Below are 72,089 nucleotides of genomic sequence, written 5' to 3'. Positions count from 1 at the left end.
GATGAGGAAAAATATAAGGGAAGACCAGATCTAGAAAAAAGAAAAGAGAAAGATAAAGACTTGTCGATTATGAAAATACCTCATTCCTCTATATCAAGATAAATTTTTCTTTGAGAAAAAATTGGTAGGTGCTGAATATAGTGAACACCAAATGACATCGTGAAATTAGAAGAGATTATATTTTAACAGATAAGAAAAGGTATGTTATTAATATTAACATTTTCCCTTAGTCAATGCCCATGTTCTACCATAAATTTGTTCGAGTTAAAATGAAAATTACTAAAAACACACACACACACATACAAAATGAATTACAATTAAAGTAACTGACTCCTGAACTATTTAAACAAGTAATTGATAGAATGGGAAATGAACAAGACAAATTACATCGACACTGACTGTGATAATTTTATGCAGAAGTCAAGATAATGTAAAATCATAGCCATAACAAAAAGACCAAAAGACTCCAGAAAGTACCTTAGTCATCAAACATCTCACTTACTTGCCAGAGGAAGAGAGAGAGGTAGATATGAAAAGCAACAACGGATAAGAATATAAATTTATTTCCAAAATCTTATTAAAAAGATGAACAATTGTCAATAGTATTGCCTCAAAAAACAGAGATAAGTAGCAGAAAGGAAAAACAATTTAAAGAAATATTTGCATGGTAATTAGCTAAACAAATTCATTTCAAAAGCATTTATGGAGGAAATGGAAGATTGACAAACAGAAGAGAAATGGAAAAGACAAAAATTATTGTAATAAATTGTTTTTCTCATTCAAAGACTGTGTAAGTTTCATGTAACTATCATACAGGTATCTTATCATGCCATTATTACATTAATAACATAGTATATGCCAGGCAGGATTGTGAGTGCATGAGATACAAAGAAAGGTAAAAGATAGTTTTTGATCATAAGGAGCTCACAGTCTAATGAGGAAGATAGAACATAAATAACTATATAAGAAACAAAATCAAGATGGTGGAGTAGCTAGAATAAGTATAGCCTAGCTCCCTCCCCATGCTTCTTCCTCAAAAATTTTAAAACTATACCAGACTCAGTTCTGATTTGGAAATCCAAGAAAAAAAATCACAGAGAGTCATTTTTCCAGCTCAGTTCAGCTTAGGGAGATAGCCAGAGCAATCTGTGGACACTGGGGGCAGAGTCTGGCCAAGACTGTATCTGGTGCAGAACATTCCAGTGACCAGGGACTGGATAGACTGAGACTGAGCACTATGCCAGCACCAGGATAAGAAAAGATCTCATCAATGACCTAGATCAGGCTGCAGTATCAGATGCCATCAGGAAATTCTGTCATTCTACTACTCAGTTCTGAATCACAGATCCAGGGAAGACCGAGGAGGGGACCTGCACTTATAGGTGGCATAAAGCAGTTGTTGGATAAAAGTTCTGAGCCTTAACTATGAACCTAGTGAGGAACAGGTTGAGAAGAAAACAGTAGCTATGAGGCTCTGATACCAGTAGCAAGGATTTACTTCTAACCTCTAGATCAGGCAGAAGCCTGCAGTGGAATAACCAGGAAAGAAATCATTGATCAAAGGGGATCCTGCAGTTAAGCTTCTCTGAACATGTAGAACCTCCCAGTGGAATAATTGTGACAGGGACCAGAAGCAATTTGCTGAAACTTCCAAAAGGGAAAAGCTGATCGACACAAACCTGGGTGAGGAACTTGCAGAGTTCAGGCCAAGAGAGCTGTAATCAGATTTCAGCCCATCTCACATCACTTAAGGAGCACTGAAAAGTCCTCATTGTGAGGTATAACAGGAATAAAAAGTTGCAAGAGGTTAGCTCAGTCCAGCTTTTGCCAAATTGCACAAAGTCTATCCCTGACATAAAGTCCAAAGTCAATATGTAGGCTGGAAGGAGGAGCAACCAAACAAAAAAAAAAGTCCCACTACAAAGTACTATCATAGCAACAGGGAAATTTAAGACATGAAAGAAAATAATGATTCTTCATTTTCCTTCATTTTTCATCAGCTGTTCTCTTGGTTTCAATTCTCCAGGATAAGTGCATCATCTGAAATTTCATTATTCTGGAAGTTTGTTTAGTTTTAATATTCAGTACCTCCCCATCACCCACAGTTGCCTCTCCCCTCTGATTGGAGGGCAGGAAGGTAGAGAAATAAACTTCTCCTACAGGAAGACTAAGAACTTTTTCAAAAATCATGCCCTTATACCATGTATCATAAGGAACTCAAAAAAGTTAAACTGTCACATTCCTATAGAGGGAGATGATATTTGTAATGCCTAATAACTTAATCATTAATAGAATGCTTAGAGTATAGATAGAGTGCGCAGATGTGAGTTGACTATCATGGTATGATTTCCAAAAGAAAATTAAGGGATGAAAAAGAAGGATGCAGCAGGAGAAAGAGCAAGGGAGAATAAGAATGGTGGAAATTATCTTACATAAAAGAGGTGTTTAAGGAAAAGCTTTTATAGTGGAGGGAAAAATGTGTGGGAGATGGTCAACACTCAAATTATAATTGGCTCAAAGAGAGAATAACATACATACTCATTTGGGTATAAAAATCTCTCTAACCCTGAAGGGAAGTAGGAAGGGAAGGGGATAAGAGAAGGGGATAGGTACTGATAGAAGGGAAGGTGGATTCAGGGAGGTAGTGGTCAAAATCAAAATAGACTTTTGAGGAGGGATAGGGTAAAAAGAGATAAAAAGATAAACAGGGAAAAATAGAATGAGAAACACACAGTCAGTAATCATAACTGAAAATTTGAATGGGATGAATTCACCCATAAAATGGAAGTGGATAGAAGAATTAATTAAAAACCGGAATCCAGCTACATGTTGTTTATAAGAAACACAGAAACATACACAGAGTTAAAATAAGGGGCTGGAACAGGATCTATTATGCCTTAGCTATACTAAAAATAAAAAGCAGAGGTAGCAATCATGATCTTCAATAAAGCAAAGGTAAAAAATAGACCTATTAAAATAGAGAAGCAGAGAAAATACATTTTACTGATAGCTACTGTAGACAATGAAGTAACAGTACTACTAAACAAATATGCACCAAATGGCAAAACATTCAGATTATTTAAAACAAATTTTAAGTATTTTATTATTTTCTAGTTACATGTAAAGATAGTTTTCAACATTTATTTTCATAGGATTTTTAGTTCCAAATTTTTCTCCCACCATCTCTTCCCTCCCTCCTCCCCAAGATGAAAAGCAATCTGATATAGGTTATATATGTACAATCACATTAAACATATTTCTGCATTAGTCATATTATGAAAGAAGAATCAGAACACAAGGGAAAAAACTCAAAAAAGAAAAAAATAGTCAAAAAGTAGAAATTGTATAGTTCGATTTGCATTCAGAATCAACAGTTTCTTTTTTTTCTGGATGTGGAGAACATTTTCTATCATGAGTATTTTGAATTGTTTTGGATTGTTGCATGGCTGAGAAGAGCCAAGTCTACCACAGTTGATTGTCACACGATGTTGCTGTTACTGTGTACAATGTTTTTCTGGTTCCACTCATCTCACTTAGCATCAGTTCATGTAAGTCTTTCCAGGCTTCTCCGAAATCCTCCCGCTCCTTGTTTCTTACAGCACAATAGCATTTCATTACATTCATATACCACAACTTGTTTAGCCATTCCCCAATTGATGGGAATTCCCTCAATTTCCAATTCTTTGCCACTACAAAGAGAGCTGCTATAAACATTTTTGTACACATGGGTCTTTTTCCCTCTTCTATGGTTGGATCAGTTCACAGCTCCACCAACAATGCATTAGTGTTCCAATTTTTCCACAGCTTCTCCAACATTTATTCTTTTCCTTTTTGTGGTCATATTAGCCAATCTGATAGGTGTGAGATGGTACCTCAGAGTTGTTTTAATTTGCATTTCTCTAATTAATAGTGATTTAGAGCATTTTTTCATATGGTAATAGATAACTTTGATTTTTTCATCTGAAAACTGCCTGTTCATATCCATTGATGATTTCTCCATTGGAGAATTACTTGCATTATTATAAATTTGATTTAATTGCTTATATATATTAGAAATGAGACCTTTATCAGAAATACTGGCTGTAAAGATTGTTTCCCAGCTTTCTTCCTCTCTTCTAATTTTGGCTTCATTACTTCTGTTTGTACAGTAACTTTAAAAATTAATGTAATCAAAATCATCCATCTTGCATTTCATAATATTCTCTCTCTTGTTTGGACATAAATTGTTTTCCTCTCCATAGATCTGAGAAGTAAACTACTCCTTTCTCTCCTAATTTATCTATGATATCACCCTTTATGTCTAAATTAAAAAACATCGAGATTCTTAAAGGAAAAGTTAAATGAGTTACATAAACAGTAAAAATATTCTTATGGGGGACCTCAAAATTTCCTTTTCAGAACTAAATAAATCAAACTATAAAATAAATAAGAAAGAAGTTAAGGAGAAGAATAGAATCTTTGAAAAGTTATATGATAGACCTCTGGAAAAAATTTAATTGGAATAAAAAGGAATATAGCTTTTTCTCAGCTATACATGGCATCTTCACAAATTGGCCATATTACTAGAGCATAAAAACCTCACAAACAAAAACAGTAAATCAGAAACATTAAATGCCTCCTTCTCAGATCATAAATATGTTTTATAAAGGGCTATAGAAATATAGAATAAAATTAATTGGAAACTAGATAATATAATATTAAAAAAACAAGTGGGTCAAAGCACAAATCTAAGAAAAAATAGGTAGTTTCATTAAAGAGAATGCCAATGAGACCATATCCTAAAATTTATGGGATGCAGTCAAAACAGTACTATATACTTATATCAATAAAATAGAGAAAAAACAGATAAATGATTTGAGCACACAATTAAAAAAAAAACTAGAAAAAGAACAAAACAAAAATCCCCCAATTAAACACCAAAATAGAAATCCTCAATATCAAAAGAGAATAATAAAATTGAAAATAAAACCATTTAACTAATAAATAATACTAGGAGCTAGTTTCATTTAAAAAACAACAAAGCATATAAACCATTGATTAATTTTATATTTTTATCATAAAAGCATTTTATTATTTTCCAGTTACATACATAGTTCTCAACATTTGTTTCTATAGATTTCTAGTTCCAAATTTTTCTCCCTCCCTCCCCTCCCTTCCCCTTTTCCAAGACAGCAAGCAATCTGATATAGGTTATATATGTACAATCACATTAAACATATTTCTGCATTAATCATGCTGTGAAAGAAGAATCAGAACAAAAAGGAAAAACTTCAAAAAAGAAAAAACAAAAACAAAAATAGTAGAAACAGTATGGTTCAACCTGCATCCCAGATTCCACAGTTCTTTTTTCTGGATGTGGAGAGCATTTTCCATCATGAGTCATTTGGATTTATCTTGGATCACTCAATCAACTTTTTTGTTTGTTTTTTTGTGGGGCAATGAGTTGTGGGTTAATGAGTTTTGTGGGGCAATGAGTTGTGGGTTAATGAGTTGCCCAGGGTCACACAGCTAGTAAGTGTCAAATGTCTGAGGCTGGATTTGAACTCAGGTCCTACTGAATCCAGGGCCAGTGCTTTATCCACTGCACCACCTAACTGCCCCACTAAATCAACTTTTGCTGAAAATAACCATGTGCTTCCCAGCAGATCATCTTTCACAATTGCTGTTATTTTGTATACAGTACATTTGACTCTGCTTCAGTTCATGTAGGTCTTTCCCGGCTTTTCTGATAGCATCCTGTTCATCATAACTTTTATAAAATACCTTAAACTTGACAAAGAATTTTCTTCACAATAGCCCAGCAGAGTAGGTACTATATGTTTTGCCATTATAGTCAATCATCATTGCTATTTCCCTCCATCTTATTCCCTTCCCATGATATTTATTCTCTTTTCTATCTTCTTTTATCCTATTCCTCCTCAAAAATGTTTTACTTTTGACTGTCCCCTCTCCTGCTCTGCCCTCTGTTCTTTCACCCTTCCCCTCCTACTTTCCTGTAGGGTTAAATAGATTACTCCTCCTAATTGGGTGTGAATGTTATTCCCTCTTTGAGCCCACTCTGATGAGACTAAGGTCTTTGAGCTAATTATGTATTCTAAATTTTTCTTCCTCTCTCACTCCTCAACCTTCCCTATGAACTCAAGCAATTCAATATGTCATACTTGTGCAGTTATGCAGAACATCTTCACCTTCCTCGAAAGTATTTTGCTTTTTACTGCTCTTTTCCCTAATCTGCCCTTCCCTTCTTCCCTTCTTCTCCACCCCCCTTATCTCCCTCTCCTTCCACTTTCTCTAAGAGCAAAAATATACTACTATATCCATTTGAGTATGTATGTTATTCCCTCTTTGATTTTAAAAAGAGAATGAAGAAAAAAAATTAGTGTCAAAAATGAAAAGATGAATGCACCACCAATGAAGTTGAAATTAAAGCAATTATTAGGTGCTATTTTGCTCAAGTATATGCCAATAAAAATGACAATCTAAGTGATAGATGAATATTTACAAAAATATAAATTGCCCAGATTAGCAGAAGAGAAAATAGGATACTCATATAGCTCTATCTTAGAAAAAGAAATTGAAGAAATTAAAAGAAATGAGTTTCTTAAGAAAAAATCCCCAGGACCAAGATGGATTCACAAATGAATTTTACCAAATATTTAAAGAACAATTATTTCCAATAATATATAAATTATTTGGAAGAAATAGACAAAGGAGTTCTATCAAATCCCTTTTGCAGAAGAAATGATGGTGCTGATACCTAAATTAGGAAGAGCAAAAGCAGAAAGAAATCTATTTCCCTGATGAATATTGATACAAATTTTAAAAATAAAATACTTGCAAGGAGATTACAGTAATCTGTCACAAAGATCATACATTTTGATCAGGTGGGATTTATACCAGGAATCCAGGACTGGTTCAATATTAGAAAAACTATCAGGAAGAATGGAGAAAATTATCTCACATAAATGAGATTTGCAAATAGAAGTATATATATTAATGAGGGAATGAGGGAGTAGACAACACTTGAAACTACTGTTCATCTGAACTCGCCAAATGTGGGAAGAATACACATATGCACAGTTTGGTGTAAATATACATGTTATGCAACAGGGAAACTGGAGTGAAAAGAATTAAGGGAAGTGTCCAGGAATAAATAGATTAGATTAAAGAAGGGATTAGTAAGAAGTAAACCCTTAAAGTGGGAAACAGACAAGAAGGAAAGTATAAGAGAATATAATGGAGGGAAATAAATAATTAACAATCGGGGACTTCTGGGGTGGAGCCAAGATGGTGGAGGAAAGGCAGTGAGCTCCCAAACTCATGACACAATTGCTCCAAAAAACATCTAAATAATGCCATAGGAAAATGCCCAGAGCAGCAAAACCCACAGAAGAATGTCCTGAAATCATCTTCTAACCAAGAACAGCTTGGAAGGTCAGAAGGAGGGAGCTGCTATGCTAATACAGGAGTTGAGCCCAACCCCACAGTTACCCTGACACAGATCCAGTCCCAGGAAGGCCTCACCAGAGAAACAGACCCCTAGAGTCACTGAATCAACTGAAATGCCAGTGTTGTCTGGAACTAAGTTCACAGTCTGGTGAGTGGGCTTAGCCCTGGGCAGGGGGGAGACTACAGGGGTCTATGCTGGTGCTAAGGCAGAACTTGGATTTTACACCCCTGCTGAGAACCAGGAGGTAGGCTTGAGTAGCAGTGGCCAAGGTGGGGGAGGGGCAAAGGCTCATCTGAACTAACAACTATAACACACAAAGCTGGTTGATTAGCAAGTTGGTCTGGTGTCATCTAAGGACCAGGAAACAGGCCGGGTGAGTGAAGAACCTGATTCTCCTTAAATCATACCACCTGGGACTTCTTAAGCTTGGGATACTTCAGCCTGGAAACAGTGCCCCACTTTAAGGAGCTAAAAGTCAAGTAAAGAAAGGCAAGATGAGTGGACAGAGAAAGGTGAGAACCATAGAAAGCTTCTTCAGTAACAAGGAAGACCAAAGGGCACCCTCAGAGGAAGATGTCAACATCAGGGCCCCTATATCTAAAGCTTCCAAGAAAAATATGAATTGGCCTCAGGCCATAGAGGTGCTCAAAAAGGACTTTGAAGATAAAGTTAGAGAGGTAGAGGAAAAACTGGAAAGAGAAATGAGGTTATGTAGGAAAGACATGAGAAAAAAGTCAACAGCTTGAAAAGTTAAATTGGCCAAATGGAAAAGGAGGTACAAAAGCTCTCTGGTGAAAATAATTGCCTAAGAATTAGGACTGAACAAATGGGAGCCAGTGACTTTATGAGAAACCAAGACACAATAAAGTAAATACAAATGAATAAAAAAATAGAGGGCAATGTGGAATATCTTCTGGGAAAAACTGCTGACTTGGAAAATAGGTCCAGGAGAGATCATTTGAAAATTATTGGTCTGCCTGAAAACCATGATCAAGGAAAGAGCTTAGACACCATCTTCCAAGATATTCTCAGGGAAAATTGCCCTGAAATTCTAGAGGAAGAAGCTAAAATAGAAATTGAAAGAATCCACCGATCACCTCCAGAAAGAGATCCCAAAAGGAAAACTCCTAGGAATATTATAGCCAAATTCCAGAGCTCTCAGGTCAAGGAGAAAATATTGCAAGCTGCCAAAAAGAAAGAATTCAAGTACTGTGGAGCCCCAGTCAGGATAGCACAAGATCTAGAAGCTTCTACATTAAAGGATCAGAGGGCATGGAATATGATATTCCAAATGGCAAAGAAAATGGGATTACAACCAAGAATCACCTACCCAGCAAAACTCATCATAATCTTTCAGTGGAAAAAATGGGACTTTAATGAAAAAGAAGAATTTCAGATATTTGTGATGAAAAGACCTGAACTGAATGGCAAATTTGACTTTCAAATACAACACCCTAGAGAACCATAAAAAATTGGAGCTGGGGGACATACCTGGGGTCATACAGCAGGTGACTGTCTTGTGTCTGAGGCCGGGTTTTGGCTGGGATCCCCCTGGGTCCAGGAGTGATGCTTTGTCCACTGTGTCACTTAGCTAGGTGATGACATCTTTAGGGTTAAATTGAGGGCTGAATTCACTGGGGGAGGGGGAAGGGCAGAAGTGAAATCCTACATGAAAGAAACAGGAAAAGGCTTATGCAGTGGGGGAAGAGATGGGAGAGGAGCAGGGCAGCAAATGAATTTTACACTCATCAGAAAAGGCTCTAAGACCTTAAACTCATTAGAGCTGCCTCAAGGAGGGACTAACAGACACACCCAACTGGGTGTAGTAATCTATTTAATCTGAGCAGTAAATGAGCCTAACACTCATCAGAATTGATGCAAAGACCTCAATTTCATTAGAATTGGCTCAAGGAGGGAATAATGTACACACTCAATTGTTTGGAGTAATCTCTCTAATCCTGCAGGAAAATGGGAGGGGAAGGGGATAAAGAGAGAGGGGCAAAGAAGGGAAGGGCAGAGTTGGGAGGGGACAGATAGAAGCAAATCCCTTTTGAAGAGTGATAGGATAAAAGAAGGTGGATAATAGAATAAATATCATGGGGAAGGGAATAGGATGGAAAGGAAACAGTTAATAGTAATCATGAAAAAGTGAAAAGGGGGAAAAATTGTATCAAAAATATTTATAGCAACTCTTGGTGGAGGCTAAGAATTGAGAATCAAGGGAATGTCCATCAATTGAGGAATGATGGAAAAAGCTGTGCTATATGATTGTAGTGGAATGGTCTTGTGCAATAGGAAATGACAAACAGCATTATCCCCGAAAAACCTGGAAAGACTAATGAACATCGATGTATAGTGAAGTGAGCAGAGCTGGGAGGACATTGTGCATAGTGACAGCAGTATTGTTCAATGAGCAATTATGAATGACTTAACTACTCTCAGCAATGCAATGATCCAAGACAATCCCAAGGAACTAATGAGGAAGCTTACTATGCACCCCTATAGAAAGAACTGATAAAAAGAACACTTGTGGATTGTACATATATAATCTGGTTGCAATATTGTGGAGGGGAGAGGAAAGGGAAGGAGGGAGGGAGGGAGAAAAATTTGGAACTCTAAATATTATGAAAATGAATGTTGAAAAGTATCCTTACATGTAGTTGGAAAATAAAATAAACGTTTGTTGCTGAAAAAAAAAAGAAAAGAAAAAGGAAAAAAAAACTAAACAATCGCAACTGTGAGTTCATATGGGATGAACTTACTCATAAATGGAAGAGTGTAAAGAATGAAATATAATTCAGAATCCAACTTATGTTTGTAAGAAACACACCTGAAACAGAAATATAGCAGACTTTAAAAAATGGGCTGGAACAGAATCTCACATGCTTTGGCTGATGTTAAAAAAAAAAGGCAGAGCTTACAATTATGATCTCAGATAAAGTTACAGGAAAAATAGACCTAATTAAAGATATAAAGAGGGAAATTATATTTTGCTAATAGAAAGGAAGGAAACATGCATTTATTAAGGATTTACTTAATAAACACATGCCAAGCGCTATGATAAGTGTTTTACCACACTATCTCATTTGATCCTCATAACAACCCTGGGAGGAAGGTGCTATTATTATCCCCAAGCCCCATCATTTCCCAAGGAAACTGAGGAAAACAGAGGTTAAATGACTTGCCCAAGGTAATAAAGCTAGTGTGGCCAAATATTAACTCAGGACTTCTTTATTGCAGGATCAATGCTCTATTAATAGCACTACTGTGCTGACTCCCTTCTCCAAATTCAAGCCACTTTGTATTATATTTTTTCCCACCTCACAAAAAAAATATTGATCCACATATATGACAGTTAGGTGGTGCAGTGGATAGAGTGCTGGCATGGAGTCAGGACAATCTGAGTCCAAATCTAGCTTCAGACACTTACTAGCTGTGATCTTCCCTAAGTCAATTGGCTTCTGTTTCAGCTTCCTTGTTTTTAAAATAGTGTTAATAATAGCATTAACCTGTCAGGTAATGAGATAATAATTGTTAAGTGTTTAGTACAGTGCCTGGCATGTAGTAAGTGACATATATATATATATATATACATACATATATATATATATATATAAATCACCATTATTATTACTACTACTATATATAAGAACATATACATTTTATCTATAGAACATTTATTTAATTCTTCCTCTTTTCCTTCTTTTAGCTAATTTTTCCTTAAATCATTAACTCTTTAGATTCTCTCTTGATGATATCTTCATTCTTTATTTTGAATCTATCATAACAGATTTATTTTAAGCAGTAGAATTGCCTTGTTCTAAAACTCTGAGAAAATTTATCGTATTGCTTAGTCTTTTCTTCTTAATTATGTTTCTCTAACTTCCTTGTGTGTTTTTTGTTTGTTTGCTTGCTTGTTTAAAGTACTTTGAAACTGAATGCATGATATGTTTGACTTTTTTTTTTTGATAGGAAGGACTCAAATAACACTCCTTTGGGGCAGCTAGATGGCGCAGTGGATAGAGCACCGGCCCCTGGAGTCAGGAGTACCTGAGTTCAAATCTGGCCTCAGACACTTAACACTTACTAGCTGTGTGACCCTGGGCAAGTCACTTAACCCCAATTGCCTCACTAAAAAAAAAAAGAAAACAAAGAAAAAAAAATAACACTCCTTTTCTGAAGGTCCATATTTGTAAATTATTTGGTTCATATTTGGAGAATATACTCTTTTGGCGTACATCCTAATATAAATTTCTTCTACTTTCTAATAGATGCAGCTATTCTGCATTATTAAAATTGACTTCCCTTAATAGCTGAAGGCCTTTCTCCTGGTTCATTGGAAAGGTTGTTGTTTGGCTTGAAATCCTAAAATTTTATCATTACATAGCTTAGACTTTCAAATTCATTGTATTTCTCTGTCAAAGTAGTGTGGATTCTGTTAATCAGCCTTTTGCCATCTGTTCTAGAAACTTCTGGAATGTGTGTGTCTGTGTGTGGATTATATATTGTTTCTATAATATGGAACTCAGGCTTTAAAAGTTTTTGAGTTATGGGGGAGACCTATTATCCTTATGTTATCTTAGAGCATCCTGTCTTCAAAATCAGTTTCTGAGGCTTATATAGAATTAATCAGTTATTTCAAAGTTATTTTTTGTTCTCATCTGGAAAATTTCCATTTTTCTCATCTGGAAAATTATTTTTCCTTTGTTTGTTTGTTTGTTTGTTTCTTCTTCCCTTCCCTCCCTCCCTCCCTCCTTCCTTCCTTCCTTCCTTCCTTCCTTCCTTCCTTCCTTCCTTCCTTCCTTCCTTCCTTCCTTCCTTCCTTCCTTCCTTCCTTCCTTCCTTCCTTCTTTAATCTCAAATCTATTATTATTTTTTATTGACCTCTTTTATGTTGGAGAGATTTTCACATGAATTCTAATTCTCTATTCTGTTGTTTGTTTACTTTTTCTTTGAGAGCTCTGATTTCTAAACTATATTGAATATTAATTTCTTCTTTTAAAAACTATGTTTCTGACTAATATGGAAAACTACAAAAACACATGTATATAACATGTGTTATATAACAAACACATGTATATTCTATATCAAATTGCTTGAGTTCTCATAGAGGGAGAAGGAAAGGAAGGGAAAGAATTTAGAGCTCAAAAATTTAGAAACAAATGTTGAAAATAGTTTTTACATGTAATTGGGGAAAAATAAAATAAAGAATAATTTAAAAGCTATATTTCTCTTGTGAATCATTTGGATTTTCTTGTTATTATTCCATATTTCATGGCGAAATCCATAGTTTTCAATTTTTTTTTTTACTTTCCCTGAAAGTGCAGTGTTTATTGATGTGTTGTATTGTGATTTTAAAAAAAATTCTTACTGTCTTTAAGAGTCTTATTGTTGGATTATATGCTTGGGAGTCTAACTTATTTGTTTCTTGACCTTTTTATTAGATTCTTGGGTATTTATCTCAGGCATCCTTTTTCACTATTTAGAACTTTCTCTTTATACTTTTGGGAAGTACACATTTGTCCTCATCTAGTTCAGTAATCCTGATCAGCTGCAGCCGCTTTAAGTTGAAGGTATAGGGTTCTATTTTGTTAGCTGCCTGTTGTAAACTCCAATGAGAGAAAAGTGAATACAAAGCTCATTTATTCTAAAAATATCTATATTTCCATTTCTTCCCTTCTTCCCAGTTGCATTCCCTTTTCATTTTATTGGTAAAAAGGATAATTGTTTTCCACTTCAACTAAGGTTTGTTGGGTTCAGGCTAAGTCCTTGAAACGAAGGTATGAGGAAGATGCTTACAACAGCTAAAGTGTCAAACACAGGCTAGGGAAGGTGAGAAGGAGTGAGAAATTTAAGTAGTTTTGTCTGTATTTCTAAAAGCATTTCTTATGTAAGGACATTTGTATGTTCTTTTCATTGTATCATTTTTAATCACTTTAGCTATGGAGCATTTGTTTTCCTTTCTTTTCTTTTCATTTTTATAGATTGGTAGCAATATATAAGCCATTGATAAGAACAAGTATTTTGTCATCTTGCTAATGCATTCCTTCTCTGCCAATTTGTAGATTTCTCGTAAAAGTCATTGGCTTCTATTTCCTCAATCCTTATTTGTAAGCAATGATTTTCTTCAGAGAGCTTTTGTGCCTCTTTTTCCATTTGGCCAATTTGGCTTTCCAAGCTGTTGACTTTTTTTTTTTTCATGACCCTCCTCCATCGCTCTCATTTCTCTTTCCATTTTTTCCTCTACCTCTCTTACTTTGTCTTCTAAGTCTTTTTTGAGCACCTCTATGGCCTGAGGCCAATTCATATTTTTCTTGGAACCTTTGGATGTAGGAACCCTGATGTTGCTATCCTCTTCTGAGGGTGCACCTTGATCTTCCTTGCTACTAAGAAACTTTTTATGGTTGGCATCTTTTTTTCTGTCTGATCATCTTGCCTGTCTTTTACTTGACTTTTAACTCATTCTTAAGGTGGGGAACCATTTCCAGGCTGCACAGTCCCAAGCTTCAGGGGGTCTCATGTGGTTACGATTTAAAGAGGGGTAGGTTCTTCACTTGCCTAGCCTATTCTCTGCTCTGTAGATAACCCCAGTCCAACTTGCTAATTAACCAGGCAGCTAAACTTTGTGTGTTGTGGTTGTTACCTACTTACAAGCCTGCACCCCTTCCCCACCTGGGCCACCAACACTCAATCCTACTTTCTGGTTCCCAGCAGTGGTGAAACATCCAAGTTCTGCCTCAGACCAGCAGAGACCCCTGTAACCTCCCCTGTCCTGGTCAACTGCTCAGCCCTCTCATCAGACTGTGAGTTTAGTTCCAGAAGATGCTGTCCCTGCAGCTGATTCAGAGACTCTGAGGTTCTCTTTCTCTGGCAAGGCCTACCTGGGACTCGATCATGTCAGTGTGACTGTGGGGTTGGACTCCACTCCCATCCTGGCACAGCAGTCCCTCCTTTGACCTTCTAAGGTGTCTTTGGCTGGAAAATGATCTCAGTCCATTCTTTTGTGGGGTTCTGCTGCTCCAGGAATTGTCCTATGGCATTATTTCTACCAATTTGTAGAGAAACAAGAAATCCCCCAAATTCCCTTAAAATATTAATTGTACCTAATGAGAACTGGGAGTTGCATAATGAATGGCAACCAATCTCAGAATAAGAAAGATCTGGAGTTGTCTTAGCTATGACACATCCAGCCTATGAATAAAAGATCCATTAATTTATAGTTAAAAGTTCTAAATTGATTACAAAATAATATTTCCAGTGGCAAGTCCTTACCTCCTTATCAAGTCTCTATAAGACATGAATTTCTTGAATAGTGTTTACTTTTTTATGGCAGGGTTACTGGTTTTTCCTTGAAGAGAATGAATCTAAATTCACATTTGTTTCCATCAAATTCATTCAAAGGACTTTTGGAGACTAATGTATATTCTGATATTAGCAATTAATGGAAGAATTGTAATCTTTTCTTTCCCTCTAATGTTCTCTTTGACTTATGTATTTCTTAAAACTTCACTAATTAACATCTAAACATTCTCCTCCTCTCCAGTTACCTTAGTCATTGTCTCTGAAAAAAATCTTTTTATTTATTTCATTAAATATGCTCCAATTACATGTAAAAATTTCAATATTTTTTTTTTTACATTTTGAGTTCCAAATTCTCTCCCTGGCTTCCCCAACACTTCACAAGGCAAATAATATGATATTGATTAGCCATGTGAAATAATGTAAAATATATTTTCATATTAGCCATATTGCAAAAGAAAATACACAGAAACACAAATAAGAAAAATAAAGTTTTTAAAAAGCATGCTTCAAAATGCACACAGAGTTCATCAGTTCTTTCTGGAAATGACATTTTTCATCCTGAGTCCTTTGAAATTCTCTTGGATCATTGCTTTGATCAGATCATAAGCCTTTCACAGCTGATCTTCATTACAATATTGTTATTTTTATGTACATTGTTCTCCTGGTTTTGTTCACTTTACTTTGCATCAGTTCATTTAAATCTTCCTGGTTTTTCTGAAACCATTATGCTCAGAATGTCTTAAAGCACATTGTTATTCCCATCATAATCATATAAAACAACTTGTCTAGCCATTTCCCAATTAATGGGCAACCCCTCAATTTCCATTTCTTTGTCACCACAAAAGAACTGATATAAATATTTTTGTATGTGTAGGCTCTCCCCCCTACCCTCCAACACCCTTTTAAGAAAATCCCTTTGGGATAAAGACCTAGTAGTGGTATTGCTAGGTCAAAGTAGTGGCATACAGTGTTATACCCCTTTGCATGTAGATTTTAAATTGTTCTCCAGAATGGTTGGACTAGTTTACCACTGTGCCAATAGTACATTATTATCCCATTTTAAAAAATGTCCCCTTCAGCATTTGTCATTTTCTTCTTCTGTTATGTTAGCTAATCAGATAGGTAAGAGGTGGTACCTCAGAGTTGTTTTAATTTTCTTTTCTCTAATCAGTAGTGATTTAGAGCTTTTTAAAAATGTGATGATAGCTTTGATTTCTTCTTCTGAAAACTGCATGTTCATGTCCTTTGATCATGTGTCAGATGGGAGATGGCTCAAATTTTTATGAATTTGACTCAGTTGCCTGTATATTTGAGAAATGAGGGTTTTTATCAGAGAAACTTGCTATAAAATTCCTGCCTAACCCCCTGCCAGTTTCCTGTTTTCCTTGTTATTTTGGCTGCATTGGTTTTATTTGTACAAAACCTGTTCAATTTCATGTAATCAATATTATCCATTTTACTTCCCTGATCCACTCTATCTCTTGTTTAGTCATTACTTCTTTTCTTCCCCATAAATGTAACAGGTACATTTTTTCCATGATCCCTAATTTACTTTTGCTAACACCTTTATGTCTAAATCATTTATACATTTTATCTTTACTTCTATATAATAAGTGAGATGTTGTTCTGTGCCTAGTTTCTTCCAAACTGCTTTCCAGTTTTCCCAGCAATTTTTGTCAGGTGGTGAGTCCTTACACCCAAAGCTAGGATCTATGAGTTTGTCAAACACTAAATTACTATGCTCATGTACTACTGTATATTGTGTACTTAATTTATTCTACTGATCTTTCACTCTGTTTCTTAGCCAGTACTAGATAGTTTTGATGATTACCACTTTGTAATATAGTGTGAAATCAGGTACTTCTAGGCTTCTTTTCTTCACTTTTTATTTTATTGATTACCTTGATATTACTGACTTTTTTCCTTCCAGATGCATTTTATTATTTTTTCTATCCCTATAAAATAATTCTTTGGCAGTTTGATTGGTATGGCACTAGATAGGTAAATTAACTTAGGCTCAGATGGCCCATGGGCAATTAATACTTCTTAATTGTTTAGATATGACGTTATTTGTGTAAAGAGTGTTTTGCAATTGTGCTCATATAGTCTTCTTGTTTGTCTTGGCTAGTAGGCTCCTGAGAATTTTATATTGTCTGCAGTTATTTTAAATGGAATTTCTCTTTCTATCTCTTCCTGATGGGTCATGTTGGTAGTATATAGAAATGGTAATTATTTATGTGGGTTCATTTTATGTCCTATAGGCAGCTAGGTGGCAAAGTACATAGTGTGTCAGGCCTGGAATCAGGAAGATTTCTCTTCCTGAGTTCAAATCTGGCTTCAGACACTAGCTGTGTGACCCTGGGCAAATTGCTTAACCCCGTTTGCTTCAGTTTCCTCATCTATAAAATGAACTGCAGAAGGAAATGGCAAACCACTCCATTATCATTGCTAAGAAAATTCCAAATGGGGTGACAAAGAGTCAGACATGACTAAAATGACTGAATATAACATTTTATATTCTGCAACTTTCCTAAAGTTATTAATTGTTTCAACTAGTTTTTTAGTTAATTCTTCAGGGTTCTCTAAGAATACAATCATACCACCTTCAAAGAGGGACAATTTTGTTTCCATAATGTCTATTTTCATTACTCCAATTATTTTTCTTGTCTTTTTGCTGTTGTAGCAAATATTGAATAATAGTGGTTATAATGGACATCCTTGCTTTCCCTTGATCTTAATGGGAAGGCTGAAACTTTATCCCCATTTACAGATAATGCTTGTTCTTGGTTTTAGATAGATACTACATGTCATTTTATGGGCAGTTAAGTGGCACAATAGATAGAGTGCCAGGCCTGGAATCAGGAATATCTGAGTTAAAATCTAATTTCAGATACTAACTAGCTGAGTGACCCTGAACAAGTTACTTAACCATGTTTTCCTCACATTCCTCATCTGTAAAATGATCTGAAGAAGTAAATGACAAAGCACTCCTATATCTTTGCCAAGAAAACGGGGGTCACAAGAATCAGATATGACTGAAACAACTGAACAACAACTTATCATTTTAATAAAATTTCCATTGATTTCTGTGCTTTCTAGTGTTTTTTTTTTTTAAGTAGGAATGGGTGTTGTATTTTGTCAAAGACTTTTTTCTTCACCTCTTGATGTAGTAATATATTTTTTGTTATTTTTAAAAAAGAATATGGGCTATCATGTTTACAATTTACCTAATATTGAACTAGTACTACATTCCTGGTATAAATCCCACTTGGTCATATCATATGATTATTTCATACATTTCTATAATATACTTGTTAGTATTTTTATAACATTTACTATTTTATGATTTCTATGCCTGACTTTTTAACTTAATTTTAAGCATAATAGGTTTTTTTCAGCCCCTTGTTTTATTTCTGTATGTGTCACTCTTTTTTATAAAGTGTGTTTCTTGTAACAACATTTTGTTGGATTCTGGTTTCTAATCTATTCTGCTATCATATTCCATTTTAAGGGTGAGTTCATTTCATTCACATTTACAGTTATGACTGCTAACTGGGCATTTTCTTCCATCTTCTTTTTTGTTTGTTTGTTTGTTTGTCTTTCTCTCTTTTTATTTTGTCCCTCCTCAAAAGTAGGCTTTGCTTCTGATTGCTAATTTCCTTTACCTTCTCTCCCTTTTATCACCCCAACCCTTCTCTAATCCCCTTCCCCTCTTACTTCTCTGTTGAGTAAGATAGATTTCTATATTCAATTGAGTATGTGTGTGTGTGTGTGTGTGTTTTTATTTAACTGTCACTTTTTACCCCAAAATTATTTTACTCAGATTTGCTGGGTGGAATTTTCTTGATTATAATCCTAGCTCCTTTGCCTTATGGAGTATCATATTCCAAGCCCTTCAGTCCTTTAACATAGAAGCCACTAAATTGTGTGTGATCCTGACTGTGGCTCCCTCCATGATATTTGAATGATTTCTTTCTGGCTGCTTGAAGTATTTTCTCTTTTACCTGGGGACTCTGTAATTTGAATAAAGTATTCCTAAGAGTTTTCATTTTTGGACTGTTTTCAGGTGGTGATTGATAGATTCTTCCATTTTCTATTTTACCTTTTGGTTCTAGGATATTAGGGCAATTTTCCTTGACAATTTCTTGAAATATAATGTTTAAGCTTTTTCTTTGATCATAGCTCTCAGGTAGTCCAAAGATTATTAAATTATATCTCCTTCATCTGTTTTCAAGTCAGTTGGTTTTCTAATGAGATGCATATTTTTTTCTATTTGTAATTCTTTTGACTGTTTTATTTTATTTGTGTTTGTTTTTTTTTTGTCTCATGAAATCATCTTCCACTTGCTAAATTCTTGTTTTTAGGACATTGCTTTCTTCAGTGAAGTTTTGTACCTCTTTTTCCATTTGGAAATTCTGGTGTTAAAGAGCTACCTTCTACAGAGTTTTTTTCTTTTTCTTTTTTGCTCCTCTTTGTAGAGCTATTGTCTTTTTTCTTTTCTCATTTCTTTACTTAATTTTTCCTCTACCACTTTTATTTGAGTTTGAAAATAATTTTTAAGCTCTTCCAAGAATTCTTGTTGGACCAGTGTCCAATTTACCATTTTTCTTTGAGGCTTTGTTTGTAGCTGTTTTGACTTTGTCTTCTAAATTTGTGTCTTGATCTTCCCTGTCACCACAGTAGTGTTTTATGGTCAAGTTCTTCTTTGTTGTTTGTTAATTTTTCCAGAATATTTCTTGATTTTAAATTTCTGTTACAATTGAAGTCTTTTTCCAGTTGTGAGGGGAGGAACAGCACTCCAAGTTTCAGACTTTTTTGCACTGCTATTTACAGAGCTACTTCTGGGAGTTTTAAGTTTTAGGTTCTTCTAAAGTGGTGTGATCTGGGGAGAGGTATGGCCACTGATCTGCTCTCTGGTTCTTATCCAATAAGAGTATCTGATCTTTTGGGACTGTAAGCAATACTGCTCTCAGGGTTCTTGTTCCCTTGTAAATGAAAGTGATACTGCTCCTCAGAGTCCCCTGCTCAACCTTGACCTGAAGTACTACTCCTTTTCTTGAATGCAGAAGTTTGTGTGGGTGATCATGTTGACAAATAGCTTCTAGTCCTGCATCCAGTGCTAGTACAGGCATCCCCTGTACTAATCTTTTTTGCATGTTTCCTGGTCCCATGGTCTAGTTTGAGGGCTCCTGAAGATACTGCTCCTTCTCTCAGCATGACTTAGTCCCACCCCTGGTTTTTGAGTCATGTGGTCTCTGGGTCAGCATCTACATCAATGTCACAGATCTCTTTTTTCCAAACTACTAAGTTGTTTTGGACTAGAAGAATATCTCACATTGATCTTTTATTTGTTCCACCACTCCAGATTTTATTTGAGGCATTTTTTTTTTTATTTTTTAGTGAGGCAATTGGGGTTAAGTGACTTGCCCAGGGTCACACAGCTAGTAAGTGTTAAGTGTCTGAGGCCGGATTTGAACTCAGGTACTCCTGACTCCAGGGCTGGTGCTCTATCCACTGCGGAGGCATTATTTTAAAGTTGTTTAGAAGGGATATCAGGAAGGTTGACTGAGGGTTTTCACTACTCTGACATCTTGGCTTTGCCCCTGGAAGAGTCATTCAGTCTTTATTATTCACCTCTTTCAGAAGCCTACTCTGTGGTCTTTCTCCTTTGTCTGAATTGTCCCCCCAAAAAACAAACAAACAAACAAACAAACAAACAAACAAATTTCTCTATTTCTAGGCTTCCAATGCTACCCAAGAACTTAATGATAAGGTAATAGCCTAATCTGACTTAAGGGGTTATACAAGCATCTTACAGTAGAAGGAGCATTGATCTGGAGTCAGAAATGCTAGGATCATATCCAGGCTATGTTCTTTATTACTTATGTCATTTTGGACTATGATGACAATGACATGATGATGACGACGACTATTACCACCACCAGCACTAATAAAAGTTATAATTTATATAGCACTTTAAGTTTTGCAATATGGTAGGTGCTATTTATTATCCTTATTTTGCATATGTAAAAAACTGAGGTAGATAGAGGTTAAGTGATTTGCCCATAGTCATATTGCTAGTAAGTGTCAGAGACAGGATTTGAATTCAGGTCTTCCTGATTCCAAGTCTAATACTCTGTGTAAAATGCCAACTAGTTTCCTCAATTAACGCCTTTGGAAATTCTATTTCTTGTATGTAAAATGATGTAGTGTAATTCAATGACCCCTAAGGTCCTTTTCAACTCTAAATTTGGGATCGGTTAGATACAGTTACAATTTAGGACTTTGAGCTCTGGTCCTCTTTCCTGCCTGAATTTTTACAAAATCTGATGCACAGAAACAATTAGTAATAGAATTACGTCAAACATGTGGAAGAAATGGCAATATTCCAATGGGAAAGACATGCCCTAGACATTTGGCAGGAAGAGTGAAGGGAGGAAATCTCTTTGTAAAGTGATGATTCACACTTGTACAGAGGTTCTGGAAGGAATTAACTCAAGAGAAGGCTAGAGAGCTCCCTGAAATGTATAAATGCCTCAGGCCATTAGCAATATGTTTGAAATCATGTTTGAGACAAAATGGAGTCCATTAGGTCATTGAGACCTTTTCCCTGAATTCAGCACTGGGATGAAAACTGAAGTAGCAATTTTTTTTGTTTTGTTTCTGTTTCTGAAAACTTATTTGCTCTCTATGTTTAATGAGTCAAATATTCTCTAGGACCACCTTTGAGAAATAATTTTTCCCATGTAAATTATGTTATTATGAAATCTTTATAGTCTTGTGGAAGAAACCACTACTTTAAAGGGGAATGTGGCTACTTACTTACAAAGGAAGAGAGTAGAGAAAGAGAGGTTCTCAGAGGTTATGTAAGGGATGGGGGTGGAGGTGAAGAAGGAGACGCTTGTTTAGTCTTCTAAGTTATCCATATTAAGATGAATATATCTAGCTGATAATAAACAGTTCAGAATGGCTAGTTATGTTAGGATGATATTACCAATAAATTAGCTAAATTGTTAGTGAAAAGATAAAAAAAATAAAGTGAAGGAAAACAAATGCTAAATGAAAAAACAAATACTGTGATCTGAAAGGCAGCCAAATCTTTGTTCTAGCAAAACCATTTTGAAGGCAGAAATCTTTTATTGTGAAAGAACTGATCCTGATAGCTGAACTCATTTTAGCTGCAATGGCTTTCATTCTCTTTAAGTACTTGGGTTCCAGACTATTCAGTTGTCTTCTTCAAGTATTAACAAAGTATTTCTCCTCTTATGAATCAATTGCTCAATAAATTTTTATTAAGCACTTACTATATAACCAGGCACTGTGCTAAGCTCTGGACTTCTAGCTGTGCTTCTGATTTTCTGGCCTTTAACATCATAATTCTACTCCATTTTCACCCTGAAATCTCCCCCAGTGCCTGGGAGTCCTCCTCACCCTTAAATAGCCCTTTGCCATGCTAGTCCCCTTCTCCCATAAGTGAATTTCTCTTAAGGATTCTAAAATGGAAGCCCTAGGAGGCTTGTGCTAGCCAACCTTCATTCCTCTCCTGACTGTAATTCTAAATTTCCAGATTTTAAAAATGGTAACTTCAAGATTTTATTTTCTCCATCCCCTACATTTTCAGTTTCCTTTTGTGAGTTGTTTTCCCTTATTAGAATGTAATTGCCTTGAGGGCAGGGACTTTCTTTTTGCTTGTATTTGTGTCCCCATCACTTTGCATAATTGCTGGCAGTTGTAAGTGCTTACTTAATAAATACTTTGTTACCCACCAATGGGATTATAACAAGCATTTATTTAGCACTTATAGATTTATAAAACATTTCTGTATAACAACCCTATTAGATGGATAGTATGTTATTATGCTTGTGTTTAAGATGAAGAAAGTGAGAATTAGAAGTTTAGCAACTTACCTATCCATAGTCAAGATTCAAACCCATATCTTTTGGTTCCAAGTTTAGCAGTCTTTCCACTACAGTTGTTCAAACTTAAGCCACATGCAAATTGTGAGATAATGACAAGGAGATCATTATAGCTCTATTGTATTCTTGAATGTTATATTTGAAACAAACCAAAAAATGCCATGTTTCAAACTAATGAAATCAATTATGAAAGGCTCTTATAAAAATATGACAGTTAAAGATGGTTTTGACTAATGATAGGTGAATAAGTCCATTTTTTTAAATGAAACCACATAGTTCACTTTGTCAGCTGATTTTTAAAATATTAAATGTAGCTATTTCTTCATATTTTGTTACTGAGATTATTAAATGAAAAATCATAAAATCAACATTTTATGGTAACACAGTTACAATGGATAGCTATTATGAGAGAAGCTATATAGTCATATCAGAACTCAACTTCTCATTGTGCTATAACATCTACACATTTCATTTATTTCCAATAATACAAAACTTAGATTTTTATTCCTGTAAACTCACTATGTTATATTTTTGTGTGGTAGTATGATATTGGCTTACTGATTTTTGAAATTTACTCCAAATCTCAAAGCCTTTTAAAGCCAAAAGTATGAGAGGAAACGGCCTAACCTTTAATTATTCTATTTCTAGTTGCTTAGGAGAGTTACCCTAAAACTAGATTAATTAGAAATTAAATTGATGTTTCCACAAACTGTAAATACATGTACTGTGTGAACAAATGATGTCAGTGCTACTAGTGGTATGATACCCACAGGGACTAAATGGGATATCCTATAAAGGCAGTTGAAGAGAAGGGAGTTTGTTTAGCTTTGACTTTTAAAAATTGCCAAAGAGCATCTCTCTAGTCATTTGGAAGGAACTGGAACTGTGTGTATGTGAGAGCTGATTGTCTCCAGCCTCCTTCTGCATGAATTCTCTTTGGCTCTTTGCCTGGTTTTCTTTATAGTTTGTATTACCTCATTAGTCGTACTTCTTCTCAAGTGTACTGTTCTGCACCGCTTTTCCTGGGTGTGATCTTGTTGTCCTTGTCTTTAGGGTTGGTCATGCAGAAACCGATAAAAAAATTCAAAGTCTGTCCTGAAGCATGAGACAAAATTTGCTTTATCCTAAGGGTTTCAAAAATTTTATAAATGTCCTCATTTTGATATCATTATTTTAAGGTAGATACGTTATTAGTAAGTTTTCCATTTTTTATGTGGAAAAACTAAGGAATGAAAAAGTAGAATACTTGAGTGGACTAAAATCCCAAATGTGGGAGAATTGAACTATTATTCCTATTCAATTTCATTTCATTAGATTTGGCCCATCATTCTAGCATGCTGAAGTTCTTGATTGACTATCAACCAAACTGTTAACAATTTATTCCAGCTTTCTGTCATCTGAAAATTTGATAAGCTTGGCATCTATTCCTTTTTCCAAATAGTTGAGAAAAATGTTAAATAGTACATGAAAACAACAAGGTACGTTCAATGATCCTTTTCCTAGATAAGGTTGCCATAAAGGAATGTTACAAATATTGGGGAATGATCCCTGGCAAACTTCGCTGAGAATTCTCCCTCCAAGTTGAAATGATGATCTTAATAAATGTTCTTTTGGTCTGGTTATTCAAAGACTTCTGAACCAACCTAACTGAATGATCATTTAGTCCACATCTTGCTATTTTGTCCATAATCAGTCCACCAATTGGAGAGAAGGAGGTTCTTTGTCGATAGTTTTGTGAAGACTAGGTCTTCAATTATTTTATTTTTCTCTTTATCTCACTCCGGTGACCTTATCAACAAAGGAAATATTAGTCTTACATGGCTAACCTTTTAAATAAAGCCAAGGTAGCACTTTATGTTTTCTACTTCATTTTCTAGATGTTTGTGAACCATCCTTTTAACAATCTGTTCTAGAATTTTGCCGATGATACAAGTCCAATAGCTTATAATTATTGACTTCATCCTCTTCTCTTTTTGGAACATCAGGTCATTTGTTTTTCTCCATTACTGGAGCACCTATTCCGTTCTTCATGATGTTTTTCTCCCTTTCTTTTTCTTTTTATAAATTAATGTTTTCTTATTCTAAACTTTTTTTTTTTGCAGGTCAGTGGGGGTTAAGTGACTTGCCCAGGGTCACACAGCTTGTAAGTGTCAAGTGTCTGAGGCTGGATTTGAACCCAGGTCCTCCTGAATCCAGGGCTGGTACTCTATCCACTGCGCCACCTAGCTGCCCCAATGCCACCTAGCTGCCCCTCTAAACTTAAAAAAAACCCAACAAATAGAATAGAACTTACCAATACATAGTAGAACAGAAAAAGAGGATTTTACATAAAATTGTTACTTTTCAAGTATAAAATAAGATTAACCTGTAGTTTTTAAACTGTCATGCTTATTTGATCTTTTTTTCTCTATCAAGTAAAATGCCCCCCTCCTTTTGCCATCTTATTGTTATTTCCCGCTAGCCTTTCTAACCCCTGCCCAAGCTGGTTCCATCTCTTTGGAAGAAAAAAATAGCACTTATAATAAAAAATACTTAATGAAGCAAAAGAAATCCCCACTTTTACTGTGTATGAAATTATATGCCTTATATTGCATCTGGAGTCTATTACTTGTCTGTCAAGAAGCAGATAACAAACTTTGGTCTTCTAGAATCATGACTGGAAATACCCTTGATTGGAATTCTCCAGCATTTCAAAGATGTTTTAATCTGTAGAATTGCAGTTATTGTATAAGTTGATCATCTGGTTCTATTCATACAAATTTGTCGAGGTTTCTCTGAGCTCATCCATTTCATTATTTCTTTTGGCATATTACATCCCATCGCATTCACATATCATAATTTGTTTGACCATTCCCCAATAGATAGATATCCACTAAGTTTCCAGGGTTTTTCTACTACAAAACAATGTGTTGTAAATATTTTTGTACATGTGGTTCCTTTCCCTCTTTCCTTGATTTCTTTTGGCTTAGTAATGGTATCCTGGGGCCAAAGAGTTTCCATAATTTGGTGAGTTTTTATCCATAGTACTTAATTGCTTTTCAGAATGAATGGACCAATCACAGCTTAACTAAAAGTAGATTAGTGAGCCTGTTTCCCTGAAGCCCTTCTAACATCTATCATTTTCCATTTTGTTTATCTTTGTCGATTTAATGAAAGTTTAGAATTACTTTAATTTATATTTTTCTAATTATTAGTGATTTGGATCATTTTCATATGGTTGTTTAATAGTTTTAATTTAACAACTACCTGTTCGAATCTTTTGACAATTTATCTATTGTGAAATGATTTTCAGTTTTATACATTTGAATCAATTTCTTAGATATATTGAATATGAGACTTTTTTGAAAGAAACTTGCCCTAGAGAATGGTTGTTAGTTACATGTTTTTGTTTTTAAAATTTTAACTGAATTTGTTAGGTTTGTACAAAAACTTTAACAATTTTATATAATCAAAACTATCAATTTAATCTTTAATCCAGATGATAATTTTTTTACTTGCTTCTCTGACTTCATTATGGTTTTCAAAGAAAAGGTAAAAATGTATATACATACAAAAATATTTATAGCATCTTTTATTTTTGTGGTAGCAAAGAACTGGAAACTAAGGAGGTGCCCATCAATTGAGCATTGACTGAAGACATTATGGCATATGGATATAATATAATATTATGGCATAATAAATAAATTGATGCAGAGTTAAGATAGAGGAACAAAGAATAAAAACAAACAGAAAAACAAAACAATACTTTAAAACAATAAACTTTGAAAGCCTTAACTCCTATCAACAACATGACCAATTCTATGTTTCCAGAAGGCCAGTGATGACATATTTGACAAAGAGACAGATTAAGACATTAAAAAAAATATGGCCATGTAAAAAATTCATTTTACTTGACTTTGCCTATTTTTTTTTTACTAGGGTTTTTTTTTCTTTTCCCCCACACAGTGTTTGGGGAATGGGACAGGGTTGTCAAGGAGAGAAAATCAAGTCTTGTTCATTGAAAAAATATTAAAAAAACAAAATCATTATGTCACTTAGCTCTAAGTGATGTATACATTTGGAGCTTCATTTGCTAGAAGGTTAGTATTTACCAGTTTTCCTAGAAGTTTTTGTCTAATACTGAGTCCTTACCCCAATAGGTGAGTTGAACATTAGGATACTATGTTCGTTTGCTTTTTAATATTCTGTACTTAATCTATTTTACTGATGAATCTCCAATTTTCCATCACTACTAAATCATTTGAATGGTTACTGCTTTGCTTGATATTTGGTAGAGCTAGGCTCTCCTTCATTCCTACTTTAGTTTTTATTATTTTCCTTGAGACTAGATCTTTTGTTTCTCCAGATGAATTTCATTATTATTTTTCAGGCCACATAGAATAATTCTTCAATAGTTTAATTGGGATGTCTTTGAATAAGTAAACTAATTTAGGTAGTATTGTAATTTTTATTTTATTAACTCAGCCTAACCATGGACAATTAATATTTGTCAAATTATTTGTCTGCCTTTGTTTCTGTAATGATATTTTGTAGTAGCATTTAGGTAGTTCCAATGTGTGATTGTTAAATAGTACCCAAGTATTTTGCTTACCCTGTAGTTATTTTGAATTAAATTTACCTGTTTCTTCATGCTGAATTTTGTTGGTAATATACAGAAAAGCTAAGGTTTATATAGATCTATTATATATCATACAACTTTTTGAATTGATTGTTTCAATTAATTTTTAGTCGACTCTTTAGAGTTCTCTCTAGATTAGACCATTATTCATTAGCAAAAAAAAATCAATAATTTTGTTTTAATCTTTGCCTCTGTTTATTCTCCAGAATTCTTTTTTTCTTTGTTCTATTGCTATAGGTAGCATTTCTATATTAATGGTAATAATGGGCATCCTTGCTGTGCTTCTGATCTTATAGGAAATGTATTTCCATTATATATAATACACACACATGTGTATGTTTATATGTACATATGCATACATACCTGTGTATGCATGTATATGTATATATATGTGTGTGTATATATATGTGTGTGTATGTGTATATATATATATATATATATATATATATACACACACACATATGGGATTTGCTCTTTGTTTTAGATATATACTACTTGCCACGTTAAGGAAAAACTCTATCTCTTCTATACTTTCTAGTGTTTTTAACAAAACAGGTGTTAAATTTGTTAAAAGCCTTTTCAGTATATCTTGATATAATCAAATTGATTTTATTATTTTTTATTAATATAATCTATTATGTTTTGTATCTTCCTCATATTGGACAATCATTTTCATTGTGATAGGATTGGCATTTTCCTGATACAGCTTCCTTAACTTTCCAACTTCTGTGACACAGCTTCCTCATTCTGCACAACTTGATTTGCCCTAGTCTCTCTGATAAAATTTTTTGTACTGGGGGCAAAAATGTCCCAGACTGCTGTAGTCAGGGTCTCTCAAATTTATTTCATGCCTGAGACCATTGGAGTTGCCAAACCCTGATGACATACTGACCAACATGTTTCTATAAGATTGAGGGGACTGTGTCCAGGGAATTTAAGTGCCACTGTATCCTTGTCACATAAAGTATTTAAATTGTATCTTGTTCTGGTTCCCACCAACCACCTCCCCTTCTAGTCAGTATAGTAAGCAACCAATACAAAGGAATAATTACAGGAAATAAAATTGCAAATGGGAATCTGGAAGCCGCATTCAAACTATCCCAAAGATCAAGGGAGCTTAATTTACAAATTATGTCATATATTAACTAAAATCACATCCTGGTAATGTGTGGTGAATCAGGGGAAACCATCTAGGTGCTACGTGTTGAGGTTTGGTCTGTGATCTGTAAATTCCAGACAAACTCCTGGCCTCCACAGTTCCAGGCCAGCAGAACATCAAATAGGTGCTGATAACTTTGAAATGATGACCTTGAAATTTTACCAATAACTTTGAGATGTTTTGGACATGTTAATTAACCCCAGGAACAAGAGATGGGAGTTGGTCTGTTTTTTCCCCTCAAAACCCTTTAAAAACGAGATCCTCAAACTCCACCTCTCCTCACTCTTCCATCTCCATGGGACCCATGCTGTCTAACACTCCCAACTCTCCAATCGATGGTTATATGAGTGACACTTTCTACCTCTCTTTCTTCATCCCCATTTCCTTTCCCCATGCCATCATCTTTCTCTATATCACTTTTTGTCACTTGTCTCTAGACCTTTCTGTACTTTTGCTCCCATGTTCATAAGTATTTAATTAAAATGTGATTATTGCCCCATCTCAGTGAATAGGGAGGACCAAGGAGAAGGAGAGAGACCAGTGTGGAGCAGTCAGAACACACACACACACACACACACACACACACACACACCACACACACACACATGCATACACATACCACCTATTGATTATGTTTGCTATCTTATATGAGTGTGTTTGGTGACACTCCAAAACAATTACAATAGTAATATCAAAGATCACTGATCACATACCACCATGACAGATATGATAATAATGAAAAAGTATGAAATATTGTGAGAATTATCAAAATGTGACACAGAGACATGAGGTGAGCACATATTATTGTAAAATGGTGCTGATATGGGGCAGCTAGGTGGTACAGTGAATAAAGCACTGGCCTTGGATTCAGGAGGACCTGAGTTCAAATCTGGTCTCAGACACTTGACACGTACTAGCTGTATGACCCTGGGCAAGTCACTTAACCCTCATTGCCCTGCCCCCCCCCCAATTTTTTTAAAATGGTGCTGATAGACTAACTTTCTAGAATTGCCATAAACCTTTAATTTGTTAAAAAATGTAATATGTGTCAAATGCAATAAAGTGAAGTGAATAAAACAAAGATATGCCTATATTTCATTGTTTCTTCTTTTGTTTGCCCCTCTCCAAGCTCATTGGAGTGCTGAAAAGCATATCAAGAATTGGAATTTTTATCCAATGTAGGTCTCTCAAAAAACAATCAGGATTGATCATATTGCTGAAGCCTTTTACTATCTGACTGTACCTGGTTGCAGCTTCTTCTGCCTTTTGACCCCTTTTTGTTTCTTTAGTCTTCACTTACTAGGCCTTTCTTCCGCAGTGTCAGTTTCAGCCTCCAACTTATTTATTTTTCAGAGGTTTAAATCAGAACTCACTGGTACTCAGTGATTGATCTTTTATTTAAAAGATAACAACAACAACAAAAACAACCACTCCCCTAAAAAACTAAAATTCTTTTACAACCATACCTTCATCACCAAATACCCATCTCATTTTTTGTTATTTTTAGCTTTTATCCGTTCAATTGTTTTTCAGTCAATGTCCAACTCTTTGTGACCTCATTTGGATTTTCTTGGCAAAGATACTGGGAGTGGTTTACCATTTCCCTCTCCAGCTCATTTTACAGATGAGAAAATTGAGGCAAATGCAGTTAAGTGACTTGGCCAGGGTCAAACAGCTAGTAAGTGTCTGTGGTCATATTTGAACTTAGGAAAATGAATTTTCCTACATTTGGCTTAGTGCTCCATTCACTGTGCAACCTAACTGTCCCTGGTTTTCCCTAATAAGTCTTAAAACTGCTATAAGCAAATAAGATGATGGACCATAGTGCTTTATAATTTTCAAGTTCTCAATAGAGTCCTTGATCTAATATTTTTTTGAAGGGCAATGGGGGTTAAGGTGACTTGCCCAGGGTCACACAGCTAATAAGTGACAAGTGTCCTGAGGCCAGATTTGAACTCAGGTACTCCTGAATCCAGGGCTGGTGCTTTATCCACTGTGCCACCTAGCTGTCCTCCCCTTGATCTAATTTTTATGTCTTTGAAATTGTATTGCTTCAAAATCATATTTTCCATTTCTAATGAATAAACATTTTGTTTTCTCTCTTAAATCATGGAAGTGCTCTCACCTACCATCTTTTGTAAGGATTTTTGAGTTTTTATATTTACAACACACTGCATTTTCTGTACTAAATTACACAAATATCATTACAAAGTATTTCTTCACAAACATTATTTAAATTTTTTTTGTTAACTTGTAGCTCTTTTCCTACTCCTTTTGGGCATCAAAATATTCATCAGTGACAGTAAAAATGCTTTACATATTTTGCTATTTGGCATAACTCACCATCTAATATGTCATTTTTCCTTTTACTGAAAAGTAAATTTTCTTCTCAACACTACAGTGTTTCATAAATTAGGACTAAATATATCAGAACATGAAGAGGAGCAAGAGATGTAAGTCACTCATGAAATGATGTAGTTTTAAAATATGAGGAAGGACAGGGAAAAAATTACACCATTAACATTGAAGCAAATCAAAAATTCCATATAATTTCATTGCTAAATTAAATTATTTTTCAAGGGGAGTAGGCCTTAAGTTGATGCCCTGTGATGATCAGTAGAAAGACCTGGGTAATTTAAGCTGGAGGAAAGAAAATTCAAGGGGCACATGATAGCTGTCTTTTAGAATTTTAAAAGCTACTATGGAGGCAACTACTTGGCTTAGTGGATAGAGTACTGCTCCTGGAGTCAGGAGGACCTGAGTTCAAATCCAGTTTCAGATGCTTGACACTAGCTCTGTGACTCTGGGCAAGTCACTTAACCCCAAATTGCCTCACAATTTTTTTAAAGCTATTAAGTGGTGTTGAGATTAGATTTATTCTTTATGGTTTCAGAAGGCAGAATGAGGAAGAATGGATACAAAGACGGCACATTTAGATTAAATAATTCTATTAATTGGAACTTTCAAAAGGTAGAAGGGGTTGCTTTGAAAGATGGTGAATTCCTTTATCTGGAGTTATGGGCAGAGACCACATGACTATTTGTTGGGTATGTTATAATTGGATTCCTTTCATGTATGAATTGGATCAGATGGCCACCAAGGTCCCTCCCAACTCTCAAATTCTGTGGTTTATACATACACTTTTAATTTATTTTTTTCTCAAGCATTTATTTAAGTTTTTTCTAGTTACACGTAAAGGTTGTTTTCAACATTCATTTTCATAAGATTTAGTGTTCCAATTTTTCTCCTTCTTCTCCTTTCCTTTCTTCCCTCTCCCAAGACAGCAACCAATGTGATATACGTAATCCACAAGTACTTTTTTTTTTTTTAGTCTGTGTTCAGTCAATATCAGTTATTTCTCTGGGAGTGGACAGTATGCTTCCTCATTAGTACTTTAGTATTGTCTTAGATCATTTGTATTGCTGAGAGTAGTTAAGTCATTCACAATTCCTCATAGAACAATACTGTTGTCACAGTGTATGATGTCCTCCTGATTCTGCTCACTTCACTATACCTCAAGTTCATATGAGTCTTTCCAGGTTTTCCTGAAATCATCCTGCTTGTCATTTCTTTTAGCACAATGATATCCCATTACAATTATATACCATAGCTTCTTCAGTCATTCCCCAATTGATGGACATTCCCTTGATTTCCAATTCTTAATCACCACAAATAGTTTGCTATAAATATTTTTTGTACAATCCTCCCCTTTTCTCTTTTTCAACTTACTATTGTTTACTGTTTCCCTCTACCCTATCCCTTCCCCATGATATTTTATTTCTATTATCTATCTTCTTTCACACTATCACTCTTCAAAAGAGATTTGCTTCTGACTGCCCCCCTCCCCCAATCTGCCATCCCTTCTTTTGCCCCTCCCTCTTTATCCCCTTCCCTTCATATTTTCCTGCAGGGTTAGATAGATTACTCCACCCAATTGAGTGTATATGTTATTCCCTCCCTTGAGCCAATTCTGATGAGATTAAGGTCCTTGAGCCAATTATGATGAGTGTTAGGCTCATTTACTTCCCTGCTCCCTCCCCCCATCTCTTCCCCCACTCCATAAGCCCTTCCCTGTTTCTTTCATGTGGGATTTCACCCCCATGCTACCTCTGCCCTTTACCCTCCCCTACTGCACTTTCTCACCTCAATTTTACCCATAAAGATGTCATTATGGGGCAGCTAGTGACACAGTGGACAAAGCACCCACCCTAGACCCAAAGACCCCAGCCCCAATCCACTCCTCAGACACACACACACTCACCCACTGCATAACTCCAGGCATGTCACCCAACTCCAAACTACCCCACAAGAGAGCTAAGCAAAAAATAAATACTTTGCATATATCATCCCTTCATAATCAATTTGCACCTGTGCCTGTGCCTCTGTCTAAGTTTATTTCTATCATCTGCCCTAATACTGAGAAAGTTCTTTTGAGTTGGATGTATCATCTTCCAATGTAGGAATGTAACAGTTTAACCTTTTAACATCCCTCTTAATTTCTTTTTCCTGTTTACCTTTTTTATGGTTCTCTGGGGTCTTGTATTTGAAAGTCAATTTTCCATTTAGTTCAGGTTTTTTCATCACTAATACCTGAAAGTCCCTTTTTCATTGAAGTTCCATTTTTTACTCTGAAAGATTATGATGAGTTTTGCTAGGTAGGTGATTCTTGGTTGTAATCCCAGTTCCTTTGCCCTCTGGAATATCATATTCCATGCCTTTCAGTCCTTTAATGTAGAAGCTGCTAGAATCTTGTGATATACTGACTAGGGCTCCACAGTACTTGAATTCTTTCTTTTGGCAGCTTGCACTATTTTCTCCCTGACCTGGGAGTTCTGGAATTTGGCTATAATATTCTTGGGAGTTTTCCTTTTGGGATCTCTTTCATGAGGTGATCGGTGGATTCTTTCAATTTCTATTTTATCTTTTACTTCTAGAATTTCAGGGCAATTTTCCCTGAGAATATCTTGGAAGATGGTGTCTAAGATCTTTCCTTGATCATGGTTTTCAGGTAGACCGATAATTTCAAATTATATGTCCTGATCGATTTTCCATGTCAGCACTTTTTCCAAGATGTTTCACATTGCCCTCTATGTTGTATTCATTTGGATTGCTTTATTGTGTCTTGGTTTCTCATAAAGTCACTAGCTGCATTTGTTCAGTCCTATTTCTTAGGCAATTATTTTCATCAGAGAGCTTTTGTATCTCCTTTTCCATTTGGCTTTTCAAGCTGTTGAACTTTATCTCATGTCTTTCCTGCATAACCTCATTTCTCTTTCCATTTGTCCTCTACCTCTTTAATTTTATCTTCAAAGCCCTTTTTGCATGCCTCTATGGCCTGAGACCAATTCATATTTTTCTTGGAAAGCCTTTAGATATAGGGGTCCTGATATTGCCATCCTCCTCTGAGAGTGCACCTCGATCTTCCTTGTCACTAAAGAAATTTTCTATGGTCTTCACCTTTCTCTGTCTGCTCATTTTGCCTTTCTTTTATTTGACTTTTAGCTCCTTATAGTGGGGCACTGTTTTCAGGCTGCACTGTCCCAAGCTTTGGGGGTCCCAGGTGGTATGATTTAAGGAGGGGCAGGTTCTTCACTTGCCAGGCCTGTTCTCTGCTCGGTACATAACCCCAGGCCAACTTACTAATCAACCAGACAGCAAAACTTTGTCTGCTGTGGTTGTTAGCCTTGATGAGCCTGTGCCCTTCCCCAACCTGGGCCACTGCTACTCAAGCCTACCTCCTGGTTCCCAGCAAGGATGAAAAACCCAAGTTCCACCTCAGCACCACCAGAGACCCCTGTAATCTTCCCCTGACAAGGGTTCAGCCCTCTCACCGACCATGAGTTTAGCTCCAGACAACACTGGTGCTACAGCTGATTTAGAGTCTCTGGGGGTCTCTTTTTCTGGTGAGGCCTTCCTGGAACTGGAACTGTGTCAGTGTGACTGTAGGGTTGGTCTCCACTCCTGCCTTGGCACAGCAGTTCCCTCCTTTCGACCTTCTAAGTCATCTTTGGTTGGGAAAATCTTCCCTACTTAATTAATATCAGTTCCCCAAGAGAGAGGATTCTGGGTCTCCTCCAAGAGGAAGCTCTCCAAGGGCTCTCTAGGATCTAGCTGGGGACCAGGATGTGATGGAGGCAGCAGCTGTGCCATGTCTTCCCAGAGTCTTTTCCTTCAGTAGCCTGAAGTCTTTATATACTTTTTAGACTGAAGAGGTAGATATAGATATAGACATCCTATGTCTCCTAGGTGGCAAATATATCTATACATATCTATATAAATACATATGGCTCATTTTTTTCTGACTTACTAGTTGTCCACCTTGACAGTTCATTACACACACACAGACACACATATATTCAATCTCTAACTTATTTTAAAATCTCTAAATATAGAAAATTATCACTTGAATACCATATCACCTTATCAATTTTACTGGGTTCTTGTCATTTCATGTCCATGTTACAGGCAAGTATTTACCTTATAGGGCAATTGAAACTAACATGCCCCCTTGGTCTCAATTTTATTTCTCTGTCCATCTCATTCATTTGTATGTATTCAGTTGATTAAACCAGTAAAATCACCCCATTGCACTTAAAATATCAAGCTGCTGTATAATTATACTTAAAGAGATGAGAACACTTCTCTTTTGAATCAATCATAGACTTTAGAGTAAATATAAAAAGTCTTTGGTCAATTTAGATGTCTTTGAAAACCATTAGAAGTACTTGAGTAACATTGTACAGCAGTTGTGCTTGGATTAAGTGGAGGAAACAGTCATACCATGTGGGTCGGTCTATAAAATAACAGACCAGTTCAGAATTCAGATGCAAGCATTTGAGAGCCAATATGGTGATCAGAAATTGCTTAATGGACAAGAGAAAATCTTAGCCTTTTCCAACCCCCTGGCAGAAATGGACTTTATGAATTTCAGAAGACCAGAGGATTAGGACTTTTTTCATTGATAATTTCCCCAGGACATTGGTAGCCAATAATAGTGTCTGCATCAGGAGAAGAGGACAGAGCAGACATGATGCAGAAGAGTACTCCACAAACAAAAATTACTTCAAGGAAGCATGTGTTCCCTAAGCATAAGCCCTTTCTTGGATTCTATATGTTACTTGTGGAGAGAAGCCTGTCATATTTGGGGATTAACCAATTATACCATTGTGGTAAGTACTTGTTTCTAAACACTAATTGATAATCATGAGAGGAAGCATACTACACTAGTGGGTGATCATTATTGTTACTACCTCTGACCCTTCAGGAATGTCCTGCTGCTCTGAGGGGATATAGTTGCCCCCCCCCTATGGAAAATCTGGCTGCTTATATCAGTAGTGGTTTAGAGAATAGCTCCCAAATATGTGCTATGTATGGAATACCAAAAGAGTCATAGAATTAACAAATTAGAAAGACACAAAACCAGAAAACCTTTGAAAATTTATTAGAAGAGTAGTCCCCAAACTATACTAACTAGGTGCATTTTAGCAGGTAGAAATTTAACAAGAAGCAACAATGGATTTATAACCAAAAGTAAGAATGAAACTTCTGGAAGATATGCTGCTCTAGATTTCCTGAAAGCCAAAATTTAAAAATAAACATAAGCTGTAAGACACTAGTTAGCTGGGAGTAATCCTATATTTTAAAAAGCGTGGTGCCAGTGGCAAATATCCTTCATAAGAGCAAAAGCCCATTCCAGCCAAGACTGAGAGGAGAAGCATATGAAGCCATCCTGCCCTTGTGGGAGAAAAGTTATTAAGTGTGTTTTTCATAGTCTGATGAATAAGCTATAGCTAAAGGCAGATAAGTAATCTATACATACTGAGAAATTATTAAAAAAACTGAGAGAAGATCCATAACCTTATGCACAACTAGAGCCACAACTAGAAGCAACCATAGGTTCTGTCAATCAACATACCACATACTCAGGAGAGAATGTATGATGTGACCCCGATGGGATTTTTTCTTTATTTTAAAAGAATATTTAAAATTACATTTACATAGGTATTGCATATACTTTGAAGATTAAGTCTAGATTTTTATGTATTTTATGGTTATTTTAAATGGAATTTCCCTTTCTATTTTTGTAGGTTTATGTATAACCTGATATTTTCCCTGAATTTATGTCCCAAATGCATTCTTTGCTAATGCTTTTTAATACAAGTAGAGCATCTCGTCATTAACACAATAAGGAAAGTTTTGTTTCCTCTTTATTTATAGTTATATTTTTACTTTATGTATTTTGTCTTATTGCTCTTTCTTATATTATAGACTCCTACATATGTCAATCAATAAATCAACTGACATTTGGCATCTATTGTGTTCCAGGTATTTTTCTAGGTGCTGGTGACAAGACAAAAATGAAATAGTCCCTGTATTTAGTTTTTTCCCCTTCTAGACAACCAGAAGCCACCAATTTAAAGCAAAAACATTTAATTACTACTCTAGTAAGAATTCCTTGGAGGCTGCTAGGTGGTACAGTAGATAAAGCACTGGCCCTGGATTCAGGAGGACCTGAGTTCAAATTCAGGCTCAGACACTTGATACTTACTAGCTGTGTGACCCTGGAGAGTTTGTAATATGTATTCTACCTGGGTCATTGGGCCTCAGAAACTGAAGCTATCACCATTTTTAAGAAGAAGGAGGAGGAGGAGAAGAAAGAGGAGGGGAGGAGGGGAAAGAGGAGAGGGGGAGGGGGGGAGGGAGGGAGGAGGAAGAGGAGAGGGGGAGGGTAGGGAGGAGGAGGGGGGAGAAAGTGGGAGGAGGGAGGAGGAGGAAGAAGAAGAAGGAAGAAGAAGAACCACCACCACCATGGGTTTAATGAGTTTATTTATGGGATTATGTTTAAAAAAAAAAGGAGCAGATGAGTCCTGCAGGCCCTGGCTGCAAAGCTGGTTTACCATTGAAGCTACAGACCCCAGGTGGCGAGTTAAAATACGAGCCCTGTTCTTTTGAATTAGCTGAACTGGAAGTGAGTTTGGGGATTGTATAGACTCATCTTTTTCCAAAAACATCTTACTTGAATTTTGGTAGTCAATTTATTCCTAAGGCTCCTTAATTTTATAGTGTCAACAGTATTTTGCAATTTTTATTTCTGCTTTTGACCTTTCACTGCATCTCCAAACATTCTCTAAAATTCATTAATTCCTCCTGATTGAGTCAAAATATTTAGATGAAGTTACAAGGATGTAAACTTCAGTGTTTTTAGCTTTAAAAAACAAACAAACAAATCTGTGATCTTGCCCCCTATTGTATCCACTGTTCATTAGTTCTCTTCCTTTCAGTTATACATTTGCCATGCACTGAGATACAAACAAGACTTTGTTATTTTTCAATATGCAAGCATAGAGTTGATTTTCCTTGAGGCATTCGTTCTATGAAAGAGGTCTTTGTACAGTATAAATTATAGCTTTATTAATTGCCTTTCAGAGGGAGTCTTGTCAGTGAATTTGATTTTCTTCTAAGGTACTTTTGAAGCTAATCAATTTCACTGAAAGACAGGATTCCAATCAGGTGTGTCAGAGAAGTAGTGATTTTCCTTTTATGTGGAAAGGAGAGATGGGAGGGACCGGATTTGACAAATGGACAATAATTTAGGAAATAGAATTGATATCTTTTTGCATTGTAGGAGGAGCAGAGAAGGTAAATACTACTGAATTTAGTTGGTAATTTGGTAAAATGAGAATGAAGAAAACAAGGTAAGTGAATTGGAAGTGAGGAGAAAGAAAACCAAAGGATTTGGAAAGTATTTAATATTCCCATGTCTCCTTGCCTCACTAGTCAAACAGAACAAAAGATTTTAAAAATACCTTTTCCAGTTGTTCAATGGTGGCAAGGTATACTCACCAAGGTGAAGGAGTGTTTATTCCTTTGCAAAGCTAGATGAGTTTTAAATCAATGGTATTTCTTGTAGAAGTTAGTGCACATAGTATTGCATATAGTAATCCTTGGAGATTTAAAATGTTAAAATGTTAAGGCCTGAACTCTTGACTTTTCATCTAGCAGCTTTGAGTTACAGAAAAGAAATTGCACTGCTTTTAGATTTGTACATCAAAATTTTTCCACAAATGATATAATGGATATCTTTCTGATTTAACATCTTCTCTGTACCCTGGTTGGTATTATCCAAGCTACAAAGCAAGTTTTTTTATTAAGGAATACTGGTACACCAAAACATCCTCCCTTCAAAACATCCGTCCTACCTTTGCCAATAAAAAATATATTGAGTTTAACAGTTAAGGTTTTATTAAGTACTAGGTAATTGGCATTCTAACTTTATGTATCTAGCTATCTAAGAAGCATATATTTCATGTTTCCTAAGAAATTAATAATTTTATAAGTCCATAACTTTAAGCCATAATTATAGTTCAAGAGCATGAAGAAGATGTATTTAGCACAACATGTATGAAATAATCAGTATCTTTTACTGTTTACAGAAGCAGGCATACTGACATCTGCTTGAGGGAATAGCTATCTGACTTTAGTATCGAAACATATCAATTATTTACTATCTTTCTGGAGTTGTTTTGTTTATAGAATGTGTTTTTGCTACAAAAATAAAACAAGATATGCGTTTTATAAATCATCCTTCATTTACTGTGTGCAATACTTTATAACTATTAAATGTGAAGTACCTACTTAAACTAGGTAGTAAGCATGGAAAATTCCATTGAATACTCACAGAATACAGTCCTTCACTCATTTCCTTTGGAGTCAAAACAGAAAAGAATCAGAAAGACATTAATTTTTATCATAGAAAAATCTCTCTTCAAAAAATATTTGGAATGTCTAGTTTCCTTCGGACCAGCTCAAATGACACTTTTTTATGTGATACCTTTCTTGATATCCCCCACCCAAAATTGTTATATTTACTTTGCATATATTTTGCATATACTTACATGGATGCATGTTATCTCCTATGTAATGTAATCTCACTGAGGGCAGGAACTGTTTCATTTTGGTCTTTGTATCCCTACTGCCTAGCACAGTGCTTTACAAGTTGAAGAATTTAGTGAATTTTTTGATTGTGATAGATGGTAGATATCCCCAATCTTTCACATGAGAACTATTATCTGTGATGATGTCATCATTATTTGAGTAGCTAAAACAATCTCATGCCATGTAATTTCTTTGAAAGAGTCATTATGGATTTGTAATGAAATAATGAAAAGGGAAGAGAGAAGGAATGATTGACTATACAGATAAATATAATAGGCATATTGAAGATGTCATTATTAAATGTATTGAAAAGCACAATTATATTTTAAAATGTATTTTAATATATATTCTTTTTTATTAATATTGGTAAGGAAAACTAATTGAAATATTTCCACTCACTTTTCTTATTAATTTATTGATTAAAAAAACCACAACACTACCCAATAGCCAAGAGTCATTTTCCTCCTTTTTTTTTCTTAGAAACAGGAAGTAAGTTTTTGCCAAGAGAAAACCAATTCCAATCCCCAAAGGCTGTAGTTTGTTTTGAAACCCCAAACTTTTGAGGTTTCAATTGCTTCTAAACTTGGCAGAACACCTCTCCCCATCTTCCAGTTAAAATTATACTACATAGCACCATTTATGATGGTTTTAATAAGTCTTATTAGAGAAGAACAAACTGAATTCTGTTTAGGTGGTGCAGTGTTAAAGAGCCCTGGCTCTGGACTCAGAAGACTTAGCTTTGAATATCCTGTCTGAGGATGATTACCTCTGTGACCTTGGTGTGAGGCCATTTAACATGCATGGACATTAGCTTCTTCAACTGTCAAATAAAAAGGGAGTTAAATTAGATGGCCTTTGGTATCGCTTCCGTCTTGATCTATGTTCATATGATTCTAGGTCATGTAAACAGAAAAATGAGATCAAATTATTTGTTGTCTTCAAATGGACTACTATAAATATACAATTATAGAAATCAAAATTTTTCAAGATAAAGTGTTCTAGTTAGATAAATAGTGTCACCTAATAAACATCAATTAAAGGTGAAGTGTCTATAACTATCATAATATAAAAATTTTTCAATAAAATATAAATGTTTTATTTATTAATTTTATAAATATTTAAATAAAATATAAAAATATTTAAATAGCAATGATAACTGCTAAGGACTCAGAATGATCCTTAGAATTTATCTCACATAACAGGAGTTTGTGGAGGTCATAGAATACTCCCAAATTAATTATACATCCATAAATCAAATGTAATATTTGGTCTTCACTTCTGACTAGTTTAACTAGGTAGAGAGCATATGCCACAGCTTTTCAGAAAAGAAATCATTCTTTTATGAACTGAGTTAATTTTATATAATTCCTGGGGAAAATAATTAATGGGATCCATGGATTCTGTAGGTTGTTAAAAATAATCTCTGTGAATTTATAGTGCCATGCCATGGGCCAGGTGATCTCTACCAAAGCGAAGTTCTGTGAACAAAAGCACATTTATTTCTACTTTTTTCCCAAATTGTTTCCTAAAAGAATTTTAACTGAGTGTGACAGAATCTACTCAACCATAAGTGCTGATATTTATTCCATAATGTCTGGTTTGTGATTGTTATTACCCTTCTTATAGTGTAGAGAAAGATATATTTACTCCTGGGGCATCTTATACATGCAAAACACTTGAATATACACAAAACTGAACAGAAATGCCTTGAATAAATGTTTAATACACTCCACTTTATGTTTTAGAATCTAGAGAATGGCTCAGGAGAGTTAAATTATCTAGGAACAGAGGTAGCAGATACCAACTTACTTCCCTGCTACCCTCTACCTTATGACTCAAGGAAGATAAGAAAATGCATTAATATACATCAGAGATATGACCTCTCCTGTTTATTTGTTTTCAGGAAGTGATTAGTGAGGTTTTATTTTTCTGTTTTCAGTTTTTCATCTGGTTCTAATAAATTTGAATAATTTTCATTCATAATTCATTGATATACATGTTTTTTTGCAGGGCAATGAGGGTTAAGTGACTGGCCCAGGGTCACACAGCTAGTACGTGTCAAGTGTTTGAGGTCGGATTTGAACTCAGATCCTCCTGAATCCAGGGTCCATGCTTTATCTACTGAGCCACCTAGCTGCCCCCTACATTATTATTTTTTTTTTTGGTCATGAATTTCAGGCATTAAATGATCTGATGATTCTAAGATTGTCTCTCTAATCTCCCATATAACTTTTATTTGAATTTTTTGGATAAGATACTTTGTATTCTCTCATTTGATTTTGTTTTTCTTTTTTTTAGTGAGGCAATTAGGGTTAAGTGACTTGCTCAGGGTCACATAGCTAGGAAGTGTTAAGTGTCTGAGGCCGGATTTGAACTCAGATACTCCTGACTCCAGGGCCGGTGCTCTATCCACTGCGCCACCTAACTGCCCCATTTGATTTTGTTTTAATATTCTTGTTGTTTTATTAGTAATTGATTTCAATTTTTGTCCATTCTAATTTGGGGGATTTTATTTCTTGGATGATGTTTACCAATCTCTTCTAAGCTATGGATTCTCCTTCTGAATTTCTTTTCCCGAGCTTTCATTTCATTTATAATATATTGCTTTTCCCTCCAGGTACTGTGTAGTACTGGTGGCCAAGTCTTTTTATTCTCTGAAGCTCTGTTTGTAATTGCTATGCTTATCCTCTTCTGTTTTTCTCTTGGACAAGTCTTAATTCATAATATTTCCTTATAGTGGTTTGATATCTTCTCCTGTTTACTTCTATCTCTAGTCTCAGTTCTTGATTTTGGATTTAGTACAATGGTCATATTCTAACAGTCTCCTCCCACACCCACCCCATACTCTTGGAAGACATTGTCAAGTCCTGTTTGATCTTGACCTTAATTTCTTGGGTTCCACTTTCCTCAATGTGTTTGTATTTATAGTGCTGGCAGTCTCCAGTGTCCCTAGTCAGAATTCTGCATTTGGTTGCTCTTGATCAGAGTACTAAGAGATTTCTGTTCCCTCACTCTCAGGATTCCAGGATTAGGATACTGATCCTCTTTACCATCTCTCAGTTTTCTAAAATCAGTAGTAGAGGTCTTTGACCCCTTTGTAGCTTCCTTGATCAGACCACTTGGTGTCCTTCTATCCTATACAGGCCTTACCTAGTTAGGGCATTGAGTGTACTTCAGTGCTTCCTTGGGGCTTCCCTAGTCAGAACACTGTTACTTCCATCCTCTTCTCCATGGAGTTTTACTTCATATGGCACTGTATGTTCTCTCTACTCCCCTGGATCCCAGCTGGAGCTTTAACTCAGTCTTCTCCATGTATGGTACTGTCACGGATTTCCAGTTTGTTTGCCTGAATTGGACCTGGTTTCTTTTGCAGGACACCTCTTTCAGTGTTCACTTCTGCTGCATATGTTTTTGTGTAGTACTGGGCTGCATGAAAGAGTTTATTTATATTTATTTTCCTTGAATATTTTGGTCATTGTTCAGTCTGGGACACTTTCTATATTGTTGCTGGAATGAAACTGAGTTGGATTCTTTTTGACCTACCACACCACCATCTTAGGTGGAAGTCCCTTTTGCCAAATTGAAGTTTGATATAAGGCTAAACTTCTTAATAATTAGAGCTATCCAAAAGTGGGATGGGTTGCCTTAGTAGCAAGTAGTTTCCATTATGCTAGAGGTATTCAAGGAAAGCCCCAAAGAGCATTTGGTGTAGATAGACATATCCTTCTAGCTCTGAAATTATGTGTTTCCCTATCTTTTACATATACTAAATCCTGAAGTTTATGTTAATACATTTTGGGGGGCAGGTAGCTAAGCATTTTGCTGCTCAAAAAAAAATAACAAAAGGTAGTGAGACATAATTGCTAAAGCATTGGCCTAAGAATGAGGAAGAACTAAGTTCAAGTCCTTTCTCTGATTTATGCTGGCTACGAAGATCCAGGTGAACAGAACCAAGAGAACATTGTATACAGTGTGATGAAATAATGGGATACTCCTTGTGAATATCTGCATGCTTTAATAAATGTTTAATGCCCAAAGACTGGTGTTGAATCTCCTAATTTAAGGAGATCACACACTATAGATTTTAAACTTCACAGTTTGGCTACCCCGAAGGGACTGCTGAACCCCTCAACCTTCTGATCTTCACGAGAATCCAGCTTTCCAGTCCAGAGTCCAGAGCACAGTTTTCCAGACCAGAATCCATCTTCCTCCTGATGACATCTTACCACTCCAAGAAGACGAGAGAACTGAGAAAAGACTTCCAAAGACTTAATTATTTTTTACTGTTTCATCAAGGAACACCTGTTCCTAGAAGAAACAAAGTGGGGAATGTGATGAAATAATGGGATACTCCTTGTGAATATCTGTATGCTTTAATAAATGTTTAATGCCCAAAGACTGGTGCTGAATCTTCTAATTTAAGGAGATCACACACTATAGATTTTAAACATCACAACAGTAACAACAATATTATTTTAAGAATTACTTTGGAAAACATCACCATATTTGTCACTTAATGAAAGAATGTGAAAAATAGCATGCTACAATCTATTATGAGTTATTTAGGTATCATTTATATAGTAATTACATTTAAACAAATTTGTCGTAGAAATTATTTATATAAATTGATATGTATTTGTTATTTATAAACAGTTATTTAAGGAATTAAAATACTAAGTTATATGTATTAGAATATATCTAGTTATATCTAAATGTAATAATGTAGAAAATTTACATTATATATGTTATATATGTGTCTTTGTGTATATTATATCTATGTTTGATATATGTAGAAAACATAATTATATATCACAAATAAAAAAAGAAAATTAAAAAAGATTACTTTGAGTTACTAAGTCATTTTGACTATTATAAATAGACTAAATAAACATAAAGGACATATGAAATAATATGCTATTTGCATCTATGGAAAGAACTGATAAATAGAAGTATGTATAGAATAATTTTACATATATGCCTATTTGTGTCTAATGGTAGTTATTTCTAGGTGGGGTAGGGAGAGAAAAAAAGAAAAAAGAAAAAAAGAAATTTATATGATAACTTTGTTATATATTTGGAGGGAATAGCAAGTTGTACATGGTAGATTTGCAGTTTCATGTGCAATCATCTTTCTTAAAAATGTATTTTGCTATGGAAATGTTCATTTAGTTTCATGAGTTGAAAATAAAATAAATAAGTTATTAACAGAATAATATGTAGAAGATCTTCATGTGTGAATACAATAAACTTAAAAATTCCCAACCTAATAAAACCTACACTTTAAAAAGGTCACAACCTCTTAGTGCCCTAGACAACAATTGTAAAACAGTTGTCAAACTTTATTGGACAGAAAGATATTCATTACTTGAAGCTTGTGTCCTCAAAAGGAGTTACATGTAACAGTTTAACCATAGATTCATATTATAAGAAAGTATTTATGTTTTCAAGGTTAGAGTCTGATTTATTTCTCTTTTTACATGTAGCACTTCTATGATATTCCTTATATAGTCTTAGCTAAAATGAATGTATTTGGGGGTTGGATTCCATTTTAGCATGATTTCAAACAAACCAGAAAATAGTTAAAGCATACCTATGAAGAAAATGAATACCTACATAAAATAGTAGCAGTAACAAAATCTTATGGAAAAGCCATATAGATGTGGCAGTGTGGTTATTTCTTAAAAGGAAAGTTAGATTTCCTTACTTAATTTATAATTCAGAACAGGGCTTCTTTTGATGGTCCTTGGGTAATTGAGAGTTGCTGGAGGACAGGCAAAAATAAGGCAAGGGGGAAGGGCATCCTCATTGGAAGTGGAGGACCATAGAGCCTGTAATTGTGTCTTCAATGTCTAGCATAAAGTGCTTAATAAATGCTTTTGTCATTCATTCATTCCATGCTTCTAACTCTCTCTTTCCCTCTGCAAACACTAAAACAAATATACCATATTGGCTGAGTAGCAAAAGACTGCATACAATGAATCTCATTTCCTATCAGTGATGTACCAAATGTAATTTCCAGGTAATAGTATGTTATCTATGCCTGTCTCACACGATACTGGAGGTAACTTAGGTCCCTTGATTTGAAAAAGGCAAAGAAATGGACATAAGAAAAGATTCTTTCTTTAACATTATTTCATACAGTTGGGGGAATATCTGTTCATTTCTGGGCACTTACATGACCCACTGGAATACACTGTTAGCTGCAGCAACTAAGTTTTGCCACTGATCCTGCTTCTAAAATATTACTCCCTTAATGTTCAATCTATGGAGCCTCCAAGCTCCTGATCATTCAGTGAGAGCTATAACAGCCCACTGAGAGGAATGTCCAAATCTCCCAACCCTTAGAGAAAGATCAAAAAATGAATTGAAATTAGTGAAAGATCAGAGCCCATACCGGGTGGAACTATGGACAGATCATGTATCAGCATGCTTTGGCACATCCAAATCCTCACAAGGAGTCATCCAGCTGTTTCACAGTGGTAAGGCAAGGGTTTTGCTATGTATAGCAACCTCATGAAGATCAGTGATCTTTTTATGGAGAATGGTAACACTCATGGGCCCATAACTGCCACTTTTCTAGATCCCATCCATTCTATAATAGTCCAAGAATGAGATGATTGGTGCATGAACTGGGGTAGTGGCTATATGAGTGAAAAGAAGTATGCATATACAAGAGATATTGTGAAATTACAAACCAAGATTTGATAACAAAATGAATGTGTGGGGTGAATTGTGAGTGAGAATTTAAGGATGACACAGAGTATGAACCTGAGTGTTTGGGAAGGTGGTGGTACTCTCAATAGAAATGGGAAAGTTCAGAAGAGAGGACAATTTTGGGGGGAAATATGAATTGTACTTGGGACATCCAATTCAAAATGTGTCCCCTAGGTAGATAGGCTAGATTAAGAGTCAGAAGAGAAGTTAGAGTTGGATAAATAAATCTGAAAATCATCTACATAGTGAAGATAATTGCTTCCATGGGAACTAATGAGATCATCAAGTGAAATCATATAATAGAGGAAGGGAAGAGGACCAAAAACACATGCTCATGGGGGACATCCATGGTTAAAGGGAATGATCTAGATCCTAGGCTCTTAAACTGTCTGTTGCAACCCCATATGGGTTCATATAACTGAATGTGGGGTTGCAAAAAATTTGGCAGCAGTAAAATGTGTACCTATTTTATATACCTATATACCTGGGGCTGCAAAAATTTTCTCAGGTGAAAAGCGAAGAAAGTTTAAGAATCCCTGATCTAGTCAAAGAGAATGAAAAGGAGTTGTAAGAGTATTAGGAAGAGAACCAGGAGAGAGCAGTGTATCAAAAAACAAGAGAGTAGAGATTATTCAGAAGATCTACAGCATCAAAGGTTGCAAAGAGGTCAAGAAAGATGAGGATTGAGTAAAGGCCATTTGATTTTACAGATAAGAGATCAATTATGACTTTGGATAAAGTACTTTCAGTTGAATAATGAAGACAGAAGCCAGATGGCATAGGGTTTAGAACAGAGTAATAAAAAAGGGAATTGAGGCAATGAGTCTAGATGGCTTCATGTAGCTTAGCTGAGAAGAAGAGAAGAGATGTGGGAGGATACCTAACATTTATGTTTTGTTGTTCATTCATTTCAGTTGCATTTGGTTCTACATGACCCTATTTGGAATTTTCTTGGCATCGATTCTGGAGTGACTTGCCATTTTCTTCTCTAGCTCTTTTTACAGATGAGGAAACTGAGGCAAACAGGGTTAAGTGATTTGTTCAGGATCATACAGCTAGTAAGTGCCTTAGGCCAGATTTGAACTCAAGAACATGAGTCTTCTTGACTCCAATCCTGGCACTCTATTCCTTGAGCCACCTAGCTGCTCAACATTTATATAGCACCTACTATGTGCCAAGCATTTCTCTAAATCATTTTTACAAATATTATTTCATTTGATCCTCACAACAATCCTGGGATATAGATGTGCCTATCATTCCAAATTTATAGATGAGGAAACTGAAGCAGAGGTTCAATAAGTTGTCCAGAGACACAGAGCTAGTAATTGTTTGAGGACAGATTTGAACTCAAGTGTTTATGGCTTTAGGTGGAATACTTTATTCACTGTCATTATTTAGCCATTTTCAGTCATTTCTGTTTTGTTTTGTTTTGGTTTTTTTGGTCTTGTTTTGTTTTTTGGTAAGGCAATTGGGGTTAAGTGACTTGCCCAGGGTCACACAGCTAGTAAGTATTAAGTGTCTGGGATCAGATTTGAACTCAGGTACTCCTGAATACAGGGCCAGTGCTTTATCCACTGCGCCACCTAGCTGCCCCCATTCTCAGTCATTTCTCAATCTCTATGACCCCATTTGGGGTTTTCTTAGCAAAGATACTGGAGGGGCTTACCATTTTTTCCCTAACTTATTTTTCAGATGAGGAAACAGGCAAACAGGGTTAAGTGACTTGGCAGTGTCACATAGTCAGTAACTGTATGAGGCCAGAGTTGAACCAGGAAGATGAGTCTCACTGTCTTTAGACCCAGCACTCTATTCACTGTACTACCTATTTTTTGCCACTGGGGGTGGGGGAAGACAGAGAGACAGAGAGACAGAGAGACAGAGAGATAGAGAGACAGAGACAGACAGGGACAGAGACAGACAGAGAGACACAGAGACACCGACAGAGACAGACAGACAGATGGAGACAGAGAGAGAGCATAAAAGAATACCTCAATTTTCCTAAATGCTGAAAGGAAAACTATTTTCTTTTTGTCAACTGGATTTTAACTGTAATATATTCTATTTTCCTGACAGACCACAACTTTAGAGCTAAGTATTTAGTTTCAAGTGACCAGATAATGGGACAGAAATGTTCCAACTACATCTAGATTGATTGTAAATGTTTTTCTATTGTTTATATAATTCTGGGGAACATTCTTTACTGTGCTTCTGTGACATTTGAATATTTGGACTCATTTGGGGGCACACTCCCTTAAGTAAACCTTTAAACTGCTGAAAATTTTAAAAATGAAAGTGAATGGATACTTTTAAAAATTCTAAAATTAATTTTAAATGAAATTGAAGATGAAAGTATTTTAACAAGTTCAACTTTGTGGATTTACTGTATTAGCTTCAAAGAATTACAGAATTTTATCATTAGGAGGGACATAAGTAATCATAGAAGCATAGGATTATAGATTTAAAGCTGAAAGGGTCCTGGTAAAAAAGTTGAAGAACATTTCCAAATCCCAGCACACTCCCCAAGCTAGCCCCACTTTCTAGTGCTTGTAGTTCCTGACTCCAAGAGGCCTCTGCAAATGAACTTTGGGAGTAGCTTGTATAAGATGTGTAAGATGTTCCTCCCCAAATAAGTGAGAGAGAAAGCAGAAAGGTGTTTGGTGAAGTCCTCCATGCATGAAGTACTTAATGGTTTCTTGGCAATTTTACTATATTTAATAAATCATTGTTGTTTGTTGTTGTTCAGTCATTTCAGTCATGAAACGACTCTTCTTTCTTTGGAAAGATACTGGAGTGTTTTACCATTTCCTTTTCCAGCATATTCCACAGTCAAGGGCTTGAGGCAGACAGGGTTAAATGATTTGCCTAGAGTCACACAGCTAGTGTCTGAGGGTGGATTAGAACTCAGGTCTTTCTGACTTCAGGCCTGATACTCCATCCACTGTGTCACCAACCTAATAATTCATTAAGCCATATAAAAGTTGATGACCTGTGAATCATCAATATAATTGGTCAGAAGAGAGCAAGTGATTTCTAGAGCCATGCACATTTCTATATTTCAACAGTCCTGAAATTTTGTGTTTCTTTTATGTCCTCAACATCCAATCAGAACACCATCCAAAAGGCTTCTTTTTACCCAATTCCTTGAAGTTATGGGGTTGGCATGGTTGATCTATTTGTATGGTTTCATTGAGGGATTTTTTATGATTAGGTTAACAGGGCCACTAGCTTGGTGTCTGGAATAACGATCACCTGGTGGAGAACATAATAAACTACACCCCCTTGCTGGTTAATGATAAAGTGACACCTAGATTTTCTTTAAGCTTTTAGAAGGCAACATATAAGACGGTATGGGCTACATAGACTACTTTTATGCCCAGATGTTTCTTGAGACATGAACCGAGTATACACACAACATGCACCACCATTACAGTATATTATGTTATAAAACAATGTTGTTTGTAGTCAATGTCATGTGATGCCTGTGTATTTTACATGATATTTTGTTTTGTTTGTTTGTTTGTTTTTGCATGGTGATGAGGGTTAAGTGACTTGCCCAGGATCACACAGCTAGTGAGTGTCAATGTCTGAGGCCGAATTCGAACTCAGGTCCTCATGAATCCAGGGCTGGTGCTTTATCCACTGTGCCACCTAGTTGCTCCCTATTTTACATGATATTAAGGCATTTGGAAAGTATTTAAACATCATTAAAAATTTTAGGAGGATTTTACATGTCCTGGCTCACTAAAATGTTGAAAGTTTAATGATTTTTTTTTTTTGCAGGGCAATGAGGGTTAAGTGACTTGCCCAGGGTCACACAGCTAGTAAGTGTTAAGTGTCAAATGTCTAAGGTTAGATTTGAACTCAGGTCTTCCTGAATCTAGGGCTGGTGCTTTATCCACTGCGCCACCTAGCTGCCCCCATTTCATGATTCTTAGTACAGCATAATTCTAAATGTTTGATAGTATATAAAATTGAAATTATCATGTTCTTATTGTCATTGGTGGAGGGCAGAGAGGAAGAGTAGAGAAACAATTAACTGCATAATTCTTCCTGAAATCATGCTGTCCATTTTTGTAATTGAATATTTGAGAGCTGTTACTTATCAATACCAATAATAGCAACTAATACCTAGAATTTTCTATCTAAAGATGGCTTCATTTAGTGATAGTGATAAATTAGCATAATTTGCCCTCTCGAATACACACATGCATATGTATGTATATATACATACAAATACATTTATACACATAGACACTCACTGAACTTAAGAACTGTTCTGTAAAAGGACTTCTCAAGATAATTCAGATGAGGAAACATACTTAATATATATCACTTAAAGTTTTATAGCTCTTTGCTTGGGAAAAAATGGTGCCATGATGCCAAGTGTGAAAAAGGTAAGTTATTATCATTCACCTAAGTTATTACAGAAATGGTGAATGTATCTACTTCAATGAGACATAAAAGATATCAGGTGTTTGTGTGAAAAAAAATCAAAACAGTAGAATCAAAAGTAGTTTTTATATGAAATAAAGCACAAATAGTTTAAAAACTCACTACGCTAGGGAAACAAACAAATAAATAAATATACATGCACACAATGTATATGTATGTTTGTGTGCATATATAGATATATAGCCTTTATGTGTATGTATGTATATATATATACATATACATATGCACATACACATATATATGAGGTAAAGAGGATATATATTATATATACATATATATCCTCTTTATCTCCTTTACATATAAATAATTCTAAAAGGCAGAGCTCATGAGAGGGTGTATGGCATGGAGAGGGAAGATGGAATGTAATTGTGAGGAACATAAAAGATTGGTGAGACCAACAAGAGCATGAAAGAGAATAATGTATAACACATATGGAAAGGTAGGTTGGAGTAAGTTTGTGAAAAACTTGAAATTCCAAATAGAGGAGTCTGTACTTTCTCATAGAGGCAAGAATGAGTCTTAGTAATTTCTTGAGCAAGTCAGTGAAATGACTGCCTGTGTTTTGGAACATCACTTTGGCATCTTCATGGAGCATGGATTGGAGAGGGAAAAGATTTGAGGCAAGATCATCAATTAGGAGATGATTGTCATAGTCTAGAAATTGCATGCATAGACTTCTTAATTAGACCCTGATTTCATGACTCATGCTACTTTTATTAATGAGTCAAAGTCTTCCCAGGGATGGTTCTTAACTTCAAGACCTGATACTTGTACTGCCAGCCAACCCTCTTGAGGCTGGCTTATTTAGTGTTTGCCAGTTCTTACTTTCCTAAATCCTCTGACTACTTCTGACCTAATCAAAGACAAGACATTAGTTAGTCTAGCTTTCCTGCTTTCAGACCATCTGCTTCCTTTTTCCCACAAGGCAGGACCTGAAAGCAAGACAGAAAACCCACAGTGAAATTACAAAACCCCTAATGATGAAGTTCTTTCCCATCCAGAGGCAACTTTCTATTTTCGTAGGATCTCTGAGTTGGAAAGGACCTCAGGGGCCTTCCTGTACAATTCATTCCTGAACAACAATCACCTTGACAACATACCTGAAAAGTTGTTATTCAGTCTCATCTAGTGAACCTCTGATGAGGAGGAGCCCCCCTGAAATAGCCCACACTATTTTGGGACATTTATAATGGTTAGCAAGGTTTTTATCCTCTTCACAGCATGCCTGAATATGCTTTTTTAAAACCAAAGTAAGAAAGATATTATCAGAATTCTGGGAATATGATGGAATGAATGCTATATTAGGGGAAATTTTCCTCATCACACCAAATAATACAAGTTAAGTGTCCCCACATACAAGGAGAGGAATAGGGAAATTGAAAGAGCTATCCACAAAAGAAATCTTACAGAAAAGATAGCTGGTGGCCAAATCACCAACATGGTAGAAAATTATATCAAAATTTGGTGGCCCAGAGAAGTTCATCAGTATTGTAGAGCAATTTCTTATTTTTCTTTTTGTCTTAAAATTTCTTTTATTTTTAATTGAAAGAATACATATTTCCATAACATAGCATAATAAAAAGATGATTGCACATGAAACTGCAAATCTACTATATATAACTTACTATTCATTTTAAATATTCAACAAAATTATCATGTAAATTTCTTTTTTCTCCTTTTTTTTCAGGGCGATGAGGGTTAAGTGATTTGCCCAGGGTCACACAGCTAGGACACAGGTCCTCCTGAATCCAGGGCTGGTGTTTTATCCACTGCACCACCTATCTGCCCCCCCTTTTTTCTTTCTTCTACTCCACCCCTCTAGAGATGGCCACCATTTTACCCACACACTGAGTAAAATTATATACATGTTCTATCTATCAGTCATTTCTCTGCATTCAGATAGTGTCTTTCTTCATATGTCCTTTATAGTTAATTTGGGTATTTACGATAGTCAGAATAGCTATTCTCTTAAAGTCCTTCTTAAAACAACATTGCTGTTACTGTAAAGGAAATAGGTTTAGCAATACCAGATCTTAAATTATATTATAAGGCAGTAATTATCAACGCTATCTGGTACTGGCTAAGAAGTAGAAAGGCAGATCATTAGAATAGAGTAGACATACAATTTGTAGCAGCAAATAAATATATTAACCTTTTATTTGACAAGTCTAAAGATAAGATTTGGGGATAAGAATTCATTATTCGGTTAAAAATTGTTGGGGAAATTGGAAGCAGTATGGAAGAAACTGAGCATAGACCAATCAATATCTTATACCATTTATCAAGATAACGTCAAAACGTACGTCAGTTTCATGATGGCGTGTTTCTCCAGATTCTCAATAATGGACAATACTCTCACACATTCCCAGTCACCAATGGAGAGAAGCATAACTGTGTTTCTGCTCCCATGCTTCTTAGCACGATGTTTTCAGCAGTGTTGTCGGATTCCTTCAATGAGGATGAAAACAGCCTCAGTGTCAGCTACCACAGTGATGGTAAATTATTTAACTTGAAGAGACTACAAGCCAAGACTAAAGTGGAGGAAAAGTTGAAACTCAACTCTTTGTTCACAGATGATTGTGTACTCAGTGCAGACTGTGAAACTGAGACAAAACAAAGTAGGGACTGATTCTTTGCTGCATATGCTAATTTTGGCCTAATAATACCAAGAAAACACAAGTTCTCTTACTGGCCAGCACCACATCATCCATATGTGGAATCATCAGTTACAGCAAATGGAGAAATAGTCAATGCTGCAGATAAATTCACTTATCTTGGCAGTATATTTTCCAGGGAGGCACACATAGATGATAAGGTTGAAGTACATATTGCCAGAGCTAGTTTAGTATTTGGGAGGCTCCAAAGGAAAGGGTGAAAGAGAAGAGGTATTAGACTGCCTACCAAACTGAAGGTCTACAGAGCTGTTGTGTTGACCTCATTGTTGTATGCCTGTGAAATCTGGACAGTATACCAATGCCATGCCTGGAAACTTAATCACTTTCATTTTAATTATCTTAAGATTCTGAAGATCACCTGACAAAATGAGGTACCAGACACAGAGGTCCTTTCTTGAACTAAATTGCCAAGCACTGAAACTCAACTGCAGAGAAAAGAATTCTGTTGGGCTGGCCACATTGTTCAAATGCCAAATGTACATTTGCCTAAAGGATATTTTACAGAGAACTCACACAAGAAGAGTGCTCATATGGAGGTCAGAAGAAAAGATACAAGGACACTCTCAAGGTCTCTCTAAGGAACTTTGGAATCAGTCACGTGACATGGGAGACACTAGCAAAAGACTGTCTAACATGGCATGCCTGCATCAAAGAAAGTGCTGTGTTCTATGAGTAAAGCAGAAATAGCTCAAGAGAAATGTGAGAAGTACAAATTTAGAGACATCTGCACACCAAATGTTTATATGGACTATTTGTACCTGATCTGTGATAGTGCCTTTCAAGCTTGTATTGGTTTAATCAGCCACAGTCTGACACAATGTACCTTGACTCCAACATAGTGATGTCATTTTGGTCCTCTTTGCGAAGAGATGACAACCATCATGTTTGTGTGTGTGTGTGTGCTTGTTTGTGTATACACACACATATATAAACACATATAATATACATACATATATGTATATGTGTGGGTGGATACACACATATATACATATAAACTATATCTATATATGTATAATATGGCTACCAAGGCATGTGAAAGATGGTGCTACTTGCATAATCCTCTGTAGGGAGGATGAACATGTATAAAAGGATCTTCCAAAAGCAAATAAACATGAATTCAATAGATTTATTGCATTTACATATTTACTGTTAATGAATTTGATCCTGTCTTTGTTGGCAGATATATGTTGTTACTTATATGTAACCTCTTGCTCACTAAAAATGACAAAATAGAAACATTTTCTAATTCCATTTCCCAAGATTATGAAGTATGAAACTAATGAGTAAAGGATATTTTGTCCTAAAATCTTCTTCTGACAAGCAAATTTTAAAATGGAAAACATTTTTTAGGCTTTTATCTCCTTAGTATATTCAGCATTTCTGACATCTCTAGGTGCTAGAGAGAGGGAAATAGCTTTGTGTTATCAGAATCATCATCAGAAGCCAAAAAGGGTCTAGTAGAATGCACATAATTTTAATGTAGTTCTCATATTTTCTTTGTCTAACATTTGATTTTTAAAAGTCTCAAAATATTTCACAGCCATTAAAAGTTTGATTTATTTTACTACTGCCCAAGACTATGATATATTTAAAAGAGCCTTATTAAAATAGATGAAATTTAAAGTTCTAATGGAAGTAGAAGGTGGGGGTCTTGGAATTTAAACTATATATATAATTTAATTTATATATACACACATATGTTTGTACATGTACACACATGTGTGTGTGTAACAGCAGAAGATGGCATTTTGGCCATCCATAGAAGTATTCTATTTTATATGATTTCTTATGAGGTTTTTTTTTGACTAATTGTTTTTAAATGGTTGTGATTATAGCCTTGGAATTTAAACTGTTATAAAAGTCAATTTTCAAACATTTAAGTAAAATATTCTTAATCAAACACTCTTCATAACTTTCCACTGGGAAGCATCACTGAAAAGCCAAATGTATTTGCTATAGTTCTCTTCACTCAAAGACACTTTACTGTTACCCCATTAAATAGAACAGAAAATAATGAATAGTCTGTTTTTCTATTAAAATTTAAAAGATATACATATATGTGTATATCACATCTTAATCTTTATATTAACTTTATCACTGAAGTGAAAATGACTTAAAAGTGAAATAATGTAATTTCATATTCCCTTACTTCATATTTCTAATTTTTAAAACAAAAGTAGTCAACAGATAGTTTCATTTTTTTCTGAAGCACCTGCATTTGTCCTATTGACTTAAAATGGGGGATTTCTATGCATAAGAATTAATGCAAAATGTAGTTAATGCAACTTGGAATCAGGAGGATCTAGGTTTAAATCCTTCATTGACATGATTATGAGCAAGTCAGCTAACTTTTCAGATCTTCAGTTTCTTTATCAATACAATGGTGCTAAAATCCATGGTTGCTGCCACAAAGGGTTCTCATATAAAATAATTATAATTACTTATATATATATGTATATATATGTATATATACATATATAAAAAATAATTATAATTACTTATATATATGTATATATATGTATATATACATATATATAATGTATATATGTATACACATATATACATTTTCAACATTTGAAGCACTATAGAAGTGCCAAATATTGTTACATAGTTTATGCTAGCAATATAACATTAAACTTTAATGTTTCCTTCCCTTCCTGTCTTTTTCCCTTGCTCTTTTTCTCTCCTTTTCCTTTCTTCCTTCCCTCCCTCCCTTCTTATTTCTTTTCCCTCTTGTTTCTAGATCAAAGGACATATTCTTAATTTGTCATAGTGAGCTTTGGGCAGGACTTGCTGCAACTCCCACTAAGATAAAAATGCTTTACATAAATCTAGAATGAAGAAGTACCCCAGGGTCATAGACAACATAAGAATTTAACTCAGTAGGAACAGGACAAAGATAAGGGAAGGACAAATCTAGTAGAAAGGGGTTATAAGAAATGTGTGTGTGTTTATGATTGTGAATCTATTAAAATATGTTTTAAAAAGGAAGCTTCCAGAAATATGCAACCTCAATTCATATAGATCCTTTTCTGGCAATTGCCTGAGCAACCCCTTAGCTAATGTTGCACCAAATTTTAGGGGCTAAAAATTATTGAAGAGAAAGAGAACCTTCCTTTTTTCAGAGAAGGTGAGTCTTCATGCAATCTATACTGGGCATCATTTTGTGCATTTCTTTATGAAAGAAGAAAGACTAGGGATTATGCATAGCACAGCAGGAACAGAGCCAGCACAAGATCCAGGACCAGCAACATACATTATTGCCCTGTGTTGCACAACTATAGCCTAATGATCTAATTACACTTTTTATACGCCTTACTTGTCTTCCACTCCATTCTGATACCCTCCTAAGACATATGCACTGAATATGACTCTAATGAAACTGACCCTGGGTCATAGAAGATAAGACAAAAATCACATAAATATTGAATATTTAAGTTCACTTTTCCAAACTTACCTGTTTTTGCTTTTGAGGTAAACACCATCTTTCTAATTACACAGCAATATTCTCATAGTCATTATTGACTCTTCACTCTACCTCATTCCCACACCAATTATTTTCCCACAAGTTTTATCTGTTCTAGTTTCATAACATCACTTCACATCTACCTACTTCTCTCCAGGATTTCCACTACCCTACTTCAACCCCTTATCACCACCTATTTGGACAAATATATGATTCTCTATCATTCTTCATATTTATGTTTTATCCCCTATTCAATAATTCCTTTATACAGTCCCCAAATAATTTTCTTCTTCCTTTTTGCGGCAATCATGTTTAAGTGATTTGCCCAGGGTCACACAGCTAGTAAGTATCTGAGGTCATATTTGAACTCAGGCCCTCCTGATTCCAGGGACAGTGCTCTATCCACTGTGCAACCTAAGTGCCCCTTCAAAATCATCTTCCTAAGGTAGAAATAATGTCCCTACCTAAAAATAATAACATCAAGAAGCCTTCAGTAGCTATCTGTTGTCTTCAAGATAAAATAAAAGTTCCATTTTCTATATCCTGCATCAAATCACCCCCTAGAGAATGTATTTTGCTGTATAAAAGAACCACCATTTTCCTGGACAATCCTTCATCCAGTCAATGGCTAGCTGCCCTTTGATTCCATTAAACCTAATTGAAAGACTTCACACCTTGCAAAGGGTTACACACCTGAGGATACTTCTTTGCATTTAGTTCAGACGTTAACACTTTATTGCCTCCGAAATCTTCACCCTTACAACCTATAATTTCAACTGAGCTTGGAGAAAATCAATTGATCAGTAATTCTGATCAGGACAGAGGAATGCCTGTCAATATTTTTTGTTATCAGAAACAATGAAGTATTCATTACCCCCAAAAGTAGAAATGGGGCTTCAATAAGAAAAATAAAAAAGATCTTAAGTGGAGAAGAGTAAGGTAGATGCTTTTTTAGGATTTTAGAGAGTAGAGAACATCACAGAAAAGAAAAAGGGAAAGAAAAGGAGAGTTTCATACTTGAAGTTAAAGACAACAACAAATTTAAGTTACATGTAGGCAGCAGAGCTGGATGTTCTGAGAAGGAGAAAGTTACTTCTCCATCAAGGAATAATCGATTAGATCCACAGAAATGATGAATTATGATCTCATTCAGTAAGGGTCTAAAGAGAGACTGCTGGTGGTTTGTGACTCTTCTACCTTGTGTGTGTGTGTGTGTGTGTGTGTGTGTGTGTGTATGAGGGGTTTAGACAGCTATTTGATAATCAAATAACAGAGAAATCTGCCATTTTCCCAAGATATATATTTAAAACTTAATAGGGAGGGGCAGCTAGATGGCGCAGTGGATAGAGCACCGGCCCTGGAATCAGGAGTACCTGAGTTCAAATCCGGCCTCAGACACTTAACACTTAACTAGCTGTGTGACCCTGGGCAAGTCACTTAACCCCAAATTGCCTCACTAAAAAAAAAAACAACAAAAAAAACTTAATAGGGAGCTCCCAAAGAGTTGTTTCAATGTATTACTGTAGGTGATTCAGGTGGGCACAGATGATACCAGCAGAAGGAACCTAGAAAGCATTGTCAACAATGACAAAGTCTTGGGAAGACACAAAAGACTATGGATGTACAAGTTATGTTTTCATCATTGCTACCCATTGAAGGCAAGGGATGCAAAAGCTAAAAGATAATAGAACTGTGCATAGAACTTTGATTCAGCAATACCACTGCTAGATGTATATCCCAAAGATATCCCGAAAAAGAGAAAAAGATCAATTTGTACAAAAATATTCATAGCAGATCTTTTTGTGGTGGCTGAGACTTGGAAATCAAAGGAATGTCCATCAATTGGGGAATGGCTAAACAAGCTGTGGTATGTGATGGTGATGTAATATTATTGTGCTATAAGAAATGGCAAGCAGGATGACTTCAGAAAGGCCTGGAAAGACATGTATGAACTGATGTATAGCGAAGTGAGCAGAACCAAAAGACCATTGTACACAGAGGCAGCAATATTGTTTGATGAAGAACTGTGAATGACAACTATTCTCAACAGTACAATGATCCAAGACAACCCCAAAGGACTATTGATGAAACATACTCTCTACCTCCAAAGAAAGAACTGATATTGATGGAACACAGACTGAAGTATGCTGTTTTTCATTTTCTTTCATTGTTTTCTTTTAATTAAGTTTTCTTGTATAACATGACAAATATAGTAATACTTTGCATAATTATATATATTGTAAAAGTTTTCTTTGAGATTGTGTTGTGCTTTAACTTGTATTTAAATATGTTCAGATTTTTCAAAAAAGTAATTGTATACTAAGTTAAAAAAAGGGGTATTATTTGAAATTGTTGCATAATTATATATTGTGTTCTGAGTCAAGATGTATTCACATTTTTTGCAATCATTTATTATCCTCAATTTTTAAATCCATATGAGACTTGGATTATGGGAACTTATCATTTAAGACATTAATTGCCTTTATTCTGAGTTATCAGATGCCAGTTGGCCAAGATGCCATCCAATCACAAGAGGAATACATGCAAGAGCAGACACTGAACTGTCACATGAGGGGAGACATGCATGAAGTCAAGGTATGGCCGAGGGAACAGCTTTTGACAAATGTTGAGGTTGGATTCTCTTGGTTTAATATTTTATTTTATTTTTCCCCACAATATTGTATGGATGGCTGGAAGTATTCATCTCACCCATCTCACTTCTACACCTGGCTTCTATGCTCCCTCCTATATGCCTGATGCCACGGACATCTCAATCCCATGCATCTGATTAAGTCTGACTCAGTTTCCTCCAATATGTTCGGTGGCATGGACATATATTCCATCCACCTATTTTAAGCCTGGCATACTGCATGGACAGTACATATTGCTCAAGTGTGGGAATGCTCATATCCCATCATTTCTCTGTTCTTTTATGGTAACCCCCATAATTATCTCAGGTGTCATGATAAATAACAGTGTTGAATTTGGCCTTGACATCTGTTACTAATTATATTAGATTTTAAAATTTCTCATATTGGCATGAGGATAATTAGGCAGATGATGCAAAAAGTGATGAAACAAAGATAAAAATTATTTTTATTAATTAATATTGCAGCAATTGTCTTCTCAATTACCCTCCATAAGGGGGGACTATAGTAATATTATAATTTTAAAGAATGTTTCAATTTTTGTTTTATTATATGTTTCATGTGTAACAACTAAGATTCTGAATTCCCTTAGACATGTTTTTGAGAACTTTCATTGTTTGATTTGATTATTGACAAAGCTATTTTAAAGTTGTGTTAAGCTCAATTTTGTAGGAAATTTTCCTGGCTGATTACCAGCATCCACACATCAACCCCTGAAAAGACTTCCATTCCACGACTACACCTAGAGGACATCTGAGAAAAGACTTTCAGAGACTTTAAATGAACAGTTTTGATTTGTTGTTTTTGTTTTTTTGTTTTTTCTCTTTCTGTTATAATATACACCATCTGTAACATGTATTCTCTGCAGAGGCCCTCCCTTTGCAAGACTAATGTCAAAGCGTCGGTTCATGAGGACAAAAAAAAAAATCGCCCCTCTGGACAAAACTTTCCTCTCTTCCTTTTCTATATTGTTTTTCACATATTATTAGTTAGCAATAGTTATTATATTCTTTTTACTGTTCCGTCAAGGAAACATTTTGTTTCTTGAGGAACAACAGGGGGGACTGTAACGATTGGAATGACGCCACCTGCTGGATACTTACTGTAGAAGAGTTCTGCCCATGAAGCGAAGGTCTTTGAGGGCAAGACCAGGAGTCTTTTCTTTGGCTTCAGGAAGTGACACGGACTAGTGGGAGGAGGAAGGAAGAGACTGGCGCCCACTCTCGGACTTTTTTCCTCTGGACTCTGGTGGAGAGTGGAGCTAGAAATGTGCTCTCCCTTTAATAGATAGGAATCTAGGCCTTTCTCTCTCTCTCTTTACCAAATTCTTATTCTCCTTAATAAATGCTTAAAAGTCTAACTCTTGCTAAAGCTTATAATTTATTGGCGACCACTCATTAGATATTTTAGACAGACTAGCTAGAATTTTAGCCCTTAACAATATGTAACCCATATCTGATTGCTTGCCACCTCAGGGATGGGGTAGGGGAGGGAAGGAAGGAGAGATAAAAATTGGAACCACAAACTATAAATAAAAATGTTTATTATAGTTTCAAAAAAGAATTTTTATGTTTTAGAAGTTTCTGACAAATAGTTGCAAACAAGATAATACATCTTACCAAAAATGCAAATAAAACAGGCTTCTTGCAGTCATTAAAAAAGGCTAAAAGACAGTACATGAAAATGGGTTTGTTTTTCTGCAGTGTAGAAAAACAGACTTCTGGGATAGTGTACTTAATAAAGACAGGTAAGAATACATTTACCTAATGACTAACAAATCTAGTCAAAAGGGCTGTAAAATATAAGGGATAGGGAAGGGAGGAAACTGTCCATCCAATGAGCTAGATATTATATGTCGCAGGTATAATGAAGGAAGAATAGCATTTGAGACACCTAAAAGTTCAGAAGAGACAAAATCCAAGAAAGGAGACAGAAGTAAAACCCATGGGTTCAGATGTCTACATACAAAGCATAAAGTTTAGCAATCAAGAACTAGAGTTCTAACTCAGGGATACAGGTTTGATGTCACAATCATCACTGAAGCTTGGCAGGACAAAACCAATGACTGGAATATGGCTCAGTATGACTATAGCTTCTTCAAATGGAACAGGTTATATAAATGAGGGGTGGAGTACTATTGTGTATTCTTTAAAAATATACTCATGAGAGGAAATCCAGGAACTAGAGCAGGGAAGAATGGTGGAGATATTGAGGTAAAGTTTAATGGAGGGGGAAACAGAAACCATTTTGTTATTGGAGTGTACTACACATCACCTGGACAGAAAGCAAAAATAACAAGAGTTTGGCAAATATCATAATCCCGTTACAGAAGGATAATACAGAAGTGATGGGGGATTTAAACTCTCAATACATCTGCTGGAACTCTCAGCCTAAACCAGTATTTAATTACATCTTGATTTGCCTTAAAGAAAATTGTATCCTTCAAAAAAAATGGAGGAACTAACAGAAGGGAATTATTCTCTGAATCTAAGGATAACAAAAAAAAAATAGGCAGCTGGGGTAAAAATGATAAGGAACTTAGAAGGATGTTGCCACTCCTTTCTCCAATTTGTGATAAAGAATGTGGGTCCAATATGCACCCTAGATTTGGTGGAAATGACTTCTCATGGGAGAGACTACAATAAGGAGAAAATGGAAATAGTCTGAAGTAGATAGGATGCTCACCAAGCTACTTAGATTTTTAAAAGATCTCTTCAGAAGATGGAAGCAGGGATAGGTAATAGAGACCAAATACATAAGCATGGTATGATCCAGTGGACAAAAGTGTCGGGAGGATTCAAACTCAGAATGAGTCGAATGAGACTAGTGAGGAAAACTAAATACAGCCCAAAGGAATGTTATCATTTGTTTTAGTTTTAAAACCATACTGAAGAAAAGAGAATGAGTAAAGAAGGATAAGGCCACTGTTAGGAGTGAAAGGATGATGATAAATGACAACATAGAGTAGGTTGAGCTGTATAATTTTTATTGCTTGTTTTCTCTGCCAAAGAGCATGCCATTTGTACTGGAAATGATAGAACAAACATAGTTATCAGAAAATTAATAAGTAAGATAAATAAGCACCAACCTGCCCTTCGTTAATCCAAATCACTTGGCCAGGTGAATTCTATTGTTGAATACTGAAAGAATTGGCAGATGTGATTACGAAGTCATTGCTACTGATATTTGAAAAATTAAATATAATGAGATTAGCCTGGAGAAAAAAAAAATATGGTCCCAATTAAAAAAACAGTGAAAAGAATAGAGTCTGAAAACTATATAGTAGTAAGTTTTGTTTTGATTCTGATGGATCATTAAAGAGATAGGAATTTTTTTTTTTAGAAAAGGAAGATGTGATAAAAATGAGTCCAAATGTATTTATCAATGGATTATATAAGGTTAACCTCTTTTCATTTTTTAGCATTAATAAACAATACAATGATCTAAGATAATCCCAAAGGACTATTGATGAAACATACTATTTTCACTTTTTGATTGGTAGTCAACTAATAGACAAGGGCAATGCTGTAGATACAGTTTATATATATATATATATATATATATATATATATATATATATATTCAAAGCATTTTCTCATATAATTTACATAGAAAATATGGAGATATATGAACTAAAATTCATACAATTAGACTAATGAATGGTTAAGGAAACCTTTATTAAATTCTTATTCTGTGCAAGGCACTGGGCTAAGCATGAGTATACAAGTACTCATACAAGTATAAGATAGTTCCTGTTGTCAAGAAGCTTACATTTTTATAGTTCTAAAAAACACATATATTGGATTCATGGTCAGGGGTATTTTAGTCAGTGAAGTCACAGGGGCAGTGAGTTGATTAAATCCTACTGAGAAGCAAATTAATCTTTCCCAAAGCAATAATATTATTGATTTCATTAGGACAGATGGTAAGATGCCTAGGTGGAAAACTAGACATATGACTGAAATGTGTAGCATTGTGGGGACACTGTGTAACTATAATGAGTTAAATAATTTCACACTTATTTAATCCACCATCCAGAAGGCTCCATGCCCTGGGCAGAGATCCAAAAATCCAGATTAACCTCCTCAGAGACTGAGGTATGGGTTTTGAAGGTTCAGCACAGAAGGAACTAATTCAAATGGGGAGAATCAGGGCAGCTACAGCATGGAAAATGGCAAGGTGGCTCAGATGAATGATTGGATGGCTAAATGAGATAGATTCAGAATGATTGCATTATTATAGGCATAGGTTCCAGGAATAAGAGAATGATAATATTTTCTATTCTCTCTTCATCAGGCTTCATTTGTAATGTTATGGTCTGTTCTGAGCACCACTGTTTTAGAAGCATGTAGAGAAGGGTAGTCAGGATGGTTAAGGATTTAAAATCAATACGATATTATGGTCAGTTGAAATAATGGGAGATATTTATTTTCTAAAAAGAGAATACCCAGTGAGGACAGGATAACTGCATTAAAGTATTGACTAATTCTATTGTGGAAGAAGAATTAAATTTGCTCTATTTAGTTCCAAAGGTAAAAACCAAAAGCATTTGGTGGAAATTGCAAAGAATGTTATTCAGGCTTGATGTAAAAAAAAAAATCCAAACAACAAACTTCTTAATTAGAACTATCCCAAAATAAAGTGAGTTGTTTTGGGACTTATTTAAGTCTCACCCATTCAAGATCTTCAGTCAAACATCTGGTGGCATGTCATGGCGGGGAACAGCTTTTTAAATGTAGGTTTGATTAAATGACTACTGAGGTTAATCAGTCAATAAATATTTATTAATCAACCAATAAACATTTATTAGGCAACTACTATGTGCCAGGAACCCTGTTAAGCACTGAGGATACAAAAAGAAGCAAAAAACAGTCCTTGTCCTCAAGGAGCTTACAATCTAATGGGCAAGACAAAGTTGAGGTTTTAGTTGGCATTTAAAGGATGTTAGGGAGATTAGTTGGAGCAGAAGAGAAAAAAAAACTGTTTCAAGCATGGGAGGTAGCCAGAGAGAATGTTCAAAGTTGAGAGATGAAGTGTGTGTGTGTGTGTGTGTGTGTGTGTGTGTGTGTGTGTGTGTGTGTGAACAACCAGGATGCCAGTGTCATGAGACTGAAGAGTATGTGTAGGGGAGCAAGCTGTAAGAAGACGGCAAAGGTTAGAGGGAGCTATGTTATGAAGCACCTACTACATTTTAAACACTGTGGTAAGCACGGGGGGGGGGGATATAAAGAAAGACAAAACTCTTTGCTCTCAAGGAGCTCACAGCAAGGCCTCTTTGATGCTCAGGTTCTGTGATTCTTTGTTGTTGTTGTATCTATCTCCAGTACCTAGTCTAGATCACTGCATGTAGACAATTAATTGTTAAATCGAATTGAATTGACATTGTGCATATTTAGCTTTAGTATCATTTTCATTGTCCACATTTGGCTATAATAATATTGGCAAAGTACAAAATGTAGACCTGACATAAATGAAGTCAAAGGTGTATATATTCATAGAAAACACATATAAACTATTTGCCATTTTTGAAGTGTGCCATGGACTTTGGGATACATTATTTTCACTGATATCATGTAACTGGAATGCTAGATATTTAGTTTTAAATATCATGGAATAAAAAGCTCTAATGTTTACAGCTCTGGAAACGTCTTGGGATAAAATTAGTTCAAGAGAAAAAAAAACCTCCTTATTTCTGTAAGGACTAAGCATTAACTCCAAGACTAGAGAATTTTCAAATAGAAGAAAGGGAATATTAAATATATATTCTGAGCATTAGCTTCCTCTCTTAAGCCTGCTGCCTACAAATTTGGACATAACAAATTTATTTGTGTGCTCTTTGCTTCCATGGGACACTTTTTACCTTAGTGTCTGAATGTGTGTGTGTGTGCATGTGTGTGTGCACATATGTGTGTGCATGAGAACATGTGGAATATATGCATACTTATTGATCTTGCATGATAAGACACACATGTAGACAGGATTTTATGGAGTATTTACTGACGTATTTACACAAAACTCAAAAATAAAGGTCTTTTTCATCATGCCTCAGTAAGTGTAATGATTTTCTTGGCTTCCAGCCTCTACATCCCTCCAGCCCTGCAGCTGGGTCTATTTAGCCTTAAATTTAAGAGCCCATCCATGCAGTAGCTCTGGGTCAGCTTCACAGAATCAAATCAACCTGCAGTTTGGTTTCATTCTGATAGTGTATTGAAGTTCCTGTAAATAATATAGTCTTCTGGTTTTTTTTTTGTCCCTATGACAAGTCCCAGACATATACCTCATCTGAATATATGTCCCTGTCTTTTCAGACTGTGTCCTACTCTTTCCCAGTCTGTCTAGAGCTCTAATTTCTCCACAAACTCCATAGTCTGGCCAATACCACAATTGATTTGGTTCCAGATATGACAATGAAGTTAATGAAATGTTTCACATAAGTAGGGGTGTACGGGAGCTAGCTCCCCAAGCTTTGAGAGCTTATTGTTAAATTTTCAGTGTAAGTTTTTACACCTCAGGTTTTGACAATCACTACAAATCAGGGCTGGATGTATTGTTTTGTTTAATGTCTAGCCTTAAGAATTTGTTAATGAGGGGCAGCTAGGTGGCATAGTGGATAGAGCACCGACCCTGGATTCAGGAGTACCTGAATTCAAATCTAGCCTCAGACACTTACCACTTACTAGCTGTGTGACCTTGGGCAAGTCATTTAACCCCAATTGCCTCACAAAAAAACCAAAAAAAATAAAAACAAGAATTTGTTAATGATGTAGATTAAACTTTAAAGTGTGTGTGCATACATTTTTTCCCTTTTTGGTGAGCATATTCTTAATTATTTACCAGGGGGTATCTATTTAGCTGTGTAAACATTGCTTGAACTCAGCAGGAAAGAAATAGAAGGATCAAGGGATGAAGTCATTCTGGAGGCCTAGTGACTGGAGGCTAACGATAATTATCATCATAATAATAACTGGCACTTATATAGTGCTTTAAGGTTTGCAAAGTGCTTTATATTCATTATTCATTTGAGCCTCACAACACTTCTGAATGTGTTGTTACTTCTTTCTTTCTAATTAAAAAACTCTGGATGCTGAAGATATATAGAGATGAAACCAGTCATAATCCTTTCCCTCAGGAAGCTTACAATGTAATACAGGAGATATGGTTTTTACAAACAACTGTAATAAAAATTAGAATGTGATCACTAAATAGGAGATATGTCAGAAGGCCATCTAAATTTGATTTAGTTCCCTATATATTTTCGAAATGAGGCCTTTATCAGAAGTACTGGCCATAAAAATTATTTCCCACCTTTCTGCCTCCCTTCTAATTTTGGATGCATTGTTTCTGTTTGTACAAAAAATTTTTAATTTAATGTAATCAAAATCATCCATTTTGCATTTTATAATATACTTTATCTCTTGTTTGGTCATAAACTGTTTTCCTTTCCAAAGATCTGATAGGTAGACTATTCCTTTCTTTCCTAATTTACCTATGGTATCACCTCTTATGTCTAAATCATGTATCCATTTTGACCGTATAAGGTGTAAGATGCTGGTCTATGCCTAATTTCTGCCATACTATCTTCCAGTTTTCCTAGCAGTTTTTGTCAAATACTGAGTTCCTATCCCAGAAGCTGGAGTCTTTGGGTTTATCAAACACTATATTACTAGTGTCATTTACTTCTGCATTTCCTGTGCCTAGCCTATTCCATGGATCTACCACTCTATTTCTTAGCCAGTACCAGATAGTTTTGATGACAGCTGCTTTATAGTAAAGCTCCAGGTTTGGTACTGCTAACCCACCTTCCTGTGAATTTTTTTTCATTATTTCCCTGGATATTCTTGATTTTTTGTTTTTCCAGATGAATTTTGTTATTATTTTTTCTAGCTCTATAAAATAAATTTTAGGTAGTCTGATTGGTATGGCACTGAATAAGTAAATTAATTTAGGCAGTATTGTCATTTTTACTATATTAGCTCTGCCTATCCATGGGCAATTGACATCTTTCCAATTATTTAGATCTGATTTGATTTGGGTGAAGAGTGTTTGGTAGTTGTGTACATAGAGTTCCTGGGTTTGTCTTGGCAAGTAGACTCCCAAGTATTTTATATTATCTACTGTTACTTTAAATGGAATTTCTCTTTCTATCTCTTGCTGCTGGACTTTGTAAGTCATGTATGGAAATGCTGATGATTTATGTGGATTTATTTTATATCCTGCTACTTTGCTAAAGTTGTTAATTGTTTCAAGTAATTTTTGAGTTGATTCGCTAGATTCTTTAAGTATACCATCATATCATCTGCAAAAGAGTGATAGTTTTGTTTCCTCCTTGCCTATTCTAATTCCTTTAATTCCTTTTTCTTCTCTGATTGCTAAAGCTAACATTTCTAGGACAATATTAAATAATAGGGGTGATAATGGACATCCCTGTTTCACCCCTGATCTTATTGGGAAGGCCTCTAATTTATCTCCATTGCATATAATACTTGCTGATGGCTTTAGGTAGATCCTGTTTGTTATTTTAAGGAAAGCTCCACCTATTCCTAAACTCTAGTGTTTTTATTAGGAATGGGTGTTGTATTTTGTCAAAAGCTTTCTCTGCATCTATTGAGATAATCATATGATTTTGGTTGGGTTTTTTATTGATGTGGTTGATTATGTTAATAGTTTTCCTAATGTTGAACCAGCCCTACATTCCTGGTATAAATCCCACCTGGACATAGTGTATTATCCTGGTGATCACTTGCTGTAATCTCCTTGCTAATATCTTATTTAAGATTTTAGCATCAATATACCCTTAGGGAAATTGGTCTGTATTTTTTTCTCTGTTTTTGCTTTGCCTGGTTTTGGTATCACCACCATATTTGTGTCATAAAAAGAATTTGGTAGAACTCCTTCTTCACCTATTTTTCCAAATAATTAGTATAATATTGGAATTAATTGTTCTTTAAATGTTTGGTAAAATTCACCTGTAAACCCATCTGGCCCTGGGGATTTTTTCTTAGGGAGTTCATTAATGGCTTGTTCAATTTCTTTTTCTAATATGGGTTTATTTATGGATTTTATTTCTTCTTCAGTTAACCTGGGCAGTTTGTATTTTTGTAAATATTCATCCATTTCATTTAGATTGTCAAATTTATTGGCATACAGTTGGGCAAAATAATTCCTAACTATTGATTTAATTTCCACTTCATTGGTGGTAACATCACCCTTTTCATTTTTGATACTGGTAATTTGGTTTTCTTCTTTCTTTTTTTAAATCAAATTAACCAATATTTTGTCTATTTTATTGGTTTTTTCATAAAACCAGCTCTTAGTTTTATTGATTAATTCTATAGTTTTTTTGCTTTCAGTCTTATGAATTTCTCCTTTGATTTTCAGGATCTCTAGTTTACTATCTAATTGGGGATTTCTAATTTGTTTTTTTTCTAGCCTTTTAAGTTGCATGCCCAATTCATTAGTCTCCTCTTTCTCTTTTTTATTCATATAAGCATTTAGAGCTATAAATTTCCCCCTAAGCACTGCTTTGGCTGCATCCCATAGATTTTGGTATGTTGTCTCATTATTGTCATTCTCTTGGATATAGTTATTGATTGTTTCTATGATTTCTTGTTTGGCCCATTCATTCTTTAGTATGAAATTATTTAGTTTCCAATTGATTTGCATTCTACTTTTCCCTGGCTCTTTCTTACATGTAATTTTTATTGCATCATGATCTGAGAAGGATGCATTTACTATTTCTGCCTTTCTACATTTGACTATGATACTTTTGTGCCCTAATACATGGTCAATTTTTGAAAATGTGCCATGTACTACTGAGAAAAAGGTATATTCCTTTCTATTCCCATTCAATTTTCTCCAGACATCTATCATATCTAACTTTTCTAGTAATCTATTCACCTCTTTCACTTCTTTCTTATTTATTTTTTGGCTAGATTTATCTAATTCTGAGAGGGGGAGATTCAGATCCCCCACTAGTATAGTATTACTGTCTAATTCCTCTTGTAATTCATTTAACTTCTCCTCTAAGAACTTGGATGCTATACCACTTGTCGCATACATATTTAATATTGATATTACTTCATTATCTATAGTACCTTTAAGCAAGATGTAATTTCCTTCCTTATCTCTTTTAATGAGATCTATTTTTTCCTGCACTTTGTCTGAGATAAGGATTGCTACCCCTGCTTTTTTTTACTTTAGCTGAAGCATAATATATTCTCGTCCAGCCTTTTACCTTTACTCTGTGTGTATCTCTCTGCTTCAAATGTGTTTCTTGTAAATAGCATATTGTAGGATTCTGGTTTTTAATGCACTCTACAATTCGCTTCCGTTTTATAGCAGAGTTCATCCCATTCACATTCACAGTTATTATTACTGACTGTCTATTCCACTACATTCTATTTACCCCCTTTGTACTTTTCCCCCTTCTTTCACCCTATTCCTTCTCACCGATGATTTACTTCTTACCCCTGCTTTCCCAATCTGCCCTCCCTTTTTATTACCCCCTCTCTTTTCTTTACCCCTTTCTCCCTTGCTTTTGTCCTCCCTTCTATCAGTCCCCCCCTTTCCCTTCCCCTTTTGCTTCCCTAAAGAATGAGCTAAGTTTCTTTATCCCAATGAACATATATTTTATTCCCTCTTTGAATCAAATCTAATGAGAGTAGGGTTGAAACAATGTTCACCCCTCCTTTCTTTCTCTCTATTGTAATAGGTTTTTTTTTCACCTCTTCATATGATATAATTCATCCCATTCCACCTCCCCTTTCCTCTCCTCCCCATAGACTCCCTTTTTAACCCCTTAATTTTCTTTTTGTATCATCACATCAAAGACAATTTATATTTATACCCTCTGTGTACACTCCTTCTCTCTGCCCAAATATATTTACAGTTCTTAAGAGTTATGAGTATTATCTTCCCGTGTGGAGATATAGACAGTTTAACCTAATAGGGTAACCTTTTTGAAGAACAAATTATTAAAGACATGGTTAGGACATATCTTTAAATAAAATAGTGATAACAAAGAGTAAGCACAGCATCATCAAGAATTGGCAATAGCTGGTTATGTTTATTTTCTTTTTTTGAAAGAGTAGCTAAATAAATACATCAGAACAATGCTTTCCCCCTAAATTTTAGCAACACTTTTAAACAAAATATCTCACACTCTTCTTTTATGTCCCTTGCAGCAAAACTGCTTCAATTTGCGTTTGCATCTGATCATAGGGATTTGTATCCCGATCACAGTGTCTGGTACTTTAAACATTATTACTTGATTCCTGAACTTTAAGGTCCAGCCGGACTTTATTGTTGTTCTGGAATCATCTCCTGCCTTTGCACAGATTGTCCCCTACTCCTGCACCTCTTAGAATATCTACCTTTTTTCAGTGCTCAGCTCAAATACTAACTCTACATGAGGTCTTTCCTGATCTCTCAGCTACTGTTGCCTTCTCCCCAAATTACCTTAGATGTTTTTTGACAATACATTTATATGTATTGTCGTGAAAATTTCTAAGTCTCCAAGCCATAGAAAATAGGTTTATTGAGAGAGGTGCAGTCTCACAATAAAGCTGGTCATTCAGGGGTAGGACCAGAAAGACCTCGAGCTAGAGGCTCAACAGGGTTTTATAACCCCAGAGGGCTTAAATGTTTATATACCATACTAATTTTAGACAAACTCCTCCCACATAAAACATGTACATAAGTTGATCATCCAGACTTCCTCTCAATTTGCAATCCGTATACATGGAGGACCATAGTTGATTGATCAGCCAAAGCCACTTGCATGCTATTAGCCACATTAGCCACCGGATGATCACTATATCTGTCAACTGGACTTGCTGAACACCTAATGCTATGATGGAAAGGATGATGACTAGGAGCTACAGATGATGGCTAGAGATGGTTTCTAGCAAGACTTGCTGATCATCTGACATGGGACAGTATTGCTAATTCAGAATCCGAATAGCATTGTTTGGTGTTTTTTTTTTTTTAATGGGGCAATGAGGGTTAAGTGACTTGCCCAGGGTCACACAACTAGTAAGTGTCAAGCATCTCAGGCCAGATTTGAACTCAGGTCATACTGAATCCAGGATCAGTGCTTTATCCACTGTGCCACCTAGATGCCCCAGAATAGCATTGCTAATCAGAATCAGAATAGCATTGCTAATCATAGGCGATTGGAATTAGCTCTACTGGTATCTGTTTTACCTAATATTGACTTAATCTACTAGTAAAATAAAATACCTGACTATAATAAACCACAATTTTTAGTTGATATACGGATTATTGTTATAATTAGTAGTAGTAGTAGTAGTAGTAGGCTTCCACCAGTAGCAAGCTACTGTGGATCAGCACCTTGAAGAGCCACAGGCCACAGTGTAGCTGCGCAGTCGGATACAGGAGCCACAGCTCCTGCCACAACAAGGGCATCTGTTGCCCGTTGGTTCCTGCGTCTCATTCATTTTTCTTCCTCCTGAGCTTGAAGGCCCATCTCAGCTGCGCGCAAGCTGCTCCTGAGTACTGAACTCCATCCGGCCCGGTCCTTGGCCATCTCCTCCCAGCTGTGGATGTCTATTCCCAGAGCCCTCAAGTCTCGCTTGCATACATCTCTGTGGTGAAGCTGGAGGCGTCCAGCAGGCCTGTGGCCTGAGGCTAACTCACCATAGAGTAGGTCTTAGGAATGCACCTGTCTTGCATGCGGTGCACATGACCGAGTCAGCGCAGCCATCTTTGTTTCAGTAGCATGTAGATGCTCAGA

Source organism: Dromiciops gliroides, chromosome 5 (assembly GCF_019393635.1).
Source record: "Dromiciops gliroides isolate mDroGli1 chromosome 5, mDroGli1.pri, whole genome shotgun sequence".
NCBI lineage: Eukaryota > Metazoa > Chordata > Mammalia > Microbiotheria > Microbiotheriidae > Dromiciops > Dromiciops gliroides.
The sequence above is the reverse complement of the archived record's forward strand: the minus strand, read 5'-3'. Positions refer to the sequence as shown.